We start from the raw sequence: 71,239 nt of genomic DNA, 5'->3' as shown, positions 1-71,239 counted from the left end.
ATAATGGCTAGAAGGAAAATTCTGCCTGTGTGTGTGTGTGTGTGTGTGTGTGTGTGTGTGAGTCGTAAAATGGCAACGAGAAAAATCACGTACGGATCGCATTACGGTTATACCGGACGTACACAAATCGACACGCGCTCCGCGAACTAGACTACGTCCTTGTTCTTCGCCACGTGTCGCATTTTCCACACATCCTCGGATCCTGCAGCACATTAAAGTACACCCCATTGTGACCAACGGGCAATCGCGGCGACGCTTCGGCTATCAACAGGTAGTAGACTCCGCAATGCGAAAGAAACATTGTTGAGATGAACGCATTTGCGCAATGCGAGAGACGCTCACACCTTGAAACAGACGCGTGTCGGAGAAACGAACATCCTCGCGCTCGAGGATGAATGCACCTCTCGAATGTTGCGCGGCCGGAGATCGAGAGAGCGTTGGACCGGCATAAGCAAGACGGGGCGTCATTTGCAACGCGCTCTTTTTAGGACCACCTGTATACGTCACGCCAGCCGTATCGCGCGGTCTGTCCGAGCACGAGTTCGCGAGTCTGCAGCTACAAACTGTGCGTTTAGCGGACGTATCAATATTGGCGCAAAAATCGTTGACACAGCGCGCGCGGCGCGGCGCAGCGCGGCGCGGCCTCCATTAAAACCGATCGCGCTTCCCTATCGCGTCCGGCGCTCTGTTTTTCGAGCGATTCACTGGGAGGCACGAGAGAGAGAGAGAGAGAGAGAGAGAGAGAGAGAGGCATGGCCGCGGCGAGGCCGGCTCGTCACTGTTGTTTCGACCGGCCGGAATTGCGTGTTGGCAGCACGAACGCGTTACGCTCGATCAACTTTCATCCGAAACGCCCGCCGCCACCCGCTCGTAGCCGACCGAACCGGAGGTGTTTCGGCCCGTGCCCGGATTTGCATGATATGGTAATTTTTCTCGATACGCGACAGCCAGTGCCGCACGAGCCAGTCCGCACGACGAGCGATCTCTTTTTCCCACCCCCTCGGTGTCACACATATGCGGGGGTACATCAGCATCGTGCGGCCCGACCTAGACGCCGGGAATTTCAGATCGAGAGAGATGGATCTTCTCGCATTGCCGCGAATAATCTCGATGGCGCACGTGGCGACATTCAAATGAGAGCCGCGATTTGTATCTCGCTGATACTTGACTGTATCCTCCGACGCCCTCCTTCGACCGATTAACACGCAGGACACTTTGCTCGTGAGAAGAGCCAAAAGTGTCGTACGCGTTTCATAACTGCGAAAATAACACGCAACTCGAGGAGCGAGTCTCAAGTTGTTACGTCTGAAATTGGTCAGACATGCCAATTTGCAGACAGTGGAGATTCGTTAAAACGGGCAGAATGTTAATGAAGTCTTGATTAAATCACTGTGATCCGCGGCTCGATGCAATCTATACTCCGCTTTGTATCCCAACAGCACTTTTGTTCAGCGAGTGTTTTAACCGGTGCTCTTGCAAGATCTCTCGGTTGTCGGAGAATTGTCCAAGCTTTACACTCAGAGAAAGGTGTTCTATTTGTAAAGTGATCTTTCCCATAGGCTCGTATTCTAAGCGAGGCCTTTTACAGAAAAAGGATTCCTCTTTCGATAAAGCGATTAAAGTGAACCATTTGTCTAAAATTGATTAGATATTATTCTGATTGTTTTTCTCTTATTTCAAAAGGATTTTATCTTATTTATATTATTTATATATTTGGTCAGATACAGTTCCTAATCTATTGCAAGAAGTGGAATAATATATTCTTTCTTTTAACTATGTTTCATACAATTGGTTATAACGAACATCTCTGTAGCTATAAAACCCATAACAAAACTGACTGGAAATTTTTTGTTATGATGATCTTATCTATCATTCATGCCTACTTATTGTAGAACTGGAACCAAAAGTACATCTATATATATATATTGCTTTTCGCTATACATTATAATAATTTTTTGAAATTTACTAGTATAACCAATAAGAAACAATACAGTAAGAATACCAAAAGTACAGTAAGAATAAATAATAATCCTCTTAAAAAAAGATTAAATCTGTATATAGGAAGAAATTTATATTAAAATCAATAAGATTTGCATTATACATATAACATATAGTAATTCCTCTAACTTTAAGAATAAATGTATTTGTAATATTTTTCTTTTAATTTCAAAGGAATCCTCTCGAGGCCGTATATAAGAATAAAATCCTCTAAAATTTAGATGATTCTGTTTGTTCTGAAATTACTTTTTTTCGGGTGTACCGATGTCCACGATGTATTATCGCGGTATCCTCACCATTGTCTGAACAGTAGCGCGAAATATTAGGTGTACAACTTTGCTTCCGCCGTTTTTTTTTCCGAAATTCGAGGCTTTACTGTAAAAAACTGGTTATACATTTATGATTCAAAGTATTGTCCATCGCTGGCCATTACTTTCTCCCATCTTTCGGGCAGCGTACGAATCCCACGTTGAAAAACTGGTCATCTTTTGAAGCGATCCACGAATCGATCCAATTTCTTACTTCTTCATAAGACCGGAAGTGCTGGTCAACCAGGCCGTGTGCCATTGATCGAAACAAGTGACAGTCAGAGGGAGCAACGTCTGGAGAATACGGCGGGTGGGGTAGGACTTCCCATTTCAACGTTTCCAAGTATGTCTTGACCACTTTCGCAACATGGGGTCGAGCATTGTCATGCTGCAAAATCACTTTATCGTGTCTCTCGTTGTATCGCGGCCGTTTGTCTTTCAATGCTCGGCTCAAACGCATTAATTGCGTTCGATAACGATCGCCTGTGATTGTTTCAGTCGGTTTTAACAGCTCATAATACACTACGCCGAGCTGGTCCCACGAAATACAGAGCATGACCTTAGAGCCGTGAATATTCGGTTTGGCCGTCGACGTGGAAGCATGGCCGGGATATGCCCATGATTTTCTGCGCTTGGAGTTATCGTAATGAACCCATTTTTCGTCCCCAGTCACAATGCGATGCAGAAATCCCTTCCGTCTTTGCCTTTCAAGCAACTGTTCACAAGCAAACAAACGCCGTTCAACATCTCTCGGTTTCAACTCGTACGGCACTCAATTTCCTTGCTTCTGAATCAGTCCCGTGTCTTTGAGGCGTTTTGAAATTGCTTGTTGAGTCACCCCCAATGATCGTGCCAATTCTTCTTGACTTTGACACGAGTCTTCATTAAATAATGCCTCCAATTCTGCATCTTCGAAAACCTTCTCTCTTCCACCGCTATGCCGGTCTTCGATGTGAAACTCACCGTTCTTGAAGCGTTGAAACCACTCGCGACACGTTCTTTCACTAATAGCGGCCTCACCATAAGTATTTAAGAGCATTCGATGAGCCTCAGCCGCAAATTTCTTCATATTGAAGCAGAAAATTAAAACCTCCCGCAAATGACGAGCATTTGGCTCGTAAACTTAACATTTTCAATCGAGAATAACTTTATAATGCAGACACAAATCGACTAATGTTTCTATGGGGTTATGTTGACAGATGCCCAAGTTTATTGCATGACGTCTATGATCTATTTATTTCGACCACTACTTACCGCTAAAGCCATCTATAGGAAAACGGCGGAAACAAAGTTGTACACCTAATACATTCCATTACGGTAAAGTGAGACCAGATGTCACAGTTAGGGGAGAGACGGAGTACTGCTGTATTACAAAGTGGCAAGTTTAGCACGTGCTCTCTCCCTCTCTCTGCGCGGGACTGCGTAATAAGCAGCGACGTTTCGGACATGCATTTCCGCGCGAAATGTACTAGTTGCGCCACCGAGTCGGTCGATTGTTAATTAAGCGATATTATTGCGCGATACCGCTCGTTCCGCCGATGAATTTTCCTCTCGTATTTCAGCGTGCGCGCGTGCTTCATACTTGTATACATGTATAAGTGAAAATGGCAGATACGCAAACCTCATCATATACGTAAGAGGCTGCAAGTTGGGTAAGCACGCTGCGTGTGTACTCAGTTTCAGATGCGTTGCCATATTTGCGCAGGCTGCACGAAGGCAAGTCAAAGTCTTCCGCGTAAATGCAACAGAGATGACTCGGTAGTGCAACCGAGGGCGGGGGAGGGTACACAATTGTACTCCCCGAACGGGAATACAATTTGTATAAATTTCAAGGGAATCGTTATTAGAGAATACGCGCGCGATTCCATGAGATACGTTCACGTTTTCAGGTACGAGCATTTAAATGCATCGCTTATTTTCGGTCGACTCTGCTTTAACTTTGCACAGTTTGACTCGGGATTGCATAATATTTAAAATCCCCTCGCGTTTCGGGTATCGAAACGAATGCGCGACATATGCCGAAATATTATTCGGGAAATTGAAAACACGTTGAACGGAATGATTTGATCGCGCACGTTGTCGCAGTATTGCGTAAAGCACCGCCGATGAGAAACGCTAAACTACCGCAACTTCTATAACTTACGGACTGAACTGACATCCGCCTCATCCACGGTTGCCACGCGACTCGCTATTTTCCCGTCTCGCTGCCACGAGAAAGCTCAATCTTACGTGCACAGTGGTGAACACATCTCGTTACACCGCCATCAGCTCCGTGTGCAGCGAACAAACAGACTTCCCTTGCGCGAGACCTCGTTAATCTTACGACGGTAACAAAGCCGTACAGGCATCCCGATGTCGCGAGAGGGATGAAAGACTTTTCGTCGCTGGGAGAAATGCGCAGCGCGACATCGGTGTAATAAAGTAAAGCGACCACTTTACGCAGTATGTATATAGACTTTATAATGCAAATACGCGCGCACAACGTGTGTGTGTGTGTGTGTGTGTGTGTGTGTGTGTGTGTGTGTGGGTGTGGTTTTGTATGTAATGCGAAGTGTCCGCTTAAATTGTCAACCTCGCCATGTTCCGTCGTTATGTCGCAGCTGCGAGTCTGCTGAATTTTATCGGGCTCGAATGTTTTCCCCACTTTTGCCGAATATAAATTTACGACTTACACCCTAAATGTGTTTATTCAGACTGAAATAATAACGTCTCTCTCTCTCTCTCTTTCTCTCTCTCTCTCTCTCTCTCTCTCTCTCTCTCTCTCTCTCTCTCTCCCTCTCATTCTTTAATACGCGCAACCGGTATTTGACACTTTGACAAGCTACTGTACTCTTTTGTATTATCATAAATTTGATTTTCAACTAAAAGCCTATGATTGATTGATTAGGGCTGTCACCCCCAACCTCCGCGTAATTTAATTTATTAAATGAATGACTTGGCGGGGATCAATCACCGACCAGCTGCTGGTATCTCATCGAATTGGAGAATATTCCTCCCAGTGTAATTTGAAGGTTCGCGAGCTCGACAGGCGTCTGTATTTGCGGAGATCAAGTCTATTCGAAGGGAAACAGTACGACATTGGGGCCCAAATCGCATTTAAATCTCACACGTATGGCAAATGTTCCCGGCACAACCGAGACGATCGCTCGATAGCAAATAAAGTGTGCACAGATATTCTGTACGTGCAAAATTAAATAAATATATCGTTTTGACACGTTATAATTGAAATTCGCAACACTCGTTGGACGAAATGAAAGCGAAAATGCATCGTAATTTTAACGAGAAAAAATATTTTTAATGGAAAAATATATATGGGTCTTTCGCAAAATATTTCTCATAAAAATACTTGATTTATACAAAAAAATTATTATATTATTATAAATCAATATGTTATGTAATTTTTTTCTAAAAATTGCAGAAATTATTTCACAAATTACAAGTGGTGAATAAACCACATCAGTTTTTACATTTTTAGATATATAAGGGAAAAAATTAAACATGATGGAATGATGAAACGAGTCGATATTGTAAATAAATCTTTGCCGAATTGTATTACTTTTTTCCCGAGTTTCATCAATGATATTTGCTTCGGGTCTACCATTATGGACAGTGGCGGCTCGACTTTACCTCGCACTCGCGAAATCGCCGAGGAAGGAAAAGGAGAATAAATTGAAAATGATAATACGGCGCGGGCCGCCTTAATGCGCTGAAACGCCTTCTCTATATAGCTTTGATAAAGGGACTTTTCCCGTACGATTTCGCTTTTGCATTGTGATCGCGGCCAATTCCGCTGCCAAGTCTCGTTACGAACCTCAAATGGTGCCAGTTCCCTCTGAAGAACACGAAAAGCTTCCGTGCGTTTAAGCAGGATTTCTATTATGGAGGCATAACACTTATTTAAATTCGCCAGTATGATACTTTCTTCGGCTTCCCTGTAATAGAAAGCTCTCTTTTTTCACGAGCGTGAGTCAAAGGGCAATAATAGGGAAGGAATATCCGAAATATATTTGCTGACGCATCACACTGCCCTGATTTCTGCCCGTTGCTAAATTATTAATGTCTACAACGAATTCGTGTATAATTTAAGAAATTTTATGCATTCGAGATTATGAATTTACACCGCTTCAGATCGTCTTAATAATGTTTTGTTAAATTTTAACTTGGGAACGATTACGCGCATCTCCCTTGAGCGAAACATGTTGCTCGTATCCTTCAACAACTAACTGCACACGCAATTCAGGTTCACATAAATTTTTAATACCTCCTTTAATAATCTCGATGATATCGAAAATGACTACTTTTCTGGAACGACTCAAAGTTTCAACGATTCAGAGGCGCTCCTCTCTGAACAACCTACGACAAAGGTAGCGTTCGTTTGATGTCTGTCGTAATGCCATCAAATCCACCATTTGACGTCAGTTTAAAGTTCTACGTGACTGACGATGTAATAACATTCGTCTTCTGAGGATTCTGGAGAAAGCTATCGCATTTCAGTGACATCACTTGCGACACTACGATGCAAACGACACGAATGTGTGTTCACGCTTATGCGTACAATTTGTCGTTAGATTTACGCGGCATGCAATGTTTGCCAAATAGTACAAAAATAATCGAAACGATGAAACTTTTCTTCGTATCGCGTCGACGAAGTTTATTAAATAAAGAAATAGCGCGCTTCGAAGGAACGCGCGTAAAATTAAAACGCTGAATGTTGAAACTAAACTAAACGGCGCAACGGTGAAATGGAGTAATGGAGGGCGAAGGTCCGACAAAGAGCGATGGTTTAACGTAGAATGAAGATTTAACTACTGATGAACGCTACAACTGCGCTGAAAGATAACTACCGATGTATGCAACAATCGGACCGAACGTGAGCTACCGGCGAATGCTGGAATCAGAATGAAATATTTACACGGTTGCAGGAAAATTAGCGTCGAGATACGTTACCGTTCGTACGATTATAGTCTCAATTTTTTAATATCTCTCATGCAACTTTTCCTTTTTATTTCTGCGAGATAAGAGTAATTTTTTGTGGAATGCAAATACGCACGTCGGTATGCCGAAGGGAAATTTGGTCGCTGAGCAATATGCGTGATTATGCGACAGAAGGAAAATACGACATCTCGAATTTCAAGGACGAGGGACAAAATTGAAGGAGAATAAGGATACGGAAATGCAAAGTGTCCTTGCAGCGGGCGGATATATTGAGCCCTCGGAGAAATGTTATGCCAAAGCGACTTACGTGCACGTAAGTCGCTTTGGCATAACGAATATCTACTTCTTAAACTTTCCGATGAATCAATTTTACACTGATTGCAATGTACATTGGATGATAAATTAAGTTGTCATGCACAGGAGTAACTTCATGGAGATGATAAACATGTTGAGGAGAGGGAGAAAATTATGATGCGATCATTTATTTCATGTACAAATCAGGATTATCTCGTCAGTTAATTTTCCGTGAACTTTATTCGAAAGAAATTTTTATTTAAAATTTACATGCAAGAATACATCAAAGTGCTAAAGTTTTAATAAATGATTTTTCCTCGCGACGCTTCTCGTGCGTTTAATTATGTTGCGATTATAGCGACGTTTTTTCATCATATCTCGACATTCTGAAGGTTCCTCTTATCATTGTTGACTTTGGACGCCAAATTCGATCATTTATTTACAAAATCCGCGATTCATGTCGTCCTTATATTCGTTCCCTCGTAAGCGAGCGTAAGTCTCTCATCATCATCGTTAGTCATGGTCTCATGGACAGACCGGGAATGCGGCACGGTTATCGATTGAATACACGAAAAACTTTTCCCTCGTCATCATTTTATTGCGAAAAACAAGGACGCAAAGTTTCGCTCATGAAAAAAAGAATTGTGTCAGTTTAACTGTATAAGCGTTCGTTTCAGTCAGTTCGACGTGGCGATGTCATGAAACTTTTGTGGAATTTTATCCAAAGATAATAAAGGTCGGATTGCAATAACAAAGTTATGAAAATTTATTCGACATATTTGCGACTTTGAGCAAGTAGATCTACTACTTCTCTCTGCTTTGCATTTCTTTAGACTTTCCTTAAGATATGGAATAATTTGACTGAACGTGTATACTCGAATACATCTCATGCCGGAAGTATATTAGCACATTGCCGAAGACAAAATTGTCTTAATGCGTTTCTTCACCGATTCCCGAATTTCGCCAAGTCGCACTTTCATGCACTAATTACGCCGTTCTACAGAGAGGGAGAGAAAGAGGGAAAATGCACTCGACCGAGTTCAACTTTCACGGGGTTGATATTGCCGCGAGATTAATAACTCCCTTCCCTTTCGATTTCTTAAGACCGCCAGAAGAAACATATAGCCGGTTGATTGCGATAAGGAAATTTCGGCTTGTAAATCTACGGAAATCCCTGCGATGCGGCCCCAGCGGCAGCCGGGGGGAAGTCGACGGGGGGTTGGAAGCACAGTGTGGGGCTGGCTTCCCCCGGGTATGTTTATCTACCGGGTGTGCCATCTGAATCTAACCGCGAGCAGGAGGTGAGGGCTTATCTTCTATCGGAGATTCCTGGAGTTCGGAGACTAGGTTGGCCAGCGGCCAAAATGGTAATGCAACCCCGCGCCGGCAGCCACCGCGCGCCCGGGCTTCGCCGAATCACATATCCCGATATTCACTTTTCGCTTTTCCGTACGGCTCTTTCCCCTTCGGCGCGCTGGCCGAGACGCGACGAAGGCGATCGCGAAGTAGATAGAAAGCGGAGGAGAATTCAGTTCGCGCAGCATCTGCAAACGAATGAACTTCCCACCGGGCGTGGACGGTTTCACGATGCGTTAACCGCGGCTGGGCTACGGCTTACACTCGGTGATCGAAACGAATATTAATTGCGGGCACACATAATACGCGTCGAATGTCGCATCGAAGCGAGAGCTTTTTTCCAGCAGAGGCAGACTGTGTGTGCGTGTTACGGTGATTCATTCTCTGAATATCGCGAAATATCATTAACGTCTTTGTAATTTGAGGCTGTAATTATGTAATATCGCAAAACTTTGTAATGCTGTTTACACATTTTCGTATAAAACGCGGCGCAAATCGAGCCGAGTTTCATTTATGAAAATTAAAATGTCATTACTGTTGTAACAGCGTGCGCGTTGATATGAGTTACTTTATATTGCAATGTGCGCGAACAATCATGAAACGAGATCGGTAAACAATTTGAAGTATACAATTGATGTGTACAGTCGACCAACAAAAATATTATACAACGTTCGTGGAGTAACGAGGAGGAGTATCACTCTCATTGTACTCGTCGGGGATCGGTCGCGAAAACGTTTTTCTCGGCAAAGCGAGGCAAATTCGAAGACGAACGAAAGCGCGCATTCTCTGCACGCAAGTGTGCGTCACGATTTATCGTGTAGATAAATCCGTGCGTGAACGGCAGTTTTAATTTAATAGAAGCAGCGTGTGCGCCGGCATAAACAGAGATGAAATTTTATAGAAGCACGACTTTAGCCGCGAGAGCAGCAGCTTTACACAATAATGAAATTCCATTTTTCTCTTCTCTCCTCCCTATATCACAAACGGTAGCTGCTTGGCATTCTGATCTTGTTCCTTTCTCCGAGTCGAAATAAAAATGCCTGGGGCGCGTTTTGATTGCACCGGCACGACGTTTCTCGATCCGAGATACCGACAAATGAACTTTTCCATTAGGATCTCCAGGTAACGGGCTTTTTAAGCGCCGCTATTGTTAACAGCCGTTAACGGGCGGCAGCTTAGTGGTAAAACGGTAGTCGATTATTCCGTCCTCGTTAGGACACAGACGTGTAGTTACTCTTACACTCTGTAGTGTTTAGCCGACTTGACGATCTCGCAGCTGGCGATCGCCCGTCGTCCTCGTAGAGATGATTTAACGGCAGTGTCGAAAAACTATTTCGTAAGATGCGCACTTATCACGCGGCAAGGCCCGCGTGTGATAAATGTGGCTCTACAGAATCTCGAGTCACACAACAGTTTGCGCTCTTGCGCTTGGGAAATAAGCGAGTACGCGGAATAATGGAAAACTGCGGAATAGCCACCGAGGCAAAATGGTGGTAAGAAGAATCTCGTGTTCGTGACTTTAACGTACTTGCGTTGACGTCGAAATGTATGTGAAGCAGTTAAGTTGAAATACGATAAAAACGTACTATAAGTCTACGTGCCGTTCGCCTTTAGTACGAGAAAATCCGGCTGATATACGAGTTACGGTATCGGTTGCGCGGCTAATATCGGTACCGTATGAATTGTTTTTAAATAATTTCCAGATGCGCCCGATACGTCGCGAGGTACCTTCTTGCAGATTATTCAGCATTACATGAGTGTGTGTGGTAAATACCGCGGGCGTATTTCGAGCGATAAAATGGAGTACACTGACCTACAATCGGATTGTACGACTAGATATTTATATCAATATTGCTCGAACCTTTGCAACGCAAATCGAATTTCAAGAGTTAAAAATTCACTCTTTCTCTCTCCCTCCCTCTCTCTCTCTCTCTCTCTCTCTTTCTCTCTCTCTCTCTTTACATATTAGCATTTCGCAGAAAAACATATTTATAATTCTGCGTAGTGCGCGCAAGTAAAAAGTAGACGACATTTTTATCGTATAACAAGCCAAATCTTTTTACCGAAAAATTGGACATTTAAATGCCAAGTGCAATTACACTCGTTCCATGTTTTATCTTAGATGACAGTAAAGAGGCGTATCGTGGAAATTGACATTTTATCCTCAAACAGTACGTGTTGGCTGAAGAAAACTCGACTCATTATAGGTCCATTGCGTAATTGCCTCTCGCATTGAAAGCGAGAAGCAAACTGAAGGAGAGGAAGCGAGAAAGAGAGAGAGAGAGAGAGAGAGAGAGAGAGAGAGACATGAAAAAAGAACGGAAATTAAATAGACGGCTAAGACCCGCGCGTTTTCACCCTTGTTCTCCACGTCGCGATCAAGGAGCGACACCTCGAAGATAAACCATTCTTTGAGGACTCCGAAGGGAATAGACAGCAACGGGAGCAGGAGAGGGAGTGCAGAGCTCGGGGAATTTAATTTCGAAGATGTGTGTCCGCGAAACGAGCGCGACGCGTTGGCCGCCGTGAATAACGCGTCGTCTTTCACGATATGTGGCCGTAAAGGGGTGGTGTATACCTCGGCGGAAACGGAGCCCGAATAGACCGACAATCGATTCCCTGCCGTGCAAAGTCGTTCGTAGCATACAAAGAAGTGGAAAAGAAACGGGCCGCGGGATGGAGGAGGAGATTCTCCCGTGAGGAAGTTTGGATCGAGGCGTGGTCAGGAGCGACGCCGAAGAAATCGCGGATGCGTGCAGACGCGCGGATGTGTGTAATACGTTCCGGGATGAACAGAGCGGGCAGAGCGGGAAATTGTCCTTGCTATAATTTGCATGTCACTCTTTATCGAGGGATTTGCCGTCCACCGCGCGATCTCCGCTGACGCAGATGAGCCTTGATTTTTCAATTTATCAAAGACCGAATTTTTCCCCGGGAGTTTGCCCCGCGTAAAGTCGAACTACATCGAGATATTTCTTCGATCAGGTCAAAGTATAATTTGAGATCTCAGTGTACATCGATGTCTCATGATCGAGCAGAATTCTCCCACGATGAGTGAAACCGCTCTCTCCAATTTTGTCAGCAACTACGAGCGAAAAGTCTGTCGCGAAAAGATTCAAGACTCATTATCGATTACCACCACACGCACCCGCATTTTCTGGATCATCCTGCACGCATACGCGCGTAGCCCACAAAGCGCTGGTCCAGATGTGTCCTGGCGGAGGACCAAGATTCTAATGTTATCCGGCAATAAGGAGAATCGATTGTGGACGCAGGGGTGACAAGGCATCGCGAAATTATCGTCACTCGGGCATTTGCTGGTTACGTCCACGAGGACGCCAGACACATCGGTGGTGCAGCACGGAGAAAGAGTCCATCCTCGCTCCGCTCCTTTCCGAGTTCCTTCATCCGTTGTCCGCCTCGCCTCTTTGCAGTATTCCATTTTCCGATATTATTGCGCACTCCGTTTTGCCTCTATTCACGGCTCGTGAGCGCGAAAATCCGAGAAATCAAGTCGAACGCTCCTCTTTCAGAGACTAGTTTCCGCGAAGACATATCAGCCGGAGTCTCTCGATGCAGCGCATCGAAGAGATTCAGTTCTTCGTTCCATCCGCAATGTTCGCAACCTATCAGGCCGAGGGGTCAACAATAACTATAACTCGGGACGAAGGTGTGAGATTTTCCAAAGTCAGCGCAACAAATTCGCATCGACGTGTATAAGAGCCGCACAATGTGTCACGACCGCATTCTAGTTTGTTCGGCGGGATTTTGCTCAATGTAATTTCAAGGTGATTTTCAAAGAAAAGATGAACCGCGGCATTAACGCGGAGACAAAAGGCACATCATCAAAAATATACACTGCGACTCGAAACAGAGATTAAAGAGATTAGTAGCCTAAAGAGATTGAAATAAAAGGCACACAGCTCTCTCTTTTCCCGTCTCCTTCCAGCAGACGTAAGCCAGCTGTGCGCTATTAAATAACTTGTCCAGAAATAGTATTACACAGTAATTTTAGAAATTCTCGACAAAGTGAACATGAATCGTTAATAAGTCGCTGTCGCGGAAGCGGAAAGCTGATGAAGCACGACATACTCCGTGTTTACCAAGAGGGAATATCATTTTCGCTTAAAAGGGGTCGGCCGTTTTCCCTTAACATTCCCGCAATAATCCACGCTCGATCCTTTGTCCTCTTCCGCCGCTGTTCCTTCCGCGCGAGCTCCTTCATTCGAGTCTCCGAAAATTTCACCACGGTCGACCGCACGTCTCTCGCGAGAGAGAGAGAGAGAGAGAGAGAGGAGCGGCTATTCTTCTTCAGCAGGAGAGAAAGGAGTTCATAAGTAACGGTCGTGAGCGATTTTCCGCTTCCGGATAAACGAACCGTGTCGCATCGAAAAGTAGGAAGCAGCTTCTTTGTCGCGGCCGCAAAACAAATTCGTCAGAACTCCGCAGCTCGGCCATGCGGGACGCGGCGCGGGACGTTACTTGAGGATATTTTCATGGCGCTTTTCCGCCCCGGGGACGACGCTTTATCTCGGACGCGCCGGAGAACTGCGCGAATTTATGGAAATCTTGGATATATATTGGATAAAAGTGTTTTATGGGACACGGCCGGTGCAACGTACGGAGGGCGGTTGCGTTGCCAAACATCCGGCGGATTTAATCTGTTCTTTTCGCGTGGGACTGTGCGAACGGAAATGTACGCTGTTACTTGTGAGTGAATGCACGTTTCGCAATGAGATGGCACTGTGGGATTTATGAACCTGCTTGCTACGGTGCGATTTTACTTTTTATTCCTTCGCGCCGGCGAGTACGCGCGCGCGCGCGTGCAGTAATTGAAACGTCACTCGATACTAGAAGTCGTTCCGGCTGAATGAAAGAACGACGCTACGCACGGAGGAAGCAATCGCCGTAAGAAGTAAATCTCCGCCTCGAAATTTGATGAAACGTGAAGGAACTGTCCTGGAAATCATTCTTTCGAGCGCGCTTTGTGGATAAAAGGTGAAAGTCACGCTGCATAAACTCGATATCGAAGATATTTCATCATTTTCGCAGTCGCACCAAATTGCTCAGAGTGTGGACTTGCCGAAGATTTTCCGTGACAACGCTTGTAATTCAACTAGAGTTTATGCTTGTCAAGGTCCTTTAGCGAAAGAGGTGAGGCGATCGGTGTCGCCAAAGTTAAATGGAAATGAGTTAGCCCCTGGTAACAGGCGATAAGCCAAAGTCTCGATTAGCTTTTGAAGCATGTCGATAATGGTACGCCATTGTGATCGAACTTTTCAAAGGACCAGTCTCATGAAACGCTCTTTCGTGAGAACTCTGTCTTCTCTGTCCGGAATAAACGCGAAAGTAAGTGTTCCTACAGACAAGATACCCCCAAGTTCAGCGTACCCTCCTTTGTGCATGATTTGTGTGACCGATTTGTATCAGTTTGTCCCTTAATGAAAATTAAATTGGACTTGTCATCATTTTTCACGCTTTTCCATATATTTAACTTTGAACAGCTCTCGTAGCAAATTCTCAAGATATAACGACTTTAAAACAGCGCCTATTTTACCTCGTAAATAAGAGACCACTTGATTGCACTTGATTGCTATGTCACATTCCAGAAAAGTTAATCAATCTTTACGTATTAATAGCTCAAGGGTGATTTTTCTTTCATTCAGTATTTCGATGAAAGAAAATTGAATAAAAGGAAATCCAATAAGAAACCTCCAGCAGGGAAAAATTAAATATGTAGCTTAATGTAATTTAAATGTTCTCCGCTAGATGCAAAGCTGTCTTGTGAGAAATGGCGGGAAACATTAATATTGTTTACCAAAAAATAAGATTCCGCGAAGATACAATCGTACAAAATACAATACAATTCCACAGAGAAAGTATGTATCGAAGCCCCTTTTGCGGCGGCGTTTTCGCCGACGTAACACTCTACTTTCCGTTACAAATCCTGTAATAAAAGAGAGTCCTGGCCTTGCTAACCGATCGTTATCCTAGCTGGAAACTTTACAATGAACTAGTTCGGAACTTCTGTTCGATCAGGTTGCATCCTATGAAAGCAAAGTGTATCTGCCGCTCGGAGGAAATCGTTACCTCGCAAGCCACCGCGCTGCTGCGCGTCGTCGGGAAAAAGAAAAGAGGAAAGTTTTTACACTATAAACATATTTGCACAGCGTTCTTTCCGGCTTCGGTGTATCGTCCGGAGCGTGGACTCTTCGAATTAGTAAACAGCAAGTCCACAGCACTCGAGAGTTTCCAGTTGGACAAGAGTCAGAGTTGAAACGCTTCTCACGTCCTTCGTTTGTAGTGTATCGATGCGTTGTCCATTTCTTGCGACTGGCATGCTCGGCAATTAGGTTCATCACAATGGTCACAATGGTGGTCTGATTTTTAATAGCCGCAGCAAATGGCGTCTATCCGGTTTCAGCTCTCCCCTCGTCGCGTATTAAACGACACAAGAAGCAAAATGCATGTGAAGCGTGGAAAATATGCATGCATGAAGCGAACGGAAAGAAATTTTTATCGGATAGCGACATGTTAAATATTGATCGCAAGTGAACCGCAACACAGGAATTATGTGCATACACAATCGACTTTCTCGCAACGCGCAGCTGGCGAGAATATTTACAAGAAGTTTCCAATTTGCTGCGCTATTTGCATTTGAATTATTGCAACGTTTATAAAAGTACGAAAGGCCTCAGCATCGCCCCGACCGCGACGCGACGGGCGCGCACAGTTGAAATTATGCGAATAAATTTTGCGCAAGAATTTCACGCAAAACTACGGAGAGCCAACCGACTGGTGGCGACCGTTAACGAAGGACTAATTGATATCATGAAACGTCAGCTCCCGAACGATCACGAGAGAAGGAGGAAAGAAAAGAGAAAAGGGGGAAAATAAATGTCGACAGTTGTAAATCTGAAAGCTGCGGAGCCGCTCGCGCGCGCGCGCGCGATCTATGACTTCCAATTAGCCGAACGTACGGCGCGACGTCGAGAAAGCTCGGGTAATATGTCGTAAATTGAAAAGTAACTTCCATCGAGAAACCCGCGAGCCGACCTGTTAATTCTTGACGATCGTTTTATCGAGTCTTACTTAATTCAGCGTGCCGTCTCCCTTTAGTTAACGACACGAATGGAGGAGCTTGCCCACGGGATAATTAAACTCTCAGCTTGGCCCGAATGCCCGGCAAGTATTAATGGAATTTATAATGGTGAGTGGCGATTCTTTTTGCGAGAGCACTTTAAGCCGGCGAACCGTGAAACTCTCCCCTCTCCCCCCCCCTCTCCGGTGCGGCGACGACCGCCGAGGGCTCGCTTCTGGATGACGGTGATTTGAAACGCGATAACCGTCGCGTCGGCGATAATCACGACGCGATCTTCACGACCAAGACGCATCGTTCTGGGACAATTGGGCGTTCTCGATGCAAATCCGAGACGAAACAATGCTGAATTTCGGCGTCCTCGTGACCGGTCTGTTGACAGCGAGTAATAATTCGCTCGCTTGATTTCTCGCGGAATTGTCGCGCTCAGTCGAATGATCGAATCCGACGTACAGTAGTAATTATTCCACCGTAATGGGATTTTACTGAATAACACGGCAACAAAGCAATCTTTATCAAATTGCTAAGCTGAAATCTCATTCGACGCAATTGGGTCGCACACGCACACACGCACATACGCACGTAATTCTTTCCGTAGTTAAATAAATTTTATATTCCACCGTCATTGTGCGACGCCGCCGATCTAAAAGCAATCGGACAATCCACGAAACCGCCATTAAATTCGATTTAATCGATGCTGATGACATCGATTCCTGGACGATTGCAATGTAATTTTGTCAGTAATGTTCCCGATAATTTAAGTTTCTCTTTGTTGTATGCGTTGCTGCAATTCAACTGTGCACATAGCGACTCGCGCGATTTCGGTTCATCCACTTTAATGCGTCTCCAATAATAACGCCTAATATTGTTCACTTTGCGAAATAAAACGGCGCTGGAAAAGCGCGCAGGGGTCGCGGCGCACAAAATCGGCGGGGTCGTTCCACCAGCAACGATTTTCGATCGTCGAGGCCGATTCCCTTCGGGGGTGACTCGATTCGACGCGCGCATAACAAACCGCCGCGCGTCGAGGCGCGCGGCGGGGGATGACATTTCCGGAACACTCTTATTTCTGTCCGGCGTGCTGGGATGAATTGGATTTTTACGACCACGAAGTAGGCTAAGGAAATAAGCGAGCAAGAAGGGGTGGCGCGGGCGCGCGCGCGGCCGTGTGGCTTCGGGGAATGAACCACGCCGGCTGGAGTCGAATAACAACGCCACCTTGGAAACGCCGCCTCGCCCGTCGGAATAATAAGGACTCCATTCCCCCGAGATCGAGAAAATCGATCGCACCCCATCACGTCCATCTCGCATTATTGCCACCGCCTGTTCCCGACAACTCGCTCCGTCCCCTGACGTGATGCGACGTCTGGATGTGACTACCCTCGACAGGGTGCTGCGACCGGACGCCCGAGGTCCAACTAAAAACCTTGTTAATACGGGACGTCCTAATGAGAATACGCGCGCCTCGCATTTATGCGCTTTTTTAAATCCCTCAAGTTCCCTCGAGCGTACCGCATTCACGCAGCGGTACGTGTAAAATTTTACATTAAAATTACACATTGTGGTACGAGCCGCAGTCTAATTCAGCCGTGCTGCTCCTCCTGTCAAAGACCGGATGTATAACGGAGAGAGAGAGAGACGTTTGGAATGTTTAGGCATTCTCGAGTCCTTTGTAATCCTGGCGCTTTTGATCTATCTCTTGGTTTCTTGGTCAAAAATTCGCCTATAAGCCAACTACCAACGTATCGACGTGAGATCGGGCCACTCGAGATCTCTCCCGGTGTGTTTCGGAAATTGAGGGTTCAAACGTTCCTTCGTTTCAGCAGATTTCCGCCGACGCTGCTCCCATTTAGCGCGAACTCGCGGGAGCCGAACAATGCGCTCAGCGGACGGATGGATCCCCCCGCTGGATTAGCCGGTGTTCGCGAGGCGGCGTCGAGACTTTGAGAAATCAGGATCGGAAGGGAAGGAAGAGAGGGGGCTCAATACTGACCGAAATAATACGCGCTGATAAAATTACCTTCTCCGCGGAGGAAGTAGTTTCGGAATTGTCTGTTTTTCCGCGTTGGCCCGAGCGCGGGCGCACGAGATTTCATTTATCATTTTCGTGAATAAGGGCGAGCCGAAGGAAGGCCCTTTTGTAACCGCGCCCGCGTGAGCGAGTGGTAGTGAATTATGAAAAAAGGAGAAGAAAAAGAAACGGGAAGGAAGGAGCAGAAAATAAACAGAGAGAAAGAGAGAGAGAGAGAGAGAGAGAGAGAGAGAGAGAGAGAGAGAGAGAAAGAGAGAGAGGGAGGCGGGGGAGGGAGGAACGACAAGAAAGCCTCGATACACGGAGATCGGATGTATTATCGTTCACATAAATGGAATCATTGAAACCACGTGTGCGCCGTATGTTTTCCCTCTTCATATATCACATCCCGTAGTTTTCTTCCTCTCGTGTTATCAATCATGATTATTCGCGTAATATACAGAGCTCGAGTACGCCGTACATTCGCGCTGATTTATCCCGGACTGGATTTTTCCGCGAAATTATAGCCGCGGAGGAGTTGCCGCAAAACCGAAAGTATCGAATTTTCGGACGCGCACGTTGATTATATTCGACGTGTTTGCCTCACGTCGTTCGATATCGTCCGACGATGAGCCTCGATCGTTGTAATTAACGTTGTTAACGTTCATTCGGCACAGAACAGGCAAACGAACGGACATCTTTTGCTGCACGCCACAAGTCCTTTTACGCATTCATGCCCCTTGACGTACGACAGAATGCTCGCCTTTGACGGACGCCGATGGCGCATGCACCGGCTCTTAATTTTCATCCGCATCTCTGATGCGCTTTGAAAAATTAATATGTTGTCTGACGTTGAGCAGCTACGCCTTGCGTATAGCTTGGCCGACATTTAAGCTCAGCGCTCGTCTTTTCCGAGATACGACGCGCTCTCTCTCTCTCTGCTTGGCGGCGTCTCTTTTGACTCAAAGAACCGCGTCTTAATTTCATCCTTTTAATCGGATCTCTCGGAGCTACCGGCTCAAATTGCGTCTTAGATATGCCTACGCCAGCGAGCAAATACACTGATCAAAAAAATCATGGCATAGATAATTTATTGCCGAAACTTGGCCAACTTTGACTGGAGATTACTTCGCAGTCAATAATTACTGTGGAAGTGACGAACCATGTATGTGTGTTAGTGGTTAGGTGTATTAAAATAACATACTTTCAGTGTGTTATGAAAGTATATTAAAATATCATACCTCAAATGTGTTATGAAGGTATATCAAAATAACACACTTCAAGTGTGTTATGGAGGTAAATTGAGCAACATTGCAAATCCAAGTGTGTTATTTTGAAATGCACAAGCGTGTAAATGAATGAATCTTTTTCACACATTTCTTCCATTTTAAGTCACGCGTTATTTAACATATTACGTTTGAACATATAATAATTAATAACATATAATTAATGATTTGGTCTGTAATAATATGAAAGCAAGTTATTGTTACATTAATTTGTTCGATAGATACAATACTTTTTTGAAGGCGAGAAATCGCCGATTTTGTCGATTTGTGTTTTTCTCGTATTCGTATGTATTTTTTTTAATACATATATGTATGTTCGTTTAAACGTGTGTTAACAAAATTAGTGTGTTATCATGAACACATTACCAGTGTGTTACGTGACATGGTGTGTTATCCAATATATCATCCAAGTGTGTTCTCAGTGTATTTCGATTATCATTCTGTGTCTAAATAACACACTCTACGTGTGTCACGGGATTGTTGAGGAAAAGTAACACGTTTCTGTAGTGTTTTACATGGTGTGTTACAGACAAGTGTATTATTAAAACACACTTTTGTCACAGAAAACGAATTATTTTACCGCACTTAGTGCCTTAACTAACCAGCTAATGTGTCAAAATAACACACTAACAATCAATTTTAACACACATGTTCCGATGCCTAGTTTTACAGTGCATGCGTGCACACTTGGCCCGAAAGCCAAAAACAACGATATTTTTGAAGGGCTGTAACTTTGCGAAAAAAAATTGTAGCGACTCCATTTTTCTTTCAAATTGAAGGGGAAGATTTGAACTTTATGACGATGCAAACGGCGTCCCCGAAAAAAAATTGTCTACGTCCGTGCATTCCGTCAAACTTTGCAATTTTCAGTATACCAAACATGGCCTCAGATGTCAGGAGGTTATAGGGGTAGGGGTGTACCGCATGCAAAAAATGGAGATACATTCTTAAAGTAGAGACTTCAAGCTTCATTTTGAAAAAGAAAATTATTAGTCTACAATAATTTTTCGCGTTGTAATCGCCAGTCAAAGTTGGCCAATTTTCGGCAATAAATTATTTATGCCATGATTCTTTTGAGCAGTGTATTTACCGGAACCGTCGTCGTTCGTTGTTTCCGTCAATCATTCACCGCGATCGCGCAGCCGTCTCGCGGACTGATCTCGCAAACGCGAGACGACTCTCGTTTGTATTACATACATCGCAAGACGACCTGCGCGTACATGGAAAGATATGGAAATAGCCGCGGGGCATTTGCGGAGAAAATTGCCGGCGGAAGAATTAGCGAATTACCCGGTATCAAAGAGGTTTATATCAAACGTACGAGCGTAGAGATTAAAGTATTACACTGATCGTTTTCTGCCGCGAGTTTCCTCCCGCCATGAACGTCCGCTAATTTAATGTAAACTCGCCCGCGGGGACGAAGCCGCGACTCAAGTCGCCAACCGTGGATCTTTCACGTCATTCAAATCGCTTCTTCGACTTGCAGCCTCTAATGCGATAATGGAAATTACACGCTATTCGGCGCCCGGTATAGCTTCCGCGAGTACAATTCAATTTCTGCCGGTCTATTCGTGCGATAGCGATCGTGCTGGTTCTCAATACGTGACCCAATATGTTCGTCGAAGCTTAGAACTCTTCTCTCCCTCTCCCTCTCTCTCTCGCTCCCTCTCCCTCTCTCTCTCTCTCTTTCTCTCGTTTATTCATTGGGCTAGACCTGTGTACATGCGATCTGTCCATTTATTTGTCCTGCCTACACTTCCCAGTTGCCGTCACTATTCCCAAAGTAATAACGCCTTCGATTACATAAGCAAAGTCGTAATAACGTTCGATGGAAGTATGAAATGCGATTTTGCGACTATTCCGGGAACAATGGCGGAGGAGTAGATACTGATAGCTGGCTAATTTTATCGCACGATATACGTCGAGTCTATCGAACTTTTACGCGCACCTGCTAATGTCGCCGTCGTTTCAGAAAATGACGGATAAATTGCTCTTACTTTGATCGTCGATCTTGCGAGGTTATCTACCGTGGTTATCAACTTGAGCGTTCGTAAGGATCGCTGGTGGCCGTATTACGCGATGAAATTTTTGCCGGAGAGACGTTAATTTTGAATTTTCTTATACAACCGAAAGACAATGCGAGATAGTTCCGGGAAACTTTGTACACGCTTGTGCACGCACGGCGGTGTATGGTAACTTTTAAAAGCAAGGAGCGCTTCCTCGAACGAAATGCTTCTTTGAAATGCTTCAACATGACTTTTGTACGGGAAGCATATACCGGCATTTCCGCAAATGAGCAAGTTTGCTGCATTACTTCCGCGATACAAATTTCCACGTACTATATAGCATTCTCGACCGCGGATAATACAGGCACAGGTTACACTTTTAGCGTGTGGCTTCTCCCTTTCCCGCAATTTCGCAGATGCGCGAACGTGTGTAAAGTTGGGCGCGCACTTTTCGAATTTTGTGTCTTTTCGAATTGTGCTGCATTGTGCTTCGTTTGTGCCGCGATCCGCGGCACAATACCAAAATTGTCAATTTTCTTGCAAGCTGTGCAATTGTCAGAACATGCTTAGTCGTATCTTGTTGTACATACTCAGCTAGCATAATTCAGCACAACTCGCAAAATTCAAATATCTGCCACAGTTCAAAAGCTATAGTGATCTGAAAATTATTCCTCAAATTATTCCTAAAAATTACTTTCTTTGAATGCTCGTACTGCGAAAAAACCAGCCATCTGAGGACATTTCGACTTCCCACACGTGATGCGCGAATTGCTCCGCGAACTGAACGAGAGCGAAACGCACGCGTATAAATTGGGGAGGAGCGAGAAACGTATATTTACAAGAATTATAAAAGAACACAACATAAGAGAACACAATGGGGAGGCAACACAAACGTCGTGTATAATCGGCCGTTAATTAATTGAAGTAATTAAAGTTTCGCGTCCTCTTCAGTGGTGGCCGTGGCCATGACCGCCGTATGTACCGCCATGGTGATTGTTACCGCCGGAGTTGTGAACATGAGCAAAAAATCCCCCATGTGGATCGGCATGGTAAGTTACGGTTCTCATGTTGCCGCCCGGCTCTTTGATGGTGTACTCGCCGACAACTTTTTTCCCTGGAAACGAAAAAAGCACTTGTGCGGTAATATGAACGCGGTGGCGGACAACGCGCCGGCCGCTACGGCGGACGCCCGCAAATGTGCATTAATTGTTCAAAATTAGATATGCGAATGTGTCATCGATATTACTGTAATGCATGTGCCGCCCACATATTATATTACGTCAATGCAGGGACCGCCGTGGTGTTTAATTAAAATGGAACGCATTAAAGCGTACTGTCGTGTAATCTAACCTCATCATTTATAACGTTTAACTGCGACATCGCCGGCGTCGAGCATCGACAAGGACGCAAAAATATACGATCGACCAGAAAGAGAGCGAGAGAGAGAGAGAGAGAGAGAGGAAGAGAGAGAAAGAGAAGAAAAAGACGCGGCTCGACAAGTTTAAGCATTTTGCGATTCGGAGTTGCGCTTGGAAATATCTTTCGCATGCAAAGGTTCACCCAAACAAACTTTGATCGAAATGTTCGGGGACTTTAGTAACATTTAGACCGCAGCGTTTTTCGCACAATCGCGCGCGCGCGCGGGCGTCGTAAAAAATTCAACAGCACTTTGCACGGTTATATAAATTTTAATCGATTCCATACGTGTGTTGTGAATATTTCACGAAACTTAAGTCGCGCTGCTTGCCGCGTTCTAATTTGAATGTTGCAGTAGAGCAGGCATACACGAAACGGCAATATCCGGTTTTCCTTCAGCGGAGAATAATCAGATAATATCGATTGGGGAATTTATGCAGCGCAAACAGACCCATTCTAATGTACAATGCAAACAATGTCAATCCGCAATTATCGAATAATTTTGCGCGTCGATGGCATTTTCACAAACTGCGTTTGTCAACAACAGTTTGCTGTACGCGCGACGTTTCGCGCGGATTCACTTTACCGTCTCTGCGTTCTTTCTGCCCGTGGTAATCGCCAGTGTGATGATCCTCGACGCCGTACGCAAACTCGTACTTGGGATGCGCGAGGTAGTCCACATGCTGATGGCCATGCTTATCGTGAACAACTATTTCGTGTCCGTGCCCTTCGACCGGTCCGTGAAAATGCGCGAAGCTGTGAGCGTGTCCTGCCAATCCACTCTGGATCGCTACGAGGGCCAATACGGCCGATAGTAGGAGCTGCCGACAAATTGTTGTCATTTACATGCGCTTTCGCCCGGGCAGCGCGCGGAACAAATTTTAGTATCTTAGAATGTAGCAACGTTTCGATCTCCCGTGTACAATCGACCGCAAGCGGGAGCTATTCACTTTGCGGATTATGATTGCGCCCTGTGCGATCAGCGAATTACGTTGATGTGGATTCGACGGAAGACTAAAGTGGGAAACGATAGTATTTGAGAGATAATTATATTCCGTGGGTTTTGATTAAAATCGATGAAAGATTGTGCGCGCGTGGAAAATCACAATCGAACATTGCCTTCTCTCACGCGCAGATTTTTCTGTCAAATATTACGTAGCCGGAAATGGCGGTTGTAGACCGTAGTAATCGGGAGCGATTAATGATGAATCGGGAACCGGCGTAACGAAGCATTTTTACGGATACGAACCTTCGTGCTCATGTTTTCGATGCTCGCTGATACCAAAATGCGAATGATACATCTGTCGATATCGATGAGAGTTTATATAGCGGGCGGCAGCCTTCATTTCGCCGGGGGAATTTCGCCACCGTCGTTATTTAGCAATGGTTATTTAGAAACGGTTCCTACGACTAACAAAAACGCGCCGGATCAATCGCTTTCCTATGCATAAGACCGGCCAGTCCCGTCGGCGATGGAACGTCGTTACAGCGAACGCCATGCATGCGAACGCCCGAAAGCCGTTTCACTGAAGCAACAATCGATTTCGCTTCATTGATTGCGTCACGGAAGACTTTTTTCCCAAAAGTCTCTCGAAACGGTGAGTTGACTTTTATCGAGGATCGTAACGGAGTACAAAGCGTGACGGCAATATCTGAATGCGACGACGATGAGCCACTCGAGATGCAAAATAAGCGAACGCTTCCGGTATTGAGGAGAGATCCTCACCCATCGAGGAAATCGCTACTTTGTATAATTTGTCCTTTGTGAGATTAACCAGCTGACGCCATGGACTTAAAGTCAATTTCAGAAAACGCGTACATTTGCGACAACCGATGAGCAATTCATGCGATTCCAGACAACACTCACTGTAAACTGAAGTGTGTTACAATAACATGCTTGAAGCGTGTTAAGGTATGTCTCCATTTTAGACATACAAATTCAGCAAATTAAACTAACACATATATGTATGTTAAAAGAACATATTTGTGTATGTGTTAAATATAATCGTTTATATGTGTGTTAGTTAATGGTTAGGTGTATTAAAATAACACACTTTCAGTGTGTTATGAAAGTATATTAAAATATCATACCTCAAATGTGTTACGAAGGTATATCAAAATAACACACTTCAAGTGTAAGTGAGGTAAATTGAGCAACATTGCAAATCCAAGTGTTATTTTGAAATGCACAAGCGTGTGAATGAATCTTTTTTACACATTTCTTCCATTTTAAGTCACGCGTTATTTAACATATTACGTTTAAACATATAATAATTAATAACATATAATTAATGATTTGGTCTGTAATAATATGAAAGCAAGTTATTGTTACATTAATTTGTTCGATAGACACAATACTTTTTTGAAGGCGAGAAATCGCCGATTTTGTCGATTTGTGTTTTTCTCGTATTCGTATGTATTTTTTTTAATACATATATGTATGTTCGTTAAACGTGTGTTAACAAAATTAGTGTGTTATCATGAACACATTACCAGTGTGTTACGTGACATGGTGTGTTATCCAATATATCATCCAAGTGTGTTCTCAGTGTATTTCAATTATCATTCTGTGTCTAAATAACACACTCTACGTGTGTCACGGGATTGTTGAGGAAAAGTAACACGTTTCTGTAGTGTTTTACATGGTGTGTTACAGACAAGTGTGTTATTAAAACACACTTTTGTCACAGAAAACGAATTATTTTGCCGCACTCAGTGCCTTAACTAACCAGCTAATGTGTCAAAATAACACACTAACACTCAATTTTAATACACATATTCCGATGCCTAGTTTTACAGTGCTGGTGCTCCATAAGTGATATCAGCGTAAGTGAAATCTCTAGAAAACCTCGGTCGTGTATTTCCGTCCAGACTAAAATTCACCGGCCGCTGGACGCTATCATTAGTCGCAATCTCCACGCCCGTCAAATTAATCTCGACATTGCGTGTTGTGTAACGATTACTTTACAACACGGAAACGGTGTAATAATTATCGCTGACAGCGCTATCGCTAGAAACGACGACCATTCAGTTGGAGCGTCATCGCGGAAGCCTTAAAATCACGACGATCGCAGCGTTATAGTCATTTGACCCCGTCACAATAATGTCTATTTATGTTACAAGTGTGTGTGTGTGTGTGTGTGTGTGAAGCTTGTAACGCGCATCGCGATGAAATCCAATTCTGAAGCGTGATACGCTTGACACCAGAGATTTAACCTTCTCGCCCACACAGCCGCGCACAGCCGCGCCGAAAAGACAAAGCGAAAGCGCGTCGCTGGGCATTCCCGATATAATTCGTCAAACAAAGTCGAGCTCGCGCGCGCGCGCGGGATTCGTCGCGGCGGTTAGTTTCGAGTGATTTGGTCGCGCGGGTAAGCAAAGGAATATCCGCGTGGTGGCCGCTCGCTCGTTCGCGCGCGTAAAACGCGTGTTTCGTCCAACGGAATCGACCTCGGGGCCGTGTACGTAGCCGCGAAATAATCGGCCTGCGATTTTCTCGACTGGCTAAGCGCACTCTCGCGCGGTGCAGCCTCGGGCAGCGACGCATCCTCTCTGGCGGAACGTCCCGCGGGAGCGTGCGCATCGACTAGGTCAGGCCTGGAATAACCGGCCCTGGAGGTGTCCCATGTCCGAGAAAGAGCTTGTTTCACGCAGTCGACTCGTAATCCGTCCATTTGCTTTAGTAACGACCGTATCGATCCGCACCGCGACGTGTCTTCGTGTATGTGGAAGGTGCTCGCATTCGTCGCGTGCATTCCCGCACCGGCTGACACGACATCGATGCGCACTCTTGTTAATCATTTTATCAACTTGAGCGCTGGCGATGAAGTGAATTCCCCTCGCGTCCGATTCTCAACGGGGACGAAATGCCGATGCAATTAGCGCGACAATGAACGCGACACCGGGCGGCGTGTTTTTCATCGAAGGGGAAAGGGAATTCTCGCGAATCGAATTCGCTTCCGAAGATCAGACATTCTCTTGCCGAGACGCATTTGCCGAGATTCGTTGTCGGGAACGAATTCAACGGGCCCGTTTGCTCAAAATGCGCGCAGAATTTGCGCAAGATCATCCACTCGATGTCTCGCTCGGCTTGTCCTTCGATACGCGATGATAGCGACGATAACGGATCTCGGACGGGTCATCGGACGAAATCAAGGGCAACGATTGCTAACTTGCCAATATTATCCCACCAGTCAGCTCTGGTAGCTCTCGCTCGGAGGAGATTCAGCGTTTCTATCTCAATACGGAGGTTTATCCACACCTAAATACTCCTCACACCCACACACATACATGCAAGCATAGCCTCCGCTAAGAGAACTTAATAGAAATTGTCGGAGCGTTTGCGCGATGCAATTATCCGCGTTAGAAACTGGCGACGAGATTGGCAACGAAATTGCCAACGGGATTGGCAACAAAATTGGCAGGGTCCGGGTCAGTAACACAATGACCAACCGATCTCCTTATAGAGCGACCAATCCCGTTTGCCGCGATTGTTCGACGAGCGAAATTTCGGCTCCCTTCCCTTCCTCCCGGCCACGCCGTCGCTTACCTGCCGCCGGAAATTTCGCGATTCCTCCGCTTTTCAACGCCCAGGACCTGCACGGTCCGTCGCGTTGCTGACTCGAGAGGTTGTAGATGCGCGCACGCGCGTGCCCACGCGCGCGCGCGAGAGAGAGAGAGAGAGAGAGAGAGAGAGAGAGAGAGAGAGCTCGGGGACGTGATTGGATAAAAACATGTTGCGGTGTGCTGATGAGAGCGATCGGTCAATTCGCCGCATCCGGTCAGCAGAAACCGACCCGCTCATTTTGATGAAGCGAAGGATCACGCGAGCGCGCCGGGATCCGGAAGGAGTCGAATCCCGGGGAAGAGTTCGCGCAAAAGCGGCTGCCGGCTTTTTCACATCTGTGCAATTTCGATGACAAGAAGTAGCGGAATGGCTTTATTATTGGGGAGGATGGAATCTAAAGGACGAGAGTATAAAAAAAAGGTATAAAGAAGAGTATAGAACTGTCGTTAATTTCTAATTTCTAAACGAAGCTTAATGTTTTGATTTGTTTTGACATCTGTCAATAACATTCGCTACATAAGGATATACGTTTGCGTCGATAACATTGTTTTTTACTGTACCGAAAATGTCGAGATTTGAGCCAAATAAGCGTCATTTGCGCAAAGTGTTAATCTTTTGCTTCAATTGGAAGAAAGCTGCAGCTGAAGCTCATCGAATGCTTGTAGAAGTTTATGGTGATAATGCTCCTTCCGATAAAACATGCAGAGAATGGTTTCGATGCTTTAAAAGTGGTGATTTTGATGTAGAGCGTTCTGGACGGCCAAGAGTATTCGAAGACGAAGAATTGCAGACATTGGTGGATGAAGACCCATGTTAAACGCATGTTAAAAGCAACTTGCAGAAGCATTAAATTGTGTTCATTCTGTCATTTCCGATCGTTTGAAAGCTTTAGGAAAGGTTTACAAGGAAGGAAATGGGTCCCATATGAACTGAAGCCAAGAGACATTGAAAAGCGAAAAACCATCTGCTAAACTCTGCTTGCTAGACAACAAAGAAAGGGGTTTTTACATCGTATCATCACTGGGAATGAAAAATGGATTTATTTTGACAACCCCAAACGTCGAAAAACTATTTGCGATCCCGGCCAACCCTCAACATCGACGCCAAAGCGGAATATCCACGGAAAGAAGGCAATGCTCTGTATTTGGTGAGATCAGAAAGGTGTGCTGTACCATGAGCTATTGAAAAGTGGTCAAATAGTCACAGGGGATCTTTACAGAGAACAAATGATCCATTTGAGCCGAGCATTGCACGAAAAACAACTAGAATACGAAACGAGACAGCATCAAATGATTTTGCTTCATGACAACGCTCGGCTTTACGTCACAAAATCTGTCAAGGAAACGTTGGAAGCACTTCGCTGGGAAGTGTTATGCGGCTTATTCACCAGACTGTGCTCCTTGCGGCTACCACTTGTTTGAGTCGACGGCACACGCACTTGCTGACGAATGCTTCAATTCTTACGAAGACGTCGAGAAATGGGTCTCCGACTGGATAACCTCCAAAGATGAGTCATTTTTTCGCCGCGGAATTCGCTTGCTGACCGAAAGATGAAAAAAAGTCATCGCTAACGATGGACAATATTTTGATTGATGTACTTTTTCATTTTGTTTCTTAAATAAAAGCCTTACGTTTTGCAAAAAAACGGAAGGAACTTTCCGATTGACCTAATATTATGAATCGCAAATTACGTAACGATAGTTTTTATTGTCTTACGCAACAAATACGTTTCCATTTTTCACTCGTAAAAATATGGGTCTCGTTGCATCCCCAGTAATATTAGAAAGACGGAACGTCAACAACTGGTAACAGGATCGATGCAACGGTCCACTCGTTCAACAGGTTAAATACTTAACAAATATGTCGGCTACGATCGCGTTTGTACAAAGGCGCAGGCACTCTTGCAGCGTTGTCTTCGTCAGTCGTTTCTAGCTCCTCCGCTGGCCGCTCTGCCGATAGTCGTTAATAGCTGTTCGTTTATGCCATCTTCCGTTCAGCTATCAACCAGCTATCGACCTTTATTAACCGTGCGAACCACCCGAATGGTCGTTCCCGCCATAATTGTGCACTTCGGCGTAAAATCCACCGTGAGGATCAGCGTGATACTTTACGCTCCTGACATTGCCACCTGGTTCGTGGATGTGATATTCGCCCTCGACGTGTTTGCCTGAAATTCCGGTGTATAATTGAGCACAAAATGACGGTTACTCGCGCACCACGCCATCACCGGTGCGACTCGTCAGACTTATCGACCTCTCCAAAGCCAATCAGTAATTCATCACTGACTTTCAAAAGTTTAATTTACCTTTACATTTGCCTGCATGTGCACGTGTAAGTGTTATTCTCGTACGAGGCGTAAGAATGGAGTTCATTTCTGCTAAATGAAGATGTAACGGAAACTTGTGTGCCTGCATCTTTCAATTAAACGCGCATTTACGCAGACGTTAACGCGTTTCCCAGGTACGTCGTCTTGAGATAGCTTCGTCGTAAGCCCCGCGCGTTTAGCTCGCTCGATTTGCTACAGAGCTTTCCAACGAAATAAACGCAATAAACTCTCATTCTCTCTCCCCCCCCCCCGTCTCTCTCTTTCTCTCTCTCTCTCGCTCTCGCTCTCGCTCTTTCTTGTATCATTCACAATGAAATTTAGCAAGAGCGCGCGCGCGCGAGCGGATACGAACAATCGTGAGGGAACTCTCGCGTTTTTGCAGAATGTGGCAGAAAAGTGGTCGGTATGCTCAACAGGCCGCAAGACGGGACAAGAAATAAACTAGTTCCTTCCTAATTCTAATTAAGAGCCCGGCCAGGTATTCAATTACTTCGAGATTCTAATTAAGAGCGCGAGATCGAGTTGCGTCGCGCTCCCTCGCTGCTTCTGGATCAATGTTGCACGTTGTACACCTGCGGTTGCTACATCGATACTTTATGCCGACCTCAGTGTCAATATGCGGAATCGAGGTTGCACGTAATATCAGGCGGAAAACTTACCACTGCACAAATTAACCTTGTCGATGATAACCTCCGGGGAAATATCGAGCGATGAAAACATCGGAATCGGGTCCTAGCGAGAATTGGCGAGGAATTCAAGTACTCGGTGAAGAGCACCGAGATGCGAGTATCATGATGTTGCGTGTGGCGTCGTTGATATTTCGATTGATTATTGATTATCGATGCGCTCACCGTCGCGATGTTCCTTCTGCCCGTGGTGGTCCTTGGAGTGGTGGTCGTCCACACCGTACGAATACTTGTACTTTGGATGGGCCTTGTAGTCGTGATGATGATGCCCGTGCTTATCTTTCCACGATATCTCCTCATGATGGCCCATCACCGGCCCGGAAAAATGATGGAACGAGTAGGCGTGGTGGTGATGATGATCCTCGGCGTGTCCGTTGCGGTCCACATCCGCGGCCGTCCGTTCCTCGACGTTACCGTCATCTATAAGCAATGTCCCGTGAAAAATTGTACTCGCGAGTCTGCCGCGAGCAATTACCGCCACAAAGGCACGTACCGCTCAATTTCGAGCGTTACTTCTGAGAGCTGAGAGAGTCGTCGGGACGAGGATAATAAGAATCTCGACGTTTACGCGTAAAATATACACGACGATGTTGAATGTTCAAGCAGCACGGGAAAGCCTGCGTCAAACGCGGGCTGAATACTTCTTTCGTCGACGTGTAATTGCCCTTCTCGAGTCGGTCGACTCCATAAATTAAGCGAGAGACACTCACCCACCGCGTCTTCGTCGTACATCCTCGGGAAACCCTTAACAACGACAGCGACGGAGACGACGCAGACAATCAATCCCTGCAAAACGAGGAGGGACATTCGAGCGTCGTGTAAGCGGCCCGACAATGCCCGTCGCGAAGTGCCGTTCGTTGTTGAAGGTAAATTGCTGGCCGCGCGCGAATAATTGGAAAAGTTAATCCCTTAAATCTAATCGAAGGGTCCACGCGCGCGCCGCGGCGCGCAGAATTCATTTTCATTGGGACGTTGCGGCGTGTACGGGAAAATTGCCGAAAACGAGACCGGTCATTACTCTTTCCGGCCGCGAATATGTGCGCGGACTCTAGCCGCGAGGCGCTTTTACCGCTCACGTAAAGACCTCCGAAACACGCTGCACTGTCGTATTTTACGGCCACGACTGTGTAATACTTTGTTTAGCGCGGTGGCTCCGACGACTCGTTTTATGGAAGCCGGCAGAGTTCGTTCTTCCGTCGATGAGATCGGCGAAACTTGAAATTGGATCGATCGGCCGAGCGGGGCTGCGCCGGCCGTTCGCGTCTTCTTCGCCCGCGGCCAGGTAGAAATGCTGAGCCCTTCGTGTTATTCTTCGCGTACGTACATGTGTGTGTGTGTGTGTGTGTGTGTGTGTGTGTGAGTGGACGTGTGTGCGAGAGTGAGGTCCTCCGCCGCGGCAAATCGTGAAAAGTTAATATCTATCCACTTTTCGCGAATTGGATATCAAAAGGAGAAAGCTTCGGTTATTTTCGCGAGTGAGGTCCGGCTACTTTGAGCCAAAAGTTTTGGCACCGTCTGATCAGACTGATAGGAATATTTTCGATGTTTACATTTTTGCTTTATCCTCGTTCTTTCGCGGACCTCTCGATGTATCGACTTCGATCCGAAAGCCGTGAAACAGAAACAAAAATACCAGCTTATCTCGATAAGCCGGCGGGGGGATAAATAAGTCCGTTTTGTGTCATTCCCTAAATAGAAAGATTTATAAAGATTGATATGGCATTATGCAAGCCTTTTTACACAAAGCGACCGCACAGTGATACTTTCTCGAGCCGCCGATTTCCACCTTGATTTCCACCTCGAGGAAAATTACGCTCCGTTGTGTAAACGCGTTAACGATACACGGAAGATATTGGAAACTTTGATTAAAAACGTTTAATTATGTTCACGCTACCTTCCCTAATTAGTGCTTTTTGTGGCTTGATTTGCCGCGTGTTGTCCGCATTCGAAATTTTCCCGAGAATTATTTATTACTCGAGGGTAATAATTATTAGTTTAACATTACCGCTCTCAACGTTGGCACACTTCTCATTACGGTTAATGCAGTATTAAAATTACGGTATAATATAATTTTAATGTAATTATCATCAAACGTTCTATGAATCGGCAATTGCGATTTTGCCACAGCAAAACAGATGGACTGTCCTATTTTCGTTAGAACGTTCGAATTTCCCTAAATTTCTTCCGCTTCCGACAGCAGCGAGTTTCGCTCTTCTCGTCGTTATATTTTTCGCGATACGCAATTATTACGACGTCAACGGCGCGCAACGCACCCGCAAAAGACGCAAACATCTTTCACTGTTTCGCTCGTAAGAATATGTAATTATAAGCGACGCGTGCACGCCTTCGACCGACCTGTTATAACGCGAATTTCCGTTACACCAAAACGCCCCGTAGTAATATGTTCCGCACGTGCCTGCAGCTCACGTAACTGAGTATTAACGTACAGTATAGAATACCGTGCTATCGACTTTAGTTTACCTTCACAAAGGCCATGTTTCTTCCTTTACGGAAACCGCCAATGGACTGCTCCCAGGACCAAAGGAACGGGGTCGTTTTATAGCAACGGTCACCCGGAGCAGGCAAAAACGGTCCCTTTTAGCCATTAATTCGTTTGTCGTGCCCTGTGGTTGGTCCTGATACCCCGCGCGGTAAGAAGTGCGACCAGCCAGGTCGTAGAAATGATAATAATTCTTTGAAACAACCGCGCGGTACGACCCCGAGCTTCGTCACTGCCAGACACGAATAGACATCGCGCTTTTACAACCGGAAACATAATGGCAAGGAAATAATAATAGATATGTATGCATTGTACAATCATTCTTCTCTCTCTCTCTCTCTCTCTCTCTCTCTCTGCAGATCCCTTTGCTTTGACCTGTCAATCTTTTATGCGGAGTGTATAAAACTGTATGAAAAGATGTAGAAGCATAAATTTGTAGAGTATATTGCGCAACTTATTTTCCTAGAGAAAGAGAGAGCGAAGGGAATACATTTGAAAGCACATCTGTTGTTGTCCGAACGAATCAAAAGCCTTTCGACGTTCGAGAGAGGAGGAGGACTCGATGATTTGAGAAACTTTCCCCTCGGAGGAAATAAATGTTCAACTCTTGCAATTTGCAATTTCGATAGCAGCCGTTCGTAATCGATAAATCATTTCAACGGAACTTTTATAGTGGTTGAGGTTTAATACATGCTAAAGAAGAGAATGGATCATGGAAATTTCAGAGTACCCCGAAATTGATAAGAGGTAAAATAGAGATGATCGTAGGCAGCGAAACAAACGGCTGTCAATATGTCGGCTGAATAGCCGGATACCAGCATAGCAATATAGTTTATTGAGAATTTATTGCGTTTCCGACTGGCGTACACACTCGTGTGATATATCCGGGTTTGGTGGGATTGTAATCTATCAACGAGATTGTACGTCAAATACCTGCTCTAACGTAATGATTAACAACAATACCTTTTGTCGCGGCAATGAATCTCGAGTATTATTATTAATGAACCTGCCAATCATTTGTGATTCTAGTGACCAACCGGTCACTCGCAAATTTGAGAAATATAATTTGCGCGTCGGTGACGAAAGATAATCGATCTATTTGAAAGCGGAATAATGAACGGCACGGTGTTTAGGCAGCATGCATTCTCGCTGCATGAAAGGTAATATAATGTAACACATAATTCGATTAACAAGTGGACCTTTAATTAACGCACGAGCAACACGCTATTAATCACAAAACTGGGCAAGAAAATAATCAAGAAAAATCACACAGAGGAAGAGGCGCACTAGCCTCATCGTCGTGTCATCCGTGAATTTGATTTATACTTTTCGCTCGTCGAAATGCAATGTTTGGTTAGGTGAAAAAATGATTAATCAATGTCGCGTGATTTGACGCACGGTAGTCACTCGCGCCCTCGACAAATGTGTGCACTAGTCTATGAATATTTCGCTCGGTGTTGCGCCAGTAGTGGTGTATTGCTCCGTACATTTTTTCTCTTCATCTCGCGAAACACTCAGCTATACCTCGACGATCACCTTGTGAAACTGCTTTGTTCATTACGTGCCAATTGCCGGGATAGTCAATCAACGTTTTTCATCCATATCGCCATAGAAGTAACGCAATCACAGGTCGGGTGCAAATTTTTGTCCGCTCTCTCGACGGCGGCGGAGGGGCGGAGGGGAGCGGGACGGGGAGAGCGCACGCTCGCGAATTTCTCGATCAAGCACCGGCCGTTCTTGTACCGCGCAATTTTCCATCGACATTGTTTCCCGAACCCTGCGCAAAACTCGGCGGCAGCGAGACGATTCAGTCGACCTCCAGCGCGGTAATCACGACAACGCAATGAAGAGTGATATTGCTCGCCTCCGATGTGTATGCATAGAACATTATGCAACAACGCGTTGATCTTACTTCGAAATTTTATCATTCGCATTGCGCGCCAAGTTACACACAAATTAATAATTCACGATGCGGTCTGCCGAGTTACCCGTGAAACTCGTGATGGAAATTACTACCAGCGACGCGAAAGGTAATATATGCAGTTTCTAATTACTACCAGTTGTGTATCGCGAATGGAATAATTACGACCGTGGGGCAGATTATAGAATCGGCTAACACCTGCAAAATGCACGGATCAAATGGCATTTAATGCAGCAAGAAATTTAATTGTCACGATTCGCGCAATGACGACCAGGCATGATTGTCTAAGAAATTTTGCAAGAGTCAGCGTGACTGTTGATGCGTCAAGTGCTTACATAAATAAACATGCTGTGCAAAATTACAAAATCATTATATTATTCGTACAAAATACATACATTCGACTATCTTCTACGATCAACTGCGCACGCTCTGTTTTATACTTTTTTTTCGTCAAGTACTTTACTCGAAAACCATTTATTATTTCCTAATGAATGTGTTTAATTTATATTCAAGTTATAGTTCATATTTGCCAGTTTGTTTTTTGTTTCATTTTTTGTGAAAAATAAGTTTTGTATAAAACAAGCTAAAGCTACACGCTGTGCAAAAATGATTTTTATACTAAAAGTAACATACAAACGTGTTATAATCATACTTTAAATATTCCCATTACCAATAAACAATCAAATTTTGGAGAAGTAGAATATTATATATATATATATATATATATATATATACGAAGTTATTCTATATTATTCCGTACATATTGTTCATACATATCTCGGCAAAGTATATACATAAAATTATATCAGTGCAACCACATAAACATATTGTATACACATTAATTTTTAATACAACTCGGTACAATTGTTTTTAGTACACACATTACGTTCTCAATACCATATTTCCACAAAAATTGATCATCCGCAAAAATTTCGTATTGCAATTGTGTTTTATGTACAAAAGGTACTTTCGCAAAGTATTACATTGACGCATTCGTAATCATAAATGTTACAAGTCTACTATTTATACAAATACACAAAAGAGAAACATATATAAAAAATACACGCTCGACCATACGTACATTTTCGTCGGAGTTCTCTTTCCTTATTCATGCTTGGTAGCATTCTCCACTTTTTTCAAAGATGATTTTCGTAACATTGCAACACGATTAAACACATGGTCGCAAAAGAGATAAACCTGTCAGAATAGTTTGTAGATACAAGAGCTGCTTATTGGACCGATGTCACTTGCCTTAGATTGTCTTGGAAGCAAAGGGGAGAGCAGGACGCGACACTTTCCGCGCGATATTAGCGACGAAGATTACCGGCTGTTTGATCAAACGTCTCTCCTCGAGACGATACGAAATGTCGTAACAAAATATCGCAACAGAGAACGGATGAGAAACGAAAGACAAAAGAGGTGGATTCAAAACCGACTCGCAACTCGGGGACGAGCGCGCTTGAAAGGGCCAGGAAACATACGTTCACGCAGGGAGCACTGCCTGCCGCGAAGAACCGCGTAGAAAAGAATCCCGATTATGACGCCTTGGGGCATACCCGGATGACACGTCAGCGCAAGTGACATCGCAATATGCGTGTACCACATCTCCCGTGTTCCATTGTCCCCGTTCGCCGCATGTCGCATCGACTCGAGTTGGTGCTCACGCACGAACGGCGCCGCATCTTGCACATTTTTATCCATTCTCACGCGACACGGAGCAAGTAGTTATCGGCAGAAGATCCTCGGCTTGACGGACATATCGTAAGCGTTCGGAGGGCATGACGCTGTGATCGCGGGGATGAGAGCGTTCTGCACGGAATGAATCGATAGCGGCGCCGTCCACGTCCCCTCCGAGGCTGTTACGCCCGACTCCACGTCCACTCTGCAAATAATTAAACATCACTGATAACAAGCGAGTTCATCAAGCGGACCAAGCTGGGAGTGCTGGCGTCTTTAATCCCGAGCCCGAGCAGCTCGATAGCTGCCGAGTCTGCGCGACATAGTCGAAGCGAGCTTTCAGCATGCACGTTAACACTCGCGCGACCCCCCCGAGGCAATTCCCTTCTCATTATCACGTTTCGGAAAGCGAAACAATTGAGAAGGAAGCTGTTGACTGTAACGATGCGATATCTGAAATTGGAATTATTTCTGCTGACGAGAGAGAATCGCGCGAAAGAGAATTCCGAAACGGTAGTGAAGCAGCCGGGGCAAACTTTCGGTAGGGGTAATCGAGCGTAGTCGACTCTCTCAACGTCTTTGTTAGCGCACAAACAAACAAGCCGTCATAAAGTGATACTAGGTAGGATCTCTTACGTCTTGAGAACGGGTGATGCATAAAGAACAAGGGGATTCACGGGCGGCGGTTTCAAAAGCACGACGTCGACACCCGAGGAATGTAATTCGCTTTTTAACGCCTCGGCGGCACCTTCCACGGCTTTTCGGGACGCGCTGAACGCCACCAGTCCGGAGCCCGCCTTGCTGCCGTAGCTCGTCTCGGAATCACCCAAAAGGACGATGCGGCCTTGGGAACATTTTCAATAAGCCGCTTAAAGAATGAGTAGTTTTGCTAGCGGCGAATAATCAGTTCCGCTACACCGTCGAACGCTTTGCTTTGTGCCAGGCACAAACCGCGCCGTTACTTTGCGTTGCCGCAGCTTCCAAAGGAGCAAGTGAGTTTCTCGAGGTACGAGCGAATTTCTCATTAACCTCGCCTGCCAGAGATATCTCGATTTATTTTAATGTAGACGACCCGGGACCCGTTGAACTTTCTCTCTGTGAGCCATGTTATTCCAAAGGAGATTCATTAACCCCCCCCCCCCCCGCTGATCAAAGTAATATATCTCATATGTTATTATAACTTACTGAGATAAAACATGCGAAATATTTATTTCGTAAACATCACAAGTGCAAAGTGAGTAGACTATTTCACACGAGAATTGAAATTTCTTTCGCGTTACTTTTCTCAGCTTTCTGTGCTTTCTTCAAAGACAAATCTCTCAAAGATAAATCGATCTTTCGTAGAGAACGATACTGTGATTGATTGCAGTTGCAATTCTTAATTGCGCGAGGAATCAACGCGGCTAATTCAATATTTACAGCTGAAATGGTAATTCATTTCAATCACGTCGATTGAAAGCTTTTTATAAAGTTTCGCTTGACAAAGTTGCCTTTCGGAAAGCTATTATTCTCTTGAGCGCAAGAAGAGGGAACCTTTCGACTTTCGAAGCTGCGACAGGTCATGATTTCTCGACCGTTACAATTTCTTGATAAATCTTCCCCACCGACCTCTCTTAATGCGCAAGAGAGGGATGAATACTCTGGCTGTCCTCAGCGGGGCCACCAGATTATGCCGCAGCATGGATTCCCACATTGAACTGGTTTGCTTCTCTATGACGCCGGGCAAGACCAAGCCGCCGGTATGCACGACTGCCCAGAGACCTGCAATTAAGCAAAGTTCAACATTTTAGCGCACTTGAAGCAATCGTCTTGGCCGGATGGCGCGGAAACGCGGCTGGCTGGAAGTTTACTTTTAGCGAACTTGAATTTCGCCGGTATTGATTCCGCGCCCTCTGATGAGAACGTGCCGTGGTGCTGCAAGTAGCGGAAAATGGCGAATAAATACGCCGCCGCCGCAAGCTCGCCAAATTACGATTTCACGATGACCATTCAGCGCTCGATGTCGCACATTCGACCGGAAGGCTCTCGGACTGATCAAGTAAAAATGCGTATTCACCTAATGGCTGCGCCAACTCAACGTCGCGTTGAATATATTTGGCACCGCCTTTCCATTTTTCGTGTTACGTGTATACGTTCGCCCGACACTTTGCGGTTGCAACGAATAGCGGAAATCTAGAAATATGACGTCTGTGCTTATTTACTCTGCGCAACGCGAAGTGTGTTATTTTCTCGTGTTTTCCCATTACGCGAACTTACTTGGTTGTATTATGCGTCGGACGTATATCGCGCGAGATGCGTCGCGCGACGAGTCTGCGCGAATGTAAATGCTCGTTTGCAAAAGGGAAAAATCACGCCGGGGCATTGTCGTCGTCGAGAAAACGACGCTTGGAAATGCACTGAAGCATCGAGTGACTTCTTTCTTGCGCCCGTGTGTTTTTAAATATTTCTCGCGGATATATCTATCGCGGAGAGACCTCGACTCTCTCCCGTCTATTTTCCCCGACCTCTCTTAAACGTGAGAGCTTTACCAACATCTATCCGGTCCATGTCGATAAAGCCCCGAGGCACTTTATCGAATCTAACAAGCTGGCTGAATTATTATGAAAACGGGCATTGATTCCGTATCTGAAACATTCCCCACGTTCGACGCGAAATTTCATTCAACCGCGAGGTGAATTCCTCAGGCGGGCAAAGTTCGCCGATGTTTTTTGCGGATAACCAACAATAGAACTAATGAAGCTGCATATAAAAGTGAAATTGAATGCCTAGAAACTTTCGACGCATCTATGGTTACGTAAACATCGGGTTTGCTCAAACATACAATACTCGCTACAGTCCGCACAATGCATCGGATACGAGACGCGAGAGTAATTTCATTTCCGACATATGTACTTAGTTATCGCGATGCATATTGTTGATTAAAAAAAAGAAAACATGGGGAGAAACGAAACATAAAATAAAATTGCACCGCTGTGAAACACTAAAGCATCCGCAAAGTAATATTGTATATATCGAATATAACGTATTATATAATTGAAGAAAAATGTTTTCAAATTTGGCGCACTCCACAAAGAACAAACAACAGCCGCTGCTTTTTCATCCAATTATGGCAAAGTATAAATTTAATCTGTATATAGAAATGTAATATTGAATTTTCCACAGAGTTACTTCCGCTCCGTAACTCGCGGTATAACTCATGATAAAACCTAAAGGAAGAAAGAAACGGCTTTTCTTTTGTCCATGTATTTACACTGCTGATAAAATGGCTTAGACGTTTCACTAATAAATTCGCGTGTGTATGCGATAGACTGAAAAATTAAATTTATGTAGCCTTCTCTCGCGTAACATTTGCATAATACGCACGTAATTTCTTCCGGATGTAAATTATAAAAATTACAGAGAAATCGAACGTACATGTGTGATTTAGCCACTCGATGTTTTTTCCATACGAAGAGACGCGTTTAAAAATTATTTACCTTCGGACGAAATATTACGGATAATCTAACAAGAAATTAGCATTCGGCGGTGACGCCAGTACCGATATCGGGATTGCCCCGAGATCTATATAGGACACAGAGTCGTAATGTCGACGAAATAATTATAAAGTGAAGCATGCAAAACCAAAGGCAGGGAAAACGCGACTGCTAAAAGCGTTGTTTGCACAAACGACGCACGAATATTTACGGATCGCACATAAAAGCATCATTTTGCACAGCTTGCGCGTAGAGGTTCAAATACTGATTAATTTCTTTGGCGCGGGCGGTGTAGTTGCTGCTTCTTTCAAGACGTAGCTTCGAAAAGCTTGCGCACGGGGCTTTCGCACGTTCGGAAATTTCTCTTTCCAATTTATCTTGCTTTACACGAGCATGTAATACCCGATTTCTTCGACTCATTCCGAGAGATAAACTTTGTACACTGATTTGAAAAGGCTCGGATATTACAGCAGTGAAACTGCTTTCGTACAGACGCAAACCTAAAAGCATACTATTAAATCGATAGTATCAGTTTACATAGTGTACAATTTCTTCATCCGGCGATATTCTCACAAGCTTACTTTCTGACTGGCTTCTTTAGCGGAATAATTTTTGAAAATACGCGGCGATCCCGGTCTCTCGGGCCGGCTAAAATCCACATCCGCTTACATATGGATTAATTAGTTCAACCTAGTTAACCCGCTTTACTATTTACTTTACTGTCGGCGCCACGATCTAGAAAGGAACGAGCAGTTATCTCCCGACTAATTTTATCCGACGGTTAATTTATTTCGATTAATTTTGCCCAACCGAAGACGAGGAGGGAAACGGGCCGGATGAATAAATCATCTTGCCATCTTCGCCGGCAGGAAGTTTCGCCCGGACGGCGTCCAAGCAGGCACGCAGACTGTCCTCCCTCGTCGGGTCCAGCTCCAATGGCACGATTTGGCCGCGAGCTCGCGCTCCTTCCGCTTGCTGTAGATTACCGTCGTTCGCGTCGCCGGGCTCGTTGTCTTTCCGCCGCTCCAGTTCGACCGCCTTGAGGATTTTGACCGACGGCGAACCGCCCGCCGGGTCCAGCAAGCCCGCGAACACCTGTCGCAGAATAACACGACGTTACACCTGTATTCCGAAGGCTCACCGGAAACTCGCACGTTCCACGTGCCACTCCATTACACGCGCGCCGTATCGACACCGCTCGATACGGCTTTACGCTTTGACGCTGATACGTCATGTTAAGTGACACATCGGCTCGTTCGCGACCACTGGAGCGGCGCTCAAATAAGCGCTGAAAAACTTGAGACCTTTCTCCTCTCTCTAAAGCTGGATTCTGCCCTTAATGTCGCAGTAAATTCCTGCGATAACGCCCGACGGAGATTCCAATCGACCGCTAAAGCCGACTGCGGTCGATTAAAATAGAACTCTCCACGCGTCGTCGCGTCGTCGCGTGTGAAACGGCGAAAGCGTATTTTTAACGTGAGGCAACATCGTCGCGCGAATCGACTGTAGTGTGTAATCGCTCGGATAATTTGAATTTTTGCTCAAAATATCAAAATCGACGGCAGCGACGTGCCGAACTGCGCGTGTCGCTGCAGCCTGTCTCGTATATCTCCAAGGTACTTTGACACCTTGAAATTATTTTGCGTGTCAGCTGAAAGTCTGACCTCTTCGTTTAATTTTGCTTTGAATTATTACTCGCGAAAGTCATTTCAGCCGCTCAAGAGCTCTCGTTTAAATCGGCGGCAATCCTTTGAGAGGGAGCGTTTGGGGGCGGTTCTTGCTGTTGCAAAAGGTAAAATAGATAATTCAGAACACGAATTTCGGATGCGTGGAACGATCGAGCTGCAATTGAAATTCGTATACAAGTGACCTACATTAATTCGAACCCTTTGCAGCGTGAAAATTCTATTGCTCGGCCTTGATGAACATTTTTGGAAAGTACGCGAATAATGTAAACCGATTAATTACGAATCACTAATTTAACGGGATTATGCAACGTTAAAGGTCAATGAAAATGTCAAAAGGTGTTGCATTTTGGAGAAAGTCGCTTTGTCGACTCTTGCGAGTATTCGCGCGCGCAAATCGCGGAGGGGCGTGGCTGTTGTTCCATGTGGTTTGGAGTTCTCTTTGTAACGCTTTGCTTCATTCCGAATTATTTTCTCCGTCTCTTCCCAACCCGATTGGAAACTCGATAATGCCGCCTCGCTGCGATATCGCATGGCTCGCGTCCCCACTTTAATATTTGACCAACGCGATATACACAATATACACTTACAGCGTTATATATTTTGATAACGAGCTTGCTGTCGATGTGCAAGGAGATTAATCTACGGAACAGAGCAGGAGGGCGAATGCGTTAATGTCGTGGTTAATTCCGACACAAGACCGCAAGGGGGGTTCAAGACGCGCTGGCATTTCTTCCTGCCGCACGGGGAACGCGCCCTGTAAATTATGGCTCGGGCGGAATCTGACTTTAGCGAGTATCTATCTTTCACAGGCAATCTTTGGCGAAGCGGGGCTCTTGAGTGGTGACGCGATATACTCGGCGAGATCGTCGGACACGTGAATACCTGTCGAGAGACTGTCGGCCGAACTGATTTAAGGGCTCACCGATGTTCCGCTCCCTTGACACGAGGAAACTAATTTGGAGTCCAGGCTCCGACAATCTGAAATATGTTGCACGCTCGAAGGGATAATAGGGATTCTGACGTAAGGCTGCGGGATATTGTTGTTGCGGGGGTTTCAACGGTTGTCCTCGCGTCGCACAGCGCAGCTTAACTTTAGCCGGGAGGTCCGCAAAACCGCGGTAAGAGTGGCGGACGTACGGAGAGAGTACCGGACGTCTATCCTATTTTAACACGGACGTGTTACCGAGAATTAGCGGCTGTACGCGGGATTAGTCTCTGGCCGTCGTTGTAGGGAGGAAGATAAGAATTGATTTCCCCCTGGTAATCCGCACTCATCAACACAGATCCGACGTTTAGAAAGACGACGCGACTGTACCGGCCTCGGGACGGTCGTCCGGGAACGCCCGGACCGTTTTTCATCGAGGAAGAATGGACGAACACGCAGCGGAGCCGCATTTGTCGACAGTTGCTTATTCGCGGTTTCCCGTAGGAGCCAGTGGCAGAGCCGGCAGAGCGACAAAAAGTTGAGTTGCACAGTTCCCACGGAATAAAGCGACGGACCGTTACTTCGCGTTCGCGACCCGGCGCGACTCTCGCCGCGCGATTTTGAATATTCAGCCGGACGGCCGGAGTATCGGCGGCTGGCAGAACGGGCGAATGTACGCTGAAGTTTATTGTGCCGCCGGTAATTTATGGCAGACGCATACCCGCGCCCATTATTACCTTGTAACCGGCTTCGTAGAGTGCAAGGGCGATCTGCAGGCCCACGCATGTATCACAGCTGGTAACGAGTACATGACGTTTGTTACGCGACTCGTACTCGTCGGCGGCATTCCTGGATTGTCGCATCAGGTAGGCCAGCAGGGCCGCGACTATCGAGCACAGAGCCAATATCTGCAGGGCCAGAATGGCCCCGGTCTCAACATCCATTGTGACTCGTTCGGCGGACCTGCGAAATAAATCAGAGAAACGCTGCTTCAGCTTTGACTCACGGAATGCGAACTTCTTTTTTTCCCATTAAGGGGACTGGAAGGTCAGATTGCTGAAAAATCGTGCTTGTTTGTGTTGTTGATAATATTTTGTGACGAACTGAATAAATGTGCAAAAATGAAAATTTTAGGTATATTTATACAACATATGAAGAGTAGAAAAATTTTGTTTATTAACAAATATTCGTATAAATATACGTCCACTTGAATTTTAAACGCATTTTTCTCGAAATTTTGTTGTTCAACTTTTTGCAGTGATTTCTCCGAAACTGAGCTTCGTATTTCTATCAGCTCAGATTTGAGACAGAGTTGGTAGTTAATTAATTAACGTCAGGTGTTACAGGAGAACTCGAGGACTGACGGATGCATCGAGGCATTAAGATATCTCCGCGTCGAACTTGACGAAAATTGAAAACTTCCTAAAAAGCGAGCAACACGCAAAGAAGATATTCCGCGGAAGCGGTAGCATCAATTTTCATTAGGAGACAGACGCTAATTAATTAAGCAGGAATGCGATATGGTGCGAGGATCACCGGTCAGCGCTGATTAATAATTTCCAAAGGAAAATACGTTATCTGTAATGCTGCATTATTATCGCGGCTCGCGGACAATAGAGGGCGGCAATCTCAAGTGGCGATAAAAGTATTCCGCCAGATAAATGACGCTCGTTAATTGCACGAATACGATTATCGAGATTAGGATCGAAGCCAAGCCTCGTCTCGTGAGCAAACGAATCCGCACGAAAAGCGGCGCGGCGGCTCTTCGGCATCACGTGGCACGCGATCAATTTCGATATTTCCGACCTCCATAAAGCCCGCGTATATACACGAAAACTGCTGCTGCTGCTGAACCGGCGTGGAGTCTCGCAGCCGATTGTGAATTCTAAATTTGTCTTGTTCCGTCTGCGCCTTCGTATAATAGCTCGGCGCTAATTGTAATGTGCCTCGCGCCGTGGGAACTTGGCGAAACATGTCTCTCCCTCCCTCTCTCCCTTTCTCTCTCTCTCTCTCTCTCTCTCTCTCTCACTCTTCCTCTTTATAAACATCTATTCCAGGACGACAGACCGAGTCTCGAGAGACTTCCGCAGCCAGGAGTCGCCAGAAATTCCGGAAATATTTATTACTGCCGCTGGAAACAGCGCGTGAAGACTCGAGGTTTTTGTCTCTCGGCGGGTAAAGGCCTCCGTCCGTTGAAAGAGTCAAGAAGAGCTCGGGAGAGGCACAGCCGAGGAATTGGTTTCCTTGTGAAAAGTGAACGGCGGGGCGGGGTCGTTTTTGCTCGGAGGAATCACTTGCCTTTCTAAACTGTATCTAGGCTCGGCCGCGTACACTGGGTCGCTACCGATTTCCTACCGATCGTCGCTCACCATCGGGAAATCGCCCGCCGACAGGGCTCGCCGGGATCGACACGCTTGCGGAATTCCGGCGATCGATGAAAATCGCACACGCGCTCGCTCGCTCGCTCGTTCGTTCGTTCGTTCGTTCATTTGTTCGTTCGTTCTCTTCGCTCGGCTGATTTAATAGCGACGGAGCCGTGTACAGCTAATGTGCCGAATCGATTAAACGGCCGAACGTATTTCAAATCGTACAGAGAGGGACATTTCTCCCTCGCGCGAAATGCTTCTTCACGCTCGCGCACGATAAGTACCCCGTAATGGCGAACGTCGAATCGCACGCGCGCGTACCTTGAATCGCAGAGATTAATGCGCGCGAGTAATGCAACGTCTCGGAGACGAACTTCATTGATCGCTCAGTCCGAAAGCAAGACGTCTACAATGTGTAACCCTCGCGAATTTCTCTCTCTCTCTCTCTCTCTCTCTCTCTCTCGTTTGCTCGCTCGCTCACTCGCTCGCTCTCGGGAAACATAGGTATTCTTCCCTCTCGGTACGCGAATGTCGGCTCGCGTATATGCGGCGGGGTGCATGAATTCCTCGAAGAACATTGTCCGATGCATATCAGACACGTAAATGTATGTATATGCTAAAAGAGATACGCCGGCACGTGAAACCGATGTTTGCCTCGCATATTGCACGGTAGCGTTCTCGAGGCGCTTTCTCGCATGCATTTCCACGTTTCAGTATTTCCAAAGTCCCTTCCGGCGGAATGAAAAGAGATGTTACTATTTACGTTTCATTTATTCGTATTTTGAAGCTGTTTGTATAGGAGGCGAGATGAAGAAAGCGGAAAAATTTACGAGTGCCGGGCATCCCTGCGCGCTCTTTATCGGCGGCACAATGTCGTCTCATCGGCAACAAATACCCCTGCACACCCCTTGTTCGCAGCGGAACGGCTGCGTCAATGACGATGACTCGTCGTTGAGTCGCTGCATCTGTCCTGCGTGCAGAAAAATTGCACACCTCGATATTTACGCCATGTCTCTCTCGGTCTCGGGTGCGCGATGAGCGACGTAGAAAGCGTCATAATTCGATATCGAAGTGCGTCGGTACAGTCTCGCACGTCGGGCCCTCGAGAGACGTACGTGCGCGCAAAAAGTATTCGGTTTCCTGCGGCGCTTTCTTCCGATTGGGTCGACTGAAGCGCAATTTTCCGTATCCGTCATGCGTCAAGAGCGCCGAGCAGCCGAGCAGTCGCGCACTCCGCGTGAAAAATAGTCGGAAGCGACAGCCAGCCGCGTGAATCAGCGCCCTTCCGCGCCGCGCCGTATCTCGATAATGGATCTTGATCGTAATGCGAGATTTTCGCTGGTCATAACGAATCGCCCGGCAAAGGTTGGGCGCGATAAATTAGCGCCGCCGCGCCGCCGCGCCACCGGTCACTCGAGAGCCGCACGTTGCAGCTGAAATTAATACGTTTCAACGCGTCGCCGTAGGAGCCGGGACATTACACCCGCGCACCTGCGGCCGCCTGCGCCTGTTTAATGCACGTGTGCGTACGCGCGTTTCTCTCCCCCCCTCCCCCCCCCTCTCTCTCTCTCTCTCTCTCTCTCTCTCTCTCTCTCTCTCTCTCTCTCTCTCTCTTCCTCCCAGGCCGAGTTATCGCGGTTAACTTTCTCTGGAATTCGAGCGTCATCAGGTTGCGCGTCGCGCTACCTGCCACACCTGCGATACGTCAAGTTTATCGTCTTTCATCGGCAATGGCCGCCTGATTAATTCTTTCGCTGACTTATCGATCCGAGCAGCATGCCTCTTCGTAACACCAATCGTGTATTTCGGGAGATGAGCATCAAATATTACACGCATCGTATAATATTAATTTACATGTTGCGTTTTACTTTGATTTATCCCTGATTTATCGCGCGATCAAAGAATTCTTTGTCCATTGAATGTTTTGAAGTTACGTCAGAAGAGAAACTGCCTTCGTGGTGGTGCACGACGATGAGACTCGCTCGCATAATTGTTTCGTTAATCGTTCCTCGGCTTGGAGGTGGATATACGACGTGACTGAATATAGGTATGACATTTGTCCTTCTATTCCCAAGGCGGGAATAGCGTTGATTATTCTAATTGCGAGTCGTGGGAGTAATTCAGCATCAAGTAGCTACAGTGTGATGGCCGCCGGAATAAACTTTGTATCAATGAGAATGTGTGTCACATAGAATAGCGCGAGAATGCGCGACATACTTGATCAAGGACAGTTAGAGAGTCTTCAATTTCCGAAAGAAATATATTTGGCTGTGAAGAAAGTTACTTTTTACTCATAAATTAAGTCTGAGTGTTGTTCGCGCGCTAGAAAGTTGTATGCGTCGGCCTTTTTTCATTCACCCATCCACGCACGCATGCATGCGCGTTTCGACGTAAAACCAGAGTGTGTTCCATTGTTATATAATCTAGAAGCAACAGTGAGAACATCAAATTTCCCTCGCGATATGTGACAACGACTCATTTTTCATCTCTTTTATTCGCGAATTTGTTTCATCGTGCTCGCTGGAATATTTTATAAAAGAAGCTAGAAAGAGAATATATTATAATCTCGATATCTTGTACAATAAAATATGAGTACCTAAGATCGGGTTTTTATTTATGCTCGACAGGTAAAAATTAGTAAATAAATCTCTCCGTCGATCGATGAAAGGTAGAACAATGCAAAAGCCTCCTTCATCATTCATGTTATTTCGCGGAATTTATATTCGCATGAAACCTATAATCCCGTACACCAAATGAAGCAGTCACACGCGCGTCGAGTTGGATCATGCAAAGCGACGATCGACAATTGTTAGCCAGAGCAGTCAAGTCGCTCGCCGAGCTTAACAATAATAGGCTTCATGCGACATCGGTCCGCTTCATTCTGTTTCGAATTTCAGGACGAACGCGGAGATCCGACGTGAGTGGATCTCTCTGGAGAGTCGGTGATATGACGTTGCAAAGAATTTTGAGTAATTCGCCTTGCAATTAGAGGCCGCATATTGCGCCGCCATGCTAATAAGCGGCTATGTCATCTCAATTAATCGCTATCGCCGCGCTGTCATGAAGCCTATATTAGTCGGAATGTTGGAAGTTGCGGCGGGGTATGCGCGAGGGAAGCGGCCTCCTCGTGGGAGACACTACGGCAACTATCCGTGGTTAGAACGATCTTCCTTTCGCATATCGCCGACACGTGTGCGTACACGCGAACGACGATAACACGCCGAGATATGCGCGTTCGCCGCGCAGCTGCCGCAACACGTTCGCCCGTTATGTCCGATAAAAATGAGCGGCCGCGCATTCATCAGGCGGGCTATTACGCGTCGCGGGTAATCACTGCATTCCTCCAGGAGTACGCCGACTTTCTTGGCGCGCGCGCGCCGTCTAATCGGCGGCGCGGCGGGTTGAACGACGGCCGACGCAGTTTTGCGTGCACGGACTTTTTGTCGGCGCAAATTAAAGTTTATCGAGCACACGTCGCGTCGCGCGGCCGCGCTCGAAACGCTCCCGAGTAGTTTGGACGCGTAATTACGCTCGTTAATTATTCGGCCCTTTAACGCCGCAATTTCCGCGCGGAGACGCAGAAAAGCGAGTTATCCGCGAATCAATCCCAATTAACGGGTAAGTGTAAGTCGCGAGAAGACTCTTCGCGCGCGCGCGCGCGGCGATTAACGACGCTGTGAACGAATGAATTTTAACGAATCGAATCGTCGGGCAACCGTTCGCGACGAAACTTTGCAGAACGGCAAGTAGAGTGCTTCGAGATACGCTCGCTTTTATATTCAGTAGCGTGGATTTTTCAGGAAAGTCGGAATCTAACGTTGCGTAACACGCGGATGCGAAGAAATTGAAGCGATAACACGCTCGAATATGTTGGGTCGTTGTATAAGCGATTATCTTTCAGTAATTAACGCGACTTAATATCCGATTATTCAATGACCATCACGTCGTCGACCATCGGCTTGCTAACGGTGGTTCGGCTCTGCGCAGTTAACGATCGGTAGGAAAAGTCAAATCGCTGATTTTGCCGAGGGTAACGAAGCATTTTAGGAAGTGCAGTCTTCGGCCGCGCTGCCTATTGTGTGACTAATGTATGCCAAATAATTATCCTCGCTCGCGTGTGCGTCCCGCTACGAAATTATATGCACATAACGGGCTTTTTCTTTCACTCCGTATGGCGAAACATTGTCGGGCAAATGTATCGCGAAGCCAAATCCGTGAGTGCTCTAGAGAGATACGAGCGCCACACCTCTATATGAAAAAAGATGAAATTATTTATTTTGGAAAAGCGATACCTCCTATATATAGGCGATCCATTAATGGCGATACAAGTACAGGAAAGAAATGAATCCTATATAAAAAAATAAGTTGGCTGAAAATATGGAATAAAGTCCTCTCTCTTTTTTTCGTACATAAAAAAGCTTCGTTTATAGAAAAATCGGATTTTACAAAATTGAGAAATAAATAATATCTGTTCACTGTGTTTCAGGCTTGTACAACTTTTAATGGTACTGTAGGTCGATGGAATCGCTTCAATGGCGGCTATTAGGATATGAATAAAAATTATATTTTTTTTAAAAGAAAACAAAAATAAGCTTTTTTATATTTTGCACGTAAATTGCTCGGTCATTCGATGCTGCGATGCGGTGAAAAGCTAGTATAACTTGGAAATGTGACAAAAGGATTTTACATGTTATTAATTTTCCTCTTTCTTACGAGAAAGGCGTTGAATGAAAACCAATTTTATAGAAAATATTCAAATTTTCCATTCCTTTTTCCACATATAGGATCATTTCCTCTTCGATTGGCTCATTGATAATATCGCACGCTGCGCAACGGAAAAGTACGACAAAGTGCTAAGAATGTAACTTGCGCTTTGAATCAATCTCAGCCTCATGGAAAAACCTACACATAGCTAGGTGACACTACGTCTAGTCGATTGGTTGCAAACAGGTTACAAAAGAACCCACACATACACACACACACACACACACACACACACACACACACACACACACTTAGAACCTGACCATATTCTTTATTCGAGCGATGCTACATTATCGGACTGTACCGTTAACGTGCGCCGGCCCCGAGCACGCAAAGTACGAGACCAAAACTTAACGGGACACATGTATGTGCGAACAAATAACCGCAACGTCAAGAGGAAACCGTAGCGCAGCAGGTATTGATCGCGGCTCCGTCTTATCAGTCCCCGGGACTTTGCAGTCTTTGTGAAATGTTACGTAATATCTCCTCCGATATTACACACATCAATCTGTTTTTCTTCCCGAGAGTTCTCTCAGTTATCTGGCATGTTCGATTCGCGACGTTCGAATCCTCGGGACTCAAACTCGCGCTCACATGCACGAATGTCAACGTCATTTTTCGCGACGAGGACGCGGGCTAACGGCCACTTGGCCGTGCGCGAGAGCCTCCTTTCTACGTAATCGTAAGAATTATTACCTCCCGGCTGCCGTTTACAGGTGCGCGGGCGTACGGCGTGTAATCCGCGGTTACGAGTTGTGCTCGTGCAAGTGCGTATGTGTGCGTATCAGAATTCCCGGACAACGAAGCAACGGTACTTGCAGTTGACCGCGAGCGGCCGAGACCGTGTGCAAAAGGTAAACAGTGTTGGCCCGTGCGCGGCCAATATTTGCATGACAATTGAAATGTCACGCGTGACATTTCGCCTTATACTTACTTATACACGACGAGAGGCGAGAGTTGCGACCGCAATAACATTAATTTCTCGTGCGATGACTTTCCAAAGCGTAAAATTTATTTTTCTTTTTACAGATGTCCGTTCGACTGTTATCGTTCAACAAACGTACAATTCTGGCCGGGGTTTTATCGTGCAAAATATTTGTGCGCATTTTACGCGTTTTCATGCCCAGTTTTCGGTAAAAATGAATTGCATGAGGCACCTCGCCCGATAATTTTGTTTCCGTTGACTTGGAAAGCGCGTTCACGCACGCGTGTCTGATTTTAGCGAATCTTTTCACTCGTTGCAATCCACAGCTGCTAATGTGGCAATCCCCCGAGACAGACGATTTTACAAGCAAGCAGTGAAACGGTTTAATGCATTTGCGGCATGGTGTTAATTAAAACGGCAAGGTGCTACGTGCGCCACATCGGTGAAGCGTTAATTAGCTTACCGTCTTTTGCTCTTTTAACTCTTTTAACGCGCGCTCGTGCGCGAGAGAGTGAAATCTATCGATATTAAAGGACGGATACAAAAATGTCCGAAATTGCTCTTTACAGGGACACATCTGTGCAGAAATTGACGATATACTTTGGTGATGCGAAGTTTCTCGCACTGCCGATGACGCACGTCCACGCTCTCCATTGTCCGCGTCCGTGCAGGAAAACTTTCGCGAGTCTTTACCTCCGCAAATCAAACACGTCCGTTCGCGTGTGGTAGTGTTGATAGATAATTCTCGGAAGCAAATTCCCAAGTTACATGAAGCGCACATGAAGCTACTTGATCAATTTCTTTGAGAAAGTATCGCGCGTTGATCTCGCGGTACCCTCATTATGCTGCGCCATGCTCGTGACTTCCTGCAGCACAAATGGCAATCCGCGTAATACTACCATCAGGTCTCGCATACCTCACTCTGCATCCTAAGAAATAACAGCACGCTGGCGGTCTACCTAACCTAGTGTATAATATAAGAACTCGTGGTTGACGTGATCCCACACTGACACGGCCGCAATCAGCCCGCAATTTTCAAGGATCCGCAGGTAACATTGAAAAAAACGGGAAGTACAATGGAGTCAGTTGTCTTGTATCTTCGTTGTCGATCTCATTTGTACACTTGATGAAGATGCAACGTAGTCGTCTCGGCAGACATTTTGATTTCGAGAGTTTAGAGATAAGCGCACTGCGAGTAGCGAAGGTCGTCCGACGACGAGAGACTCGGTTGAGAGGAAAAAGTGTGCGAGCACTTTCAGCTCTTGCTGGCGCAAACAATTTCTATGCTCGTAATTAAGCGACTTGGACGACCAGCGAGTTGAACTGACTCTGCGGGTGTGCGTAGAGCGCACTATTTGCATGCGTTAGCGGCCGACTGCGGTCGCATAAATAATGCCAAAGAGGTTTTATCGATGTTGCACGATGACGGACTAGGTTTTACGATTACCCCCCGCGCGTCCCGGGCCTGCGTATATTTCTCTCGCTTCGTCTCTCTCTCTCTCTCTCTCTCTCTCTCTCTCTCTCTCTCTCTCTCTCTCTCTCTCTCTCTCTCTCTCTCTCTCTCTCTCTCTCTCTCTCTGTCTCTCTGTCTCTCTCTCTCTCTCTCTCTCTCTCTCTCTCTGGCCGTGCGTTCGTCGAACGAGAACCGCGAAACGGCGCGACGTGAAACGCTTAGAAAGTTTAAGTTAAGCACTTTTTCCACCGTGAACTGAAAGGCTGAGAACGTGGTGTTCGTCCAGGAATGCGAATCGCAGAGACCCGCTCCGTTCTAGTCGCTGCTCGCATAGCCGCCGATATTACGATTCACCAGGTCCGATACCCGGAGCGCTTACTTTCGCGAGTGTCGACGAGGAAGTGCATCCATCCGAGTAACACCGGCGGACGCATAGACCGCGGGCTACCTCGAGTAATAGGAGAGTCTTCCTCTTCGGTCACTAGAGAAAGCCCCTCCTTAGTCGAGCGAAGTTAGGAGATACTACATCGAGCCCCGAAAAGACTGTTACTTCCAAGAGGGTACTCGCGATGCTGATGAAACTTCACGGAGATACGGAATAAATTTGAAATCTGATCTCGCCGACGACGTCTCTCCCCCGCCGAGAGATGATTTCGACTTCGTGTCATGCCCGCCGTGCCCGCCGGAGCACGTTTTAATTCGCCCGGTGCGAAGACTCAATCACGAGACCTGTCTAGTGAGAGTGTAGCATGAGCACACGAGACGATCGAGTGCTGCGCGATATATCGCTCAATTTGAAATCGCAATGGCGCGCACGCGCGCCGGTACTGCGGTTAGGCTGCGATTAAATATCGCCGAGTGCTTTCTTCGGTTACATCGGTTCGCCGGCAGAATCCGTTGTTTGACACGGCGATTGCTTTCGTCGACCTAGTTGCGGGGTTTGTTGCAGCTGTAAAGCGGCTATCAATTTCGCCCTGATGAGATACAGCGACGACCCTGTGCAAACATGTCGATGTCTTGCGCCTTTGTTCTCCTTTTCGTTTACTACGCGTGTACGCGAGCGTTAATCGCGCATAATCACGAAATGTGATCCGTGCGTCGATGCGCAACATCCCGCAACAAATACAAAACGTCGCGCGCGCGCGCGCGCTGCCTATACATCGCGTCGCCGTAATTGGGGCGTAGCGAAAGTTGCACCTGCCTGCAGAAAATCAAAGGCACCACTTTTCGCTCATATTTCATTCGCCGGTCATCTCTGAAATTTCATCGCAACAACAGCTCGACCGCGAACAATCATTCCTCCTTTCATCTGTTTTTTTTTTTTTCTTTATCTTTCTAACGCCGCTTTCTGTACACCTCATTTAATCGCTTTCAAGACGACGCTTCGAATAGCTTCGCGGTAGCTTCGAAACTCTTCTTTCGTGTCTCACGCCCACGTCTCTCCTCTCGTTTAGAAACTCGTCGTTATCGGCCGCTGCCATTCCCGTCGAGACGAGCAGATATGAGTTGATGGGCCGCTCGCGAGACTCGAAGACGACGAGGACGACGCGTCGCGTGCTCGCGGATAGCGAAGATGATCAGGGAGAGCAGTTTAATTGCGATCACGGCCGGAGAGCTCCTAAGTGCGACGCGAGTGAAAATTTAATCGCCGGTTAAGTAGAGCACAGAGCGAGTCGAGTACGTTGGCGAAAGAAAAAAGAAAAAGGAAAAATTGCACGCCGTAGCCGTGATATTAGAGGCGCGTCGCACACCGCGCGACAGCCGTCCTTTCGGCTTAATTAAGGCTTGCTTGATTACCGCCGCGAGGACGTTGGCGCCATTGCGCGCCTATTGTTTCACGCCGGCTTCTTCGGCCAGAGCCGTCCTCCGTCCTTCGTACGAATGACGCGACGCAGTAACATTATTCATGAGCCGCATAATCGATCGAAGATCCCGGAAACGGTCTCGTTCGCTGATGACACGGTCCGCTAGTGGCGATAATCGAAGGTTCCAAAGCGGAAATAGAGAGCCTTGCCCTGGACGAGAAATCGAGACAAAGGAGTCGCTCATGCAAATGGACACGGCTCTCTGATATTTTGTACGCGAGTTTCCACGCTTCTCGAGATTCGCGCGAGATGCGTTTCGCAAACGCCACCGTAACGCCAGCCGCGGACTTCTAAATGCAGCGATGAAGCGCTTCCGTTTCGATTTTGAGGCCCCGCTGAAAATCTATTTGCTGAAACTAACTGCTGAATGACAGCTACTGATCGCGAAGCGATAACTCCGAAATGGACTCCCGCTCGTACGACCGAACCCCTTTTTCGATGCAATTCCCTTCAAATGATCGTCCAAAATCGCAAATCGTCCAAATTACTCCTGGCTATCGATATCGCTGGCAACGTTTCAACGATTGGTTCTTGGGTTTACAAACGGCACGATCGAGTCTCATTCGTCATTTCTTCAGCAGCTATTTCCCGCGATGACGAGATAAGCTGGCATGCTTATGACGAGTGCGATCCAGATTCTAAACTTAGTACGATTAATATTCAAATAATCTGAGGTCGGGTAAACTGCAGCAAGACTCGCTCGCTACGACAACGACGAGTCGGTGATCATCAGTATTATTATCGTTGTAATCCGATGGATCGCATCGCTCTCTTCCTAACGAAAAATAGAGGTTTCGATAAATGCCGGTCGAAAGAATACAAGTAAAAACGCTTAAAGCTCCCACGTACTGTTTCATTGCACAAACAACGCGCAAACGGTGTTGCGATGTGAATACTGTTCACGTATGTAGCAAACTTCAGGACGTAATGTCAGCGCTGAAAACTTTTACATGAAACGAGTCTAAACTGTTTGAACTCCAGTTGGAGCGCCGGCATCCCGACGCCCGAAATGCCGAGCAGCCGAACCGTTCTATCGATGAACGTTAAAGATGGATCCCTCGCGCAAGCGACCGTCGCGACTTTTCGCAGGTAGACGGCCAGGTAGAAACGCGCGCATAACTCACCAGAATTTTATCGATGAGTCGTCGGTCTTCCGGCTGGGTTGCCAATAGTTCGCGACACGGTCACGTCCGCTTTCCGGGCGAAATTCCGTATTACTGAAAGCAGCACGAGCGCGAAACGTCGACTTTACGACCGGTCGAAAGTACCGGCGAGTGGCAAGCCGCGTCGCGGTTTCTACAACACAACTGGCTTGGCTTTCGAGAATTCCCGCTTGGAATGCCCACGAGGAGGAACGGTATATACGATACTTCGACCGTGCCTACCTCGACGGAATGGAAAAGGCACGGCGAGGCATCTTCGTGCCTCCGCCGCCGCGCCTACGGTCACGTGCGCGCCTCTCTCATGCATCGCTCCGTAATAATTGAGATGCATCGATTGTCACGGAAATGTTGTCGCTATATCGGACGATCGTTCGGACGGGATTCCTTGGCGCGAAGGAATCATTCCGACAAATTAAAAGTTCCAGATAACGCAAATACGTGTGAAAATAAAGCGAAACTTACGATAACGCTTATTTTAGCGAGTGTGTTATTTCGAGATTATCGGCGGAGAAATCAATTTCAAACAGTCACCTGGAGCAACGCGCTATGATATGTGTTCAAGTTTCAACGCGAGTGGGATTATTAATTGAATATACTTTTCATAAATTTGCAAATTTGCGAAAATTAGTCACCGTTTATTAACTGTGCTTTATGACCGGAAAGAATTACTGTCTTGCTTAATGAATAATTTGCAGCTTAATGCTTTTTAAGCAAATATGCATCGCCTCGCGTAAATTTCACATGAAGGAATGTAAAACGTTTAATCTCTTCTTTTAAAAATGGCATATCAGCGTTATTTACTTGATGCGATTCGTATCGTTCAAAAGTATTTTGATACATACGAAAATGGAACACGGAGATTATTTATTGCAAAGATATTACGCACGAGCATCACTTCTCTTTTTAAGGCTGATGCATTAATATATAAAACATCGCGCAGATTAAAAACGAGCGAGCTAATATTCAAGCGGAATGTTGTTTTCTCTTTTTCTTTTGCCGAATGTATGTGTACATATATATACACTACATTTTATATAAAGAAATGAGAGCTTGCCAGCAGCCAGAAACACGACATTACCTACAATTCGCATCGCTTCTTGCCGTTCTGGTGTTCCACAATTGCGCAATTTCGTATTGGGCAGTTATGTAAAGTAGGCGGCAGCGTTAGGAAACGCAGAGTCGCAGGTGTGGTGTGTGAATATTTCCAAGCCGCTCATGGAGTATCTTCAGCGAGCCTCGTCGATCATTAATTGCTGCGTGCTATTTACCGTTGATACACTTGCACGATATAACCGCGAAAAAATTTGCGCCGTGGCGCTCACTCAAAAGTCGATGCGGCAGGTATATTTAAGTCGGTATGTATATATATATATATATATCGAAATATATATATATATATATATATATTTCGAAATTGCGATAGCCGTGCCTTTGCGAGCTTTGCTATAATTATTAGCTATATATATATATATATATATATATATATATATATATATATATATATAATAAGCTGACAAAATCTATTACGTCGGAGGTAACAAAATCATTGTCTCTGGGAATGTAACGTCTTGTATGCGACGTGACGCGCCCGCCCGTAACGTGCGCAACTATGAGAAGCAATTATCATTTCGTCGACTATGTGGACTATGTGTAACGCAATTGCATAAATCGTGGGAAGCGCCCACGGGATTACCCCATAAACTATTGCGCCGATTCTTCTCGTAAAGAATGAATAGCTATTAAGTTTGTTGTAACCGGCGACCTATTTCTACCGGAGCGATCGAAATGACAGGCTTTGAAGAAAAATACGCGAGGATATAAAGATTAAAAAAAATGTCTATCCATCTCTTTTGGTTTAATGAACGTTCATTAAAAAAAATATATATAAGACGCATTGTTGTATTAAAAAAAAAAGTCTGGACAATTTTTCCAATAGATTACAAATCAGTCATTTTTAACAGCTTGGTAGCTTTACTATCGAGATTCTTCAGATTTGCCGAGAATGCAGTATCGCGATTAATTACTTATCCGCGGCTTGCATTTCATACCTGTATGTTACGCTGCTTTAAGAAAAGTTCTCTCATCCTTCTAATTTTACATATAAAGGTAACCCGCCGCTTCTGCCGACGAATGGGCGGCAAACCGCCCTGGTAACTGGTGGTCGTAACTAATCTCCGTAATTCATTCCGCCGCGGAAAAATTACAAAAAAAGAATGATTCACGATGGTATTAATGGAAACATTAGTGGGATTTGAAACTGCGTAAATCGCGTGAGCCTGCTGAACCGTAATAACGCGCGTCGCTAACGGGAGGAGTTCGGATAATCTTTTGATCGCTCTCGTGAGGGCCAGAGTGCGCGCTCAATCTCGCGAGAGCTTTCCCCAGAATGAGAATCATTTTTATGATTATGCACAGCGCCGCTGTGCGTTAAGCGCGCACAGTATTCCGCATGAAGGCTAATGCAACGGCGCGCTTTAGTGAGCTCTAACGATGTACTAATTAGCGAGATAAATTTAGAGTTTATAACGACGAAATTATAAAATCAGATGTATCGTATAGCATCCGACATTTACAACGCTGCCGATTGTTGAACGGTTTCGATGCGAATTATTCATGTAATTTGATTCGCTATCTGCCACGCATTCGCTACAAAATGATATTAGTGAACATTTACGGTATATTATTGCGATATTAATTCATAAAATTAAATGGATAATGTTGTATCTACCTTGAATTTCAATCATCGTTTGCACAAACAAATTTTTGATTGCTATAAAGTTACTACAAAATTGTATCCTAGTTGATCCTACTAGTAATTCTTAATCACTTTTTACGGCCAACTAGGCAATGTTATTAATTTATTACGCTTGAAGGAAGTAAAGATGAATGTAGAAAATTATCGAAAAGCCGATATGTAATCATTTCAAGACAGTCGCGTTATGAGTCGATAATAACGATGTGATTGAGATGAGTCATACAATCAGCTCGACCTGACTGTTTCTCGTCACGATTTATCATGTAGGAACACGACTTTAATTGCGTCACTTTTTATGTGTCTGGAGCAAAGTATATAGTTATAAAGCGGCCATGAAGGATGGCCGCATTGGAAACTGCGAAATAATGTTGCTCCACAAGGCATTAATGACTACGAATTGCGAAACGTGTTTCTCATTCCATTCAGGCAATCTATGATTGTTACCTCCATCGAGGCTCTCGACAAAATTGTGGTCTGCAATGACCTACATACTAGTCAATCGATTTATTTTCTTTCGGCCGCGTTCGGTTTATACATTATGGGTTCTTCGTGAATCATAAAATTCGGTTGAATAACGCCGAAAGTACGTGCGATGTAAAACGGAGATGATAACTGGCCGCGTTATCTGCTCCAGTTTGTGTCATACTCTGGGAGATATCGCGTAAATATTCACAACAATACGCCGCACTCTTGCATTATCTCTCAAAGTTGCCTTTTGCTTTACAAATCGCGACAGGTGATACGCAATCTTGTTGACTGAATTTCAATCACGCCTAGCGCTCTCTTCAATACTGCGTCATTGTGTGCCAATGTTATACGGTGGCACAAAATATTTGTCTCCTACGGGACCAGCATATTAATCGAATAAGCGTGTTCGCACGTGGAATTCATACCGAAACTGCGTGCAACGAGTAGCCTACTTTATGTTCTGGTTGACCGCTATGTCGGTAAATTTAATTTTCAGCTATCTAATGAATACGTGTTAATATACTTAAATTAGCATCCATAAGGGACTTGCAGAAATGATACGGAGAGATTTTCGGCAAAGGGCGCCCAATAAATTTTTATCTATAAATTTTTCTACTTTGAATATTCGCACTCACACAAATTCTTCGAGTTTAAGATGTAATAAGCAAAAAATATGAAAACTTATGCAGAACTTTATCGTTTAACTTTATATTTACTTGCAGAAAACTCGCAACACTTTTTATTTTTATGGACTTTCAGGCGAGGATCCTAAGATATACTATACAGGTAGATATATTTGTAGAATATCGTTTTGTATATTTGTAATAATTGTATAATATATTTGTAGTATATCGTTATGTATAAAAATATTTATAAAATATTATAATAATCAAAAACATTATTCTTGATTTTTCTTGCATGAATCAATGTCTCTTGTAAAATATTTCATTTGTTTGAATTTCGCGGGCAATCAGATGCATACAACGCGCACAATACTGCGCAGGGTCTTGTACTGCCATGTATTGTGCTGGCTGCGAGCTGCGAGATGCCTCATTTTCCACTGGGATCTCGACGAGTGAATACGGAGCTGCTATTGACAAAGTAAGATATTTTTTATATCTGAAGAAACGCTTTAAAAATTACGTGTTCAAGTATGGATCAGCGCTTATATATTCTGTGATTTTAATCGTTTCGCAATATATAATTGAGAAAAAAGAATGCGTGAAGCAATGGAAAACGGTATATTGAACGTGGGACACGTGGCCAAGCGCCTTACAGCAGAGGAGATCGATAAAATGGAGGCACAAAATTCCCGCTTAGTATCCGCATTTCGTGCGAATCAACTCGAAAAAGACGCAAAGAAGCACTGGGATTTATTTTATAAGCGAAACGATACTAGATTTTTCAAAGACAGACACTGGACCATGCGGGAATTTGAAGAGTTGCTCGGTGGCTTGGGTAGCATGGAGAGCCAAAATGTCCTCCTCGAAGTCGGCTGCGGCGTTGGAAATCTTGTGTATCCCTTAATAGAAGATGGGGCGAAATATTCAAAAATATTCGCATGCGACATATCATCAAAGGCGATAGAATTACTCAAGGTATATCTAGTTTACGATTGTTGGAAAATAGCTCGGATGCAAGTGGATAAAAATGTGCTATCTCATTTCATCGCAGAGCCACACGTTGTTCGATGCAGAAACAATAGAAGCCTTCCAAACTGATGTTACATCAGAAACTTGTTTTTCCAAGATTGATTGTTCAATTAATATTGCCACTCTTATTTTTGTGTTATCAGCTATTCATCCCAATAAATTTTGCAAGTATGTTCGATTAATAAAATGTTTTAAGGTCTTAATATGTGTTGACTAGATTTGCAGTTACTAATTGTTTGAAATATATTTATTAGAGTTGCTGAAAATATACACAGTGTTCTTGGTAGTGGAGGAATATTGCTATTTCGAGATTATGGATTATATGATATGGCTCAATTACGTTTCAAACCTGGACATAAGATTAGTGAAAACTTTTATATGAGACAAGATGGAACTAGGTGATTGTATTTTTTTATTTGTATAATATTTTATTATGAGTAGAAATATGATTTTATAACTTTGTCAACTTGGAACAGAACTAAACTTGAAATCTAACTTTATCATGTGATATAGTTTTTTATTTCACTTGATATTAATAATATCATGATTTTGGATTTCAGAAGTTATTATTTCTCGGTAGAGGAGGTAACAAATATATTTGAGTCTGTTGGTTTTCAAATACTGGATTGTAGTTACATACAGAGACGTACAGTGAATTTAAAGGAAAACATTGATGTGCCGAGGATTTTTGTGCAAGCGAAATTCAAGAAATCTTGATAATATAACATGGAGGTATGTATATTTTGAAGCTATTTCCATTTTCCTTATAAGACCAACAGTTGTGCGTCACAAATTACATTTATTTGCTTTGTTCAGTTTTATATATTTTTATGATGAGTCCATAGTTCATCTGATATGTCTCGGATGATTTTTATTATGTCTTTCGCTCCTATCTGATTTTCTTTGTAAAATGGATTCTATAAGATTTGTTAGTCATGTCTTCTATAATATTTGTATTTTTATTTTCAGAAAATTGAACCACGTCCAGCCGAATAAAGCTGCTGCTGTAATTTATATTTGGCAGTGCAATATGTAACACCAAAGATGATGTTAACAACATCATATATTTCAACTTGGTAATTTGGAATTTTTATAAAACACTTGATATTTAAATATTGATATTTAAATGATGAATATATAGACTATATCGGATGTAATGATGAAAATGTCCTGCAGTGCTGATTCTTTCACAAATTAAAATATCTTTTTATGTTCTTCTATTATATATATGTATATATATAATTTTTTATTTTATTACAGATAATACTGTGGATGAGTAATATGTGACTGAGCTATAATAAATTTTTAAACCAGGCAGATATAACAAAGTAAGTAAGTTGGTGACAAATGGTAGTGGAAGAAAATGATGCAATAGTGATTGAATATATATTTATACGCATATAATTGTCTTAGAATTTTGCTAAAAAAATATTACAAACTTTTTTACAATCCAATAGTTTGTATTAGATATATTAGTGTAAGAAATATATTTTATCTGATAGCATGAGAAAGTAATTGCCAAATTTTATATTTCTTAAGTATGGTATACGTTAACTTGTTCCGCTCAATACACATTGATGATTCCATAGTTCATCTGATATTTTATTGAAGACTCAATATTACAGTCTTTCACCCCTAACTGACACTTTATGTACATATATATTTTAATCGCATTAATGTACGAATCAATCTAAGGGCAACATTGGTTTATGTTTCAGATATTTGTTTTTTAGTCACGTGAACACGTCAAATTGAATCCGTTCTAAGTTGTAAGTTCATATAACAATTTTTAGATGTGTTATTTAATATATTTACTTCGATGATGTATATTTTTATATATGTTTGAATATTACCGTGATATTTACATATCTGTCGTCACTACCTCTGAGCAAAAAATAGAAGCTAGTATACACATGACAATTTTCAATAATCATAATTTTTATATCGTTCGTTACATGTTACAGAACAATCGTTGCTCAAAATGGTATGAGCGGTAACGTCAACGGCGCACAAGTGCAAGACGAAATATACACAGTGAGTTTAACACTTGTCATAGTTTACATATTCTTTACGTAAATATGTTGAATGATGATTTTTATATCACCATCTTTCGTATGAATTATTGTGATTTTCTGTTATTAGCTCTATCTGAAATATAATTCCGTCATCAAAACATGCTATACAAAGTTTAGTGCGTTTTGAACTATACACTGCTTTTTTATTGACAGATTTGTTGAAGTACAATGAAGTACAACGTAGCATGGACATCGTGGAGGCAGCCGAATTTATTAATTAAAATATTAAAGTATCTTTGTCTTAATTTTATGAATTATATGCTCATTATTACATATATATCGTTTCCATTTTTTTCCCCGATACCCTGATATAATCAGCCTCCTTTCTGTGCTAAATTGCTTCGTGTTAAATAAAAAAGAGAAAATAGTTTTATTTTGCCTGGATGATTGTTTATAATAACAAGAATCGCACTTCAGCCGGCGAGCTTTTAAGACTTGAATAAGTCTTATTAAATTGTTTTTATATAAATAAATGGTTGTTTCTTTATCTCCCCGGGCGTATACGAAGCGCAATAATATCATATGAAAAATTTATTAAATTTTTTAAATATCGATTTCTCGAACAGAAAAACGTTGAAAATCATAATTTTTTTGTTTATGTGAAAATATAAAAATTGCACATTTGAACATTTAAGGTTTCTTATTGCGCAACTCCTGGTTGAAACGTCAGTAACGAGAAAAATCACGCTCAAAATTCTTTGAACAAAATACGTTGAAATGAGGATATATATCTATAAAATACTTGTAAGCCGTTGAGAAAATTTGTAAAATAGTGCAATAACTTGTCGCGTCTTTCTCTTTAAATAAATTCATATTAGATGGGTATTTTTAAAGTAACAATTATATCAATTTAACAATTTAATTTAGGCAAATATAAAACAATTAAAATATGGCGGTATTGATGGAGGAATTTATTTCGTGAAACTGAATTGCTAATCTTCGAAATCGGAGAATGGATCTAGCACTTACTACTCCCTTTCTACGCCTTTCTATTTCCACGATACAGACGAAGTTTCAATCCGCGCATATATAGGATTCGAATGAGCATCGCGTGAAGAGGAACAATCTTTTTATACTCTTTGATAGAATAAATTACAAAGATATAAATGTATAATTAAATGTCGAGCGTTAAATGTAAATAAAATGAAATCCGCTTGAGGAAGTCAACATTCTTGCAAAGATATTATCAGTTTTATCACTCCGCTGCTCTGTAGTATGCATAAGAATTAAACTATTTTTTCCTGTTATTTCTTCGCGGTCAAAACAAAAATAGTATAAGAAAAGGAAGGTCGACTTCTCTTTGCCCGTTTGGAAATGAAGAATTTTATATCGTATGCAAAAGGTATCCTGACGTATTCACACACATATATATACAGGCGCGCGTTTAATTTACCTGTAACACTTTTTACAGAATCTTATCTGAATACTATTAATATGAATGAAATTACTTCACGAGTTATATAACGCATTATCATGTTATTACTAATACGATTGCAAAAGTTATATTGACGAAAAATTACTCACAACATCGTAAGTTAAACGGGGACAATATATCTTGAATAGCAAGTATTGTGACGAGTGTACTTAGTTGACTTATTTTCTCGTAATGGAGCTCAATGACCATTCTAGCATCTCATTTACGATTTAATGTTTTCGCAATTTTTACGGGACCTTGCGACGAACTTAACGATATTCAGAATAATTATCATGTTGATGTCAAAAACCAGATATCGGGCGTATCACGTATTGAAAGCGAATTTAAAAGTGTAGGTGTTATTTTCGAATTGTAAGCAGCATTACGTTTATTAATTAGATACTCTGACATAATGTCTAGATTAAAAATTTTTAGTTATTCCTACTTTAGAGAATATTTTTTGTTTTATAAAAGTAGGAGTTACCAAAAAAACAATGTTTTATTATTCTATAAATATGTTATTAAAAAACATAACAGTATCCTATCCCGTATCGAATGAATACGAACGCGTAAATTAAATTAAAGCTTTACAAATAAATTGGATTATGTGTGATAACGCCTGAGTAATATTTATTCATGTTCCGAAACGATTTTCTTTCGTGCTCGAAACGATGGAAAAAATAAAATTGTAAAGATTGAAAATGCTGAAAATGTTGAAAGGAAGAAAGACAGAGGAATGAGAAATGTTTATCGACATAGATGTTGAACGAGTCGATCGTCTTTTTGTGTTTACAAGGGCACAAAATACAGCGTCGAGTACTATCTAGTAATTAAATGTGATTTTATGCAAACGCGTCGCGCACTTGTTAGCACGTAAACTGCAATTTGAATTTGAATAAAACTCGGTACGCTTGGAATATACAAAAAAAATATTTCGGTTTGAAGAATAATGTCATGGGAGTAGACTCGCATCCGTTTGTACTTGTAATGCTATTGTAAATCCGGATCCTAGAAATTTCTCAAGAGTAGTATTTTTTCACATGTAACTCATTTACCGATACGTATCCTTGATCTTTTCCGGAATCGGAGGTGTTTTATTTGCTCTGGGTTAACCATTAGCATCTAAAATAGATTGTAGCGTTTTATTTAATCTGACCCGCGCGACCGGACAGGTAAAATGTGAATATGTATTTTTTCAAGTCTCTGTTGCTAACAACCGGATTTAGCCGAAATTTCAAATTCAAAGCAGCACGGCGCATCCTTCAAACGTTACGCGAATTGCAAATATAGATATTTGAGCGATTGATAACATTTGCTCACATACGAATGTATCGGCGATATTTGATTTTCCTTGACAATATCTTTGTAAAATTACGTCGTTAGGTAGTTTATATATTTTGCGTTACTAATTAGTATACATAAATGTTTGCTTTGTTAAAGCCGGGGGCGAACCACGTGTAGCATTCGATAACGATAACGATTTCAAACTGAAACAAATTCTCGTGACTAATTAATTTTGTCGATGTCGACTGAATATTTAACTAGCTTGCGCGAGTACGAACATGAACAACGGCGCAAGAGGATTTGCTATTTACAAATACAAGTATAATCTCGCACGGTGAATGCGACAATGTAGTGTGTGCGCATACTGTGTCAGCGTTTTGGGAGTTGCTGCAGCATTGTGTGTTGTACCGTTCGGTAAAGCGCTGTCCCTCAGCAACGGTAAAAAAAAGCCCTACAAATCACAAGATGATAGCGATACATTATGAAAATCCTAATTTTTAATACGTACATATATTTTCCTGCAAGTTAACAGGAGCATCGTAAAATAACCAATGCATTCCATGCGCTTCACAACTGCTTACTCATCCGTCATGCATTAACACGTTAAATGGCTCAATCAAGGACGAAAAGATTAATATTATCTCATTGAAACTGGTTACGTGTATTATTTAAACTTGCTTCGTCTCGGTTCGACTCCTAAATAATTATAATAGTCATTTGACTTTTAACACACCAATTAGAACTTCCTCTCTGTCCTACGTCATTTATATGATAATATCAACTTTTGGTTCCTCGAACTTTTCGATATAATGGTTCTTCGAATAAAATTAGATAGTTACACAATCATATACATATATATATATATTTATATATAGACATGCATGTACTAGCGCGTATGAAGCTATAATATTTAATAAAATCGTAGGAGAAAAAGCGCAACGCGAGACTTGTGACATTTTTCGCCAATTCCAACGGTATATTTTCAGGTGGATGGATTGCGACAAATTTTGTCGCAGTTTAATTCGATACGATCCCTTTGACGATTCGCCGATATTGGCGAAAATCGACATCGCACGTGGTGAGCAGCTCGTGCGTCACCGTCAAAGTTCAGCGAGCCCGCGCACATTGGGATCGAGTATGGTACTGTATATACAAGTAGCACTGAGTTATGCCAGCGTTGTAAAACACTTTCCTCTGCATTTGGCCGATTGCCAAGGACCCCCCGCCCTTTTCGTGAGTTCCATCTAACGATGGTACCGCGAGTGCATCGCACGGAATACACGAATGCGCGATGCATTCGCGTACTTCGTCGTCTACTCGACGACGACGAAGACGACGACGGCAGTGCACGTTCGCGGATTACGTATGTGAGAAGGTGTAAACAACGTGAGTCGTATAACCAACCCCCCTATCGACGACCGGCTCCCACATATACACACGCAGTACATACGAATGACATGCGTGTGTGTGTGACCTCGTGCATTGATCAATCTACTAGTGACGCCCATGAAGCGATCGGGTCGTCGAGTATATAAGCAATCGGCCGAAAAGCAAGAGCATCATTCAGTCACTGTTCATCAGCAGCTGATCTCCTGCGAGCCAAACTAATCCGACCAACCATGAAGTACTGCGTTGTAAGTATTTCGCGACGGGTCATTCTCGGATGATGTCGCGCTGCGATCGGGGTAACGATCGGTACGCTGGCGAGATTGCTTGCAATTTCATTTGCATCTGCGCGTCAAGAACGTGTCGAGTCGATACACTCACGTCGGCCCTGCGAAATTCTCTGATAGATTTTCGTCGATGACTCGCCGCACTTGTTCGCTGATCATGCTACATTCGCCGATTAGCCTAATTACTACATTATCGTGATTATCCGTGAATTGATCGGCTTGATCAGCTGCGTACGCTCCAAGCTTGGATCAAGTCGTGATGCTCCTAACTATACAGCGCTCGTAGCTACATGGCGATAATATTCTCGTGATCTCGCATGCTACCGATATTAACTCATTATCGGTAATTAGTTCGTAATCCTGCCTTCCTTTGCTCTGCTGTTTGCTGATCATTCAATCGGCACGACAATGCAACTGCTTGGTAAACATGAAATTTTCAAAACTTTTATTTCTTACGACTGCAACACGTATCTCTTCTGGACTACACCTTTCTAATGGCACTTTCTAATTTATATGTTTATATATATTATATTAATACTTAATTTATATTTATATAAAATACTTAAATACTAAATTAATCATATGTATCGCGACATTCATCTTGCAAATACTGATTATGATTCTCAGTGAATGTACGTTGGCTAATTATATAAACTCTTGCTGGGCGTCTCTGTTTCTCTCGTTATAGAGAATCATAATACTTTTCTTTATATGTTATTATTATACGTTACTAAGAGAAGACGCAATCACCACATCGACACATTTCATATGCATTCATCAAGTCTCACCTTACCAGATATCGCAAATTGATTTCGTTTAAAAAATATTAATGTAGAAAAGATGTTAAACAAAACATTACACAATGTCAGCAGTGACACAACGTCAATTTTACGCAATTTAATGAAGTCATCGTCTGTATAAATTAATTGAAGATTACTTTCGCAGGCTATCCTACTTCTGGCTCTCTTCGCCATCGTTATGGCGCAGAAGAGGGTGCCCAACCTTAAGGAAGAAGCTCCGAAATCGGAGATCGAGGACGCGAGAAACAAGAGAGGCGCGTATGGAGAATATAACCATGCATACCCATACTCAGTATATCCTTATGGCTACCAATACCATGGATATCCTTATGCCTATCATGGCTACCCATATGCTTACAACTCTTACCACTACCCCTATTATGGCATCTACGGCGGCTACCACCATTGAAGTGAATACGACGACTACGGTTAAAATGAAGGCTAGGATCTCGACGACGACTTGTAATTAAGACTTAGGACCAAGGATTGGATCACGAAAATGTCAAAAATTCTCGCTCAAGACGTACACTCGTACAATCTGTTCAATTTGGAAACTCTTGATAACTACGAACGCAACATGCTTAAGTTCTTCGATGATCAACAGTTGTGTTGATATATTCATTGCATTAATAAAGTAAGATTAAATACAAAACAAATGTCTTCTCTCTGAGGAATTCTTCTCGTACAAGCCCGATCCAGCCCCTGGTATTCTTTGTGTGATCTTTACTTTGAGGTTACACGTTTGAAGTCCGAATATCGGCAGAAGCAGATTTCCCACAAGATACCGAAAGAATTTATCGAAAGGACGGGTATTTATTTCCGCTGGAAAATGCACCACGCGAGATAAACAGGCGGCGGAAAATGCGGCGGATAATTAACGGGAAAGCGTTGCAAATTTTAATGACTACGAAAGCGCGTTAATTCGAATGTAATTTATGTAACCGCAGATCGTGCATATATCCGGCGCGCAAACGTCATTTTCACAGCAGGATCCGGCGGAGTTCATCGCGCATACATTTGCGGTTTCATGTTTAATACGAGCGCATAACGTATGGTCCGGCGTCGCGGTGCGGATTTCCAGACAGGATGCAGGAAAACGTGCAGCGGGAACGATTGACGTCATTAAAAGACGATACCCGCTCGATGGGATGCGCCAGAGTTCGTAAACGTACGCGCGCGTTTACGAGGTTGCGTTAACGTCGTGTTTTGCCACTTCAGTCGTGGACGTTGACATGATTAACATCACTGACACGACGTCGCCTATTGGCCTCATTAGTGTCTCGCGCATGGAGATAATGAGTAACGACTGCGTAAGTAACACGATCTATTCGTGTAATCTCAGAAATCATGAAAGTAGAGCAATTTCTCTTGGCAGGTGTTAATTGACCGTATATTTTTCATCGTTTTTATCGCAGATACAATTCGATATATACATTCGCACTGCTTTGAACCGGCGTATGTTGTATAGAGAGAATTCATTTTAATTCCGTTTATTTTAATTTTAATACAATATAACATTTTATTTTATTCTATATCGTTTTATATAATACAGGAAACAACACGAGGGAAAAGAAATACATGTAAAATGTAATAACCATCTCACTGCAAAACTATTTCATTTCATATTTTTCAGAATAATTTGCTGCGCATGATCGTCGCGCTAAACAATCCGTGTGGACGTGTTGTATATTAATTCATTTCGAGACAGGACTCAAAACGGAGATCACGCAGAAATAATATCGAAATATCGTAGAGCTCCGGTCGATGACGAAACGCTCATCCAGAAAATATATGCGAGGAAATAAAACCATTTCTTTGCAGATTTTTAACGACACGTTTCACACCTTCGCGTCGTCCGACATATAATTAAGTATTATAGCTTCTCTGCGCTCTGAAATGTTAATTTATATTCCGCGACTGAAGGACGCGTGAGCAACGAGCGCGCGGCATCCGCCTACATTATCCGATTATCCGATTTGATTTTCGACTTTATGGGACAACGGATGAATTCACGTAATGGCGTAGTCGTCCGAAATGCATCAAAAAGGCGACGAAATCGACACGCGCGCGCGCGCACGCGCCCGGACCGTGAATCTGATTTACGCGTAACCGCGCGTGTTACACAATACGAGTGTATCCTCGTAAATAAGCGCTTATTCCGTATTCCCCGAGACCCCAAGACTTTGCCGGTACTTTCACTGGAAGAGCCGAAGAGCAGCCGGACGAGCGTGACGAGAATGCCGTATAAGAGCCGCTGCGCGTTTCACGCAATCGTGCGGTATCCTGCGCGACCTCGTCGGAAGTTCACGAGACGACACTCGTTTCCTCCGCGACCTCGCATTTCCCTATTGAGGACATAATTTACGGGCGACGACGAGCGAAGCACGCGCGGGCGAGTACGCGGTGATGAATGAAAGTTCCGACTTTTTATCCGCCCCTATATATGCGTTTCACCGCGCGGCGCGGCGCGCGGAGGCGGAGGGATTTACGAGGTCCTCTTTATCACCACGAAACAGCAGCCCGCGCGGGCAAGGTCGCGCCGTGCTATCTTTTGTTAAAAAGCAAGTATCGCAATTTCAAGCGCGTGCCCTCTCCTCGTCATATCGGTGGTTATAATGGGGGTCAGCGTGCGGCTTTCGCGGGCTTTTAATCACGTCTCGTCTCTGATTCTTCGTTCGAGATGCGATGAGAGATCGCAATTTCCGGCTGTTGCTCAAACGGGCGAGTTATCGTCCGCTCGGATCGTTCGTAACAGATTTTGGCATACGGCCGCGAAAATTCGATTATGGAGGCAATGCGACGATACCGACGTGCACTCGGAATCGATAAGTGTAACATCACGAATCCGTAACAGTATTGCTTAAGCCCGATCGATGAAAGCCGGCAAGAAAGTCTATTGTAATTCGTGGACAGTCGCGACCCGATTGTATTTATACATGCGCAGGTATGGCTGTCGTCTTAGTCGGCGCGGGCCTGTCCATCCTCGAACAAATTAGTTTCTTGATTCGCGTGGTCCGATTCAATGTCGAGACCCCGTGGGAAATAGCGCACAGTTTCTTATATCGGACGAGACAACCGGACGGTCTCGGTGCGGTGTTAAGTGCGGTGATAAGGATTACACGGCTTTGAAAATGCGGCACGTCCCGGTAAGAGCGGTGCACCGTTCGACTTTCTTTGGCGCGATTTTCCGCCATCCATCCGTTCGTGTGTCACACGAAAATGTTCAAGCTCTCCCATGCCTTTTCCCATTACGTCGGACAAGAGACTTTTGTGTATCAATATTCATGAGCTTTCAACGAGCAAAGCTTTTGTCGGTTATAAAATATTTTATACGCCGAGATTACCGGAGAGATTAACTTGAGGAAACAATTAACGCATAAAATACGACGGGATTTCGTTCCTTCTTATACGTGTGATTTTATCCGCGATATTTTGAAGAATTTATGAATAAAAGTGTCGAGATGCGCTTTTGCCTATATGTGTGTGCATTGTTTATTTCTATTATTATGAAAAGGAAATAATTTTCTCAGAAGCGCCGAATTTATCAATTTCATATTTGACGCATCTTGCGACAGCTGTAAATGCTTTGTTACGCGCACATTTTGTTATCCTCCATTTTCATAATTTTCCCACTTGTTTCCATTGTCACTTGATATTGTCCCATTTATCACACAAAATATCCGTATTATTTTTAGATCGTCTACATTCTCGTGCTGGCGCTTTCGTTGACTCGAGCCGAGCAGAGAGCCGAAGCGCAGGAGTCAACGGTCACGAAGCTGCGGGTGGTGGACTTTGGCGAGTCCAGCGGGATCGAAACGGAGCCCGAGCAAGCCGACGTTCAACGGAAACGAGACTCCGGATATTCGTACAACAAACCGAGTCGTATCTCGTCGTATCCTCGGCTACGCTTGCAGGCGAATCAGCCTAGGGATGAAATCGCGTCCAGAAAGCCCGGTCAGTTAAGCAGACCGTTCACGAGATACGGACCGCCGAATCACTCGTCTGTCGCCACCGCCGCCGCCGCCGCCGCCGCCGCGCACGGTTATCGCGGCCAACACCACCGAGGCAAATTACAGCATCACGTCGATCAACAGCAGTCGATCGGCTACG

The 71,239-nt window shown here is 44.3% G+C and overlaps 6 protein-coding genes and 2 non-coding genes across 8 annotated transcripts in view; 5 read left to right on the top strand and 3 right to left on the bottom strand.

The window, feature by feature from the left end:
• Window positions 1-22,025: 22,025 nt before the first annotated feature.
• Window positions 22,026-23,970, bottom strand: LOC105189386 (cuticle protein 19). The gene is made up of 3 exons (XM_011151445.2): window positions 23,959-23,970; window positions 23,296-23,530; window positions 22,026-22,407 (listed from the first exon to the last, which is right to left on the bottom strand). Exons 1-3 carry the CDS (start codon window positions 23,968-23,970, stop codon window positions 22,241-22,243), a joined length of 414 nt encoding a protein of 137 aa, XP_011149747.1. The 3' UTR covers window positions 22,026-22,240.
• Window positions 23,971-29,297: 5,327 nt separating this feature from the next.
• On the bottom strand, window positions 29,298-32,784 carry CPR11 (cuticular protein 11). Its single transcript, XM_011151443.2, has 4 exons — window positions 32,770-32,784; window positions 30,999-31,074; window positions 30,454-30,708; window positions 29,298-29,443 (listed from the first exon to the last, which is right to left on the bottom strand). Exons 1-4 carry the CDS (start codon window positions 32,782-32,784, stop codon window positions 29,298-29,300), a joined length of 492 nt encoding a protein of 163 aa, XP_011149745.2.
• A 2,278-nt stretch (window positions 32,785-35,062) lies between these two features.
• LOC105189376 (D-beta-hydroxybutyrate dehydrogenase, mitochondrial) lies at window positions 35,063-55,227 on the bottom strand. Its single transcript, XM_011151435.3, has 6 exons — window positions 54,970-55,227; window positions 43,210-43,435; window positions 40,714-40,954; window positions 37,995-38,147; window positions 37,023-37,230; window positions 35,063-36,591 (listed from the first exon to the last, which is right to left on the bottom strand). Exons 2-6 carry the CDS (start codon window positions 43,414-43,416, stop codon window positions 36,435-36,437), a joined length of 966 nt encoding a protein of 321 aa, XP_011149737.1. The 5' UTR covers window positions 43,417-43,435; window positions 54,970-55,227; the 3' UTR covers window positions 35,063-36,434.
• A 3,732-nt stretch (window positions 55,228-58,959) lies between these two features.
• LOC105189375 (methyltransferase-like protein 6) lies at window positions 58,960-62,235 on the top strand. Its single transcript, XM_011151434.3, has 10 exons — window positions 58,960-59,017; window positions 59,206-59,829; window positions 59,906-60,051; window positions 60,138-60,281; window positions 60,444-60,615; window positions 60,853-60,959; window positions 61,144-61,211; window positions 61,602-61,652; window positions 61,848-61,917; window positions 62,112-62,235. Exons 2-5 carry the CDS (start codon window positions 59,449-59,451, stop codon window positions 60,598-60,600), a joined length of 828 nt encoding a protein of 275 aa, XP_011149736.1. The 5' UTR covers window positions 58,960-59,017; window positions 59,206-59,448; the 3' UTR covers window positions 60,601-60,615; window positions 60,853-60,959; window positions 61,144-61,211; window positions 61,602-61,652; window positions 61,848-61,917; window positions 62,112-62,235.
• Window positions 60,705-60,784, top strand: LOC112588378 (small nucleolar RNA snR60/Z15/Z230/Z193/J17). Its single transcript, XR_003112817.1, has one exon. It is a non-coding gene; the product is annotated as a small nucleolar RNA snR60/Z15/Z230/Z193/J17 (small nucleolar RNA).
• LOC112588379 (small nucleolar RNA snR60/Z15/Z230/Z193/J17) lies at window positions 61,455-61,526 on the top strand. The gene has a single exon (XR_003112818.1). It is a non-coding gene; the product is annotated as a small nucleolar RNA snR60/Z15/Z230/Z193/J17 (small nucleolar RNA).
• Window positions 62,236-66,166: 3,931 nt separating the features above from the next.
• Window positions 66,167-67,597, top strand: LOC105189374 (prisilkin-39). Its single transcript, XM_011151432.2, has 2 exons — window positions 66,167-66,290; window positions 67,275-67,597. Exons 1-2 carry the CDS (start codon window positions 66,276-66,278, stop codon window positions 67,536-67,538), a joined length of 279 nt encoding a protein of 92 aa, XP_011149734.1. The 5' UTR covers window positions 66,167-66,275; the 3' UTR covers window positions 67,539-67,597.
• A 764-nt stretch (window positions 67,598-68,361) lies between these two features.
• LOC105189373 (extensin) overlaps window positions 68,362-71,239 on the top strand; it is a 4,748-nt gene continuing 1,870 nt past the window's right edge. The window contains exons 1-2 of the mRNA XM_025298084.1: window positions 68,362-68,439; window positions 70,825-71,239. The exon at window positions 70,825-71,239 is cut by the window's right edge and continues 1,870 nt beyond it. Of these exons, the coding sequence (XP_025153869.1) occupies window positions 68,362-68,439; window positions 70,825-71,239 (493 nt within the window). The remainder of the gene's footprint in view (window positions 68,440-70,824) is intronic.

The sequence above is a fragment of the Harpegnathos saltator genome, unplaced genomic scaffold, assembly GCF_003227715.2.
Source record: "Harpegnathos saltator strain DR-91 unplaced genomic scaffold, Hsal_v8.6 scaffold203, whole genome shotgun sequence".
Taxonomy (NCBI): domain Eukaryota; kingdom Metazoa; phylum Arthropoda; class Insecta; order Hymenoptera; family Formicidae; genus Harpegnathos; species Harpegnathos saltator.
Note: the sequence above shows the minus strand (reverse complement) of the source record. Positions and strands in the feature narration are given on the sequence as shown.

Excerpts from the sequence above, each read along its gene's own strand:
- LOC105189386 (XM_011151445.2), bottom strand. Across the intron at positions 22,408-23,295 it reads GCAGAAAGAACGCAGAGACG|GGAAAAAAGTTGTCGGCGAG; the intron begins GTAAAGTGAATC and ends TTTCGTTTCCAG.
- CPR11 (XM_011151443.2), bottom strand. Across the intron at positions 30,709-30,998 it reads GTACGACGAAGACGCGGTGG|ATGACGGTAACGTCGAGGAA; the intron begins GTGAGTGTCTCT and ends CATTGCTTATAG. Across the intron at positions 29,444-30,453 it reads GCAGAAGGAACATCGCGACG|GCAAACACGTCGAGGGCGAA; the intron begins GTGAGCGCATCG and ends CCGGAATTTCAG.
- LOC105189376 (XM_011151435.3), bottom strand. The coding sequence starts at position 43,416 with ATGGATGTTGAGACCGGGGCCATTCTGGCCCTGCAGATATTGGCTCTG. Across the intron at positions 40,955-43,209 it reads TCTACGAAGCCGGTTACAAG|GTGTTCGCGGGCTTGCTGGA; the intron begins GTAATAATGGGC and ends ATTCTGCGACAG. Across the intron at positions 36,592-37,022 it reads GCATCACCCGTTCTCAAGAC|AGTGGACGTGGAGTCGGGCG; the intron begins GTAAGAGATCCT and ends AATTATTTGCAG.
- LOC105189375 (XM_011151434.3), top strand. The coding sequence starts at position 59,449 with ATGCGTGAAGCAATGGAAAACGGTATATTGAACGTGGGACACGTGGCC. Across the intron at positions 59,830-59,905 it reads AGGCGATAGAATTACTCAAG|AGCCACACGTTGTTCGATGC; the intron begins GTATATCTAGTT and ends ATTTCATCGCAG. Across the intron at positions 60,282-60,443 it reads ATGAGACAAGATGGAACTAG|AAGTTATTATTTCTCGGTAG; the intron begins GTGATTGTATTT and ends TTTGGATTTCAG.